At 37.2% G+C, this 72,089-nt stretch overlaps 1 protein-coding gene across 2 annotated transcripts; it reads left to right on the top strand.

The window, feature by feature from the left end:
- Positions 1-38,785: 38,785 nt before the first annotated feature.
- On the top strand, positions 38,786-68,776 carry FGF5 (fibroblast growth factor 5). 2 transcript variants are annotated; one of them, XM_043971765.1, is made up of 3 exons: positions 38,786-39,285; positions 49,492-49,595; positions 67,509-68,776. In XM_043971765.1, exons 1-3 carry the CDS (start codon positions 38,925-38,927, stop codon positions 67,857-67,859), a joined length of 816 nt encoding a protein of 271 aa, XP_043827700.1. In that variant the 5' UTR covers positions 38,786-38,924; the 3' UTR covers positions 67,860-68,776. The 2 variants fall into 2 exon arrangements, with proteins under 2 accessions (XP_043827700.1, XP_043827701.1); XM_043971766.1 differs by lacking the exon at positions 49,492-49,595 and having other exon boundaries at positions 67,509-67,653.
- The last annotated feature ends 3,313 nt before the right edge of the window (positions 68,777-72,089 follow it).

Here is a 72,089-nt window from a genome sequence, read left to right as displayed (position 1 = left end):
TCATCTATCCTCTGTAGTTAGGCGTTATTTTGCTTAAAACTAATCTGTCTCTTCATTTTTTTTTTATTTCACTCTCTCCCTTCCCCTCCTTCAATATTAAGTGAAACATATTAATTGACCCAATCATGTGTTTGTTTTCTTTCCTCCTTTGACCAGTTCAAATTAGAGTGAGGCTCAGGGTGGGCCACTCCCCCCACCCCTACCTCCTTGTTTGTATACTTTTCTACCTAGTAAGTGCTTAATAAATGCTTGTTGTGTGTATTTTCTAGATCTCTGTGGAGGAGCAGTGATGGGAACTAAGTACTTCCTGCTACTCTTCCATCTTGACCTCTCCTTGAGTTAGTTAATTTTAAATAGACTTCTCTGTGGTTTACTTTTGACGTAATAAATGCAGAAAAAACCAATAATATGAAGAGGACTATTACAGAACATATAATAGTTTACCAAATGACAGAATCAGTTTGAGACATTGCCTTGAATATGTGGAAGATTATATTGGTTGAGATTCAGAAACCAATGCAGTAGGTGGAGACAAAAACCCAGCTTTGAATATATTTGATTCCTCCATCCCTTCAATATGCTGAATGGTAACCAGAAACCTATTAAGATGAACAAAGATATCTGGCATCCAGTTTGTCTAATTTAAGGACAATTATAACTTAAAAGTAACATTATTCTACTACTCAGTTGACCAGTAGATAGTTTGATCCCTTAGCAATACCTATAAGGAAATATATATTTTTGAATCTATATACTGATTGTTCTAATGCAAATATATTTCATTAGGGAGCGTACTTTCTTCTCTTTGCCTAATACCATAGATTTTATCATACCACTACATCCTATATCCTCATCTAAAATTCTTGTGTGGATTGCAGCTGGATGTTCCTAAGGCCAAAAAATCTTACTGATTCCCAGTTCCATAGCAAATATTTGGCATTTTTTTTCCAAGAGTATTTATGAAGAGACTTGATATTCTTGGGACTTGATCCCCCTATATCACAGTAGGTCACTGCCTCCCACATACATCCTCCTGAAGACTTTATCAAATCATAGAATCCCTCAATGGAGCTATAGGCATGAATGATGAATTTTCAGGGGTACCAACCTAAGAATGTCTAAACATAATCATGGCCATAAGTCACAAGGGAAATGGCTTCATCTGATAATTTGGTAGGTGGTATCATTGTTACCACTTATTTTGATGAAATTGTCTATTTCTCTATGTTTATTAAGTAACTCATGAAAATTTTAGGATTAAGTTATTTACTCTTTAATTTTTCATTTATTCTTTATAAGACTTTTAATTAATATCATTTTAATTTTTCTCTGGTTAGTAAGTAGTGTGTTTGATATTTATGTTGTTCTGAATATGTTTTTGAAATTTTTATTCCCCAGCACATTGTTTTTGGAAAGGTGTCATACCAGAGAGCTGTCATGTTTAACTTTTCTAAAATTTTATTTTCTTTTAAGGTTTGTCTTTTTTTTTTTTTAACTTTTTGTGAGCTTTGTCAAGGTATGAGAAAGGTATTACTAACATATCAAATAATCATGTAATCCATTGTCTAAAGTAACTTTAAGCATAATGGAGTTGTTTATTGTCATTATTTATGAAGTCTGTTTCTACTCTTACTTTTTCTGAAAAGATGATTGCTATTCCTGCTATTCTGAACTCAGCTGAAAGTAAAACAAAGTTTAGTTCAGGCTCTTTTTTGAAAATGCAAAATGTTTTTTTTTTTATTAATTGGAGAAATCAAAACCAAAACAATTTTGGGGTACTACCTCATACCTAGATTGGCTAATAGAACAGAAGAGGAAAATGACAAATGTTGGAAGGGATGTGGGAAAAATGCACTCTTGGTGGAGTTGTGAACTAATTCAACCATTTTGTACAAAAATTTGGAACTATGCCCAAAGAACTATAAAACCATGCATACTCTTTGATTTAGCGATACCACATTAGGTCTGCAACTAAAACGAGATAAAACACAAAAAAGAAAAGGAACTATAGGTCCAAAACTATTTAGAGCATCTCTTTTCTGATGGCAAAGAATTTGAAATTGAGGGGATATCCATTAATTGGGGAATGGCTGGACAAATTGTAGTAAGTGATTATGATAGAATATTACCATTCTATAAGAAATGATGAGCAGGATGCTCTCAGAAATACCTGTAAAGACTTACATGAGCTGATGTAAAGTGAAATGTACTGTGTACAAAGTAACAGCAATATTGTAAAATGATCAGCTGTGAATGACTTAACTATTCTCAGCAATATAATTATCCAAGACAACTTTGAAGGACTTTTGATGAAAAGTGTTATCCATCCCCATAGAAAGAATAGATGGTGTCTAAATGCAGACTGAAGCATAAATTTTTTAACTTTGTTTTTTAAAGGTTTTTTGGGTCTGTTTTCTTTCACAACCTAATATGTAAATGTTTTGCATGACTACATATGTATAACTTGTATGAAATTGCTTGCCTTCTCAAAGGGGGGGCAGGGAGAAAGGGAGATAATTAGGAACTCAAAGTTTTAAGATGGATATTAAAAATATTTTACATGTAATTGGGGAAAAATAAAATACTAAATAAAGAAAAAATGTCTTTTTAAAAATAAATTTTATTAATACCATTTGCATTTATATCACCTAGATTTTCTCTTCTAACCTCCCTCCCTGAGCCCTCACTTAGAACAAATTCCATAAAACTGATCAACACATTGACAGAATCAGATGTAAAATGCAATATTCTATATTAGTGGACTCTCAGACTCTGTAAAAGAGCCAAGGGAAGTGGCTTCTCATATCTTTTTTTGGGTGAGGGGGGCAACATTGTTTTTTGGGGTTTTTTGCAACATTCATTTTGTTGTTGTTTTCTGGTTGTTCTTTCCATTTACATGATCATAGTAATTTTGTATATTTGTTCCTGGGTCTACTTATTTTCTTTTATATCAGTTATTGTAGTCATTCCATAGTTCTCTGTATTCATGTTCATCAATTCTTTTTTTTTTTTTTTGGTGAGGCAATTGGGGTTAAGTGACTTGCCCAGGGTCACACAGCTAGTGTTAAGTGTCTGAGGCCGGATTTGAACTCAGGTACTTCTGACTCCAGGGCTGGTGCTCTATCCACTGCGCCACCTAGCTGCCCCCGTTCATCAATTCTTAAAGGCAGTCAGTCAAGAAGCATTTATTAAACACTGTCCTAAATGCTGGATATACAAAGAAAGGCAAAAAACTGTGTCTGCCCTCAAGGAACTCACATTCTTTTGGAGGAGACAACATATAAACAACTATGCATGTGCATGCATAATACATAAAGTGCAAATAGGAGGTAATTTCCAAAGGAAGTCAGCAGAGGAAATGGGGCAAGGGGAAGAGGAACAGGAAAACAGGAAAGGCTTTTTGAATAATACACTTTAGATGGTTCTTAAAGGAAGTCAATACAATAAAATCGGGCTACACCCATGTACCAAAATTTTTTATCCATTCCTCAAATCAATAGACATCTACTTTGTTTCCAGGTCTTTGTTATGGTGTAGGGGAAATAGGTGGGGGGTTTGGGGGTTTGGGGTCAGGGTCCTTAGGAATTCCTCTTTAAAGAATTACACCCTCTTGCACACAAAACCAATAGAATATGATAATAGTTTATTTAGGGGCTGGGGAAGAGAAACCAAGAGAGAAATCTTTAGACTTCTTCTCATGGGAAGAAGGCATGGCACAGAGCATGGCTCTGAGATATAAATCTCCTCGAGCAGGAGACAGGCAGATACTTTTATAGAGGTGCGATGGTGGTCCCATGAGGTGATCCTCTGACTGTGGAATGCTCCCCTATTAAGGGAAGACCATCCCCCACTGGTGGTGGCTGGGGGAATTGAGTGGGGGTGGCTGTGGATCTCTCAAGCCATCTCTCTCCTCCAGTGACAAAGGCAGCAGCCACACCTAATCTTATCTCCCCAGGGGTAAGGGAGACTAGAATGAAGGGTGGTGGTCCCAGAACTAGTTCAGTCCTGATTAGGTTCCACTTATCTCTTTAGGTGTGTCTGTCCTTTGGTTTAGTTTCTTAAGGAGAAGGTTCTTTGAACCCCAGAGAACTTCTAGAGTGCCAGGCCCTATAACAATTAACATAAAAATACTGCTTTAAATATTTTAGCATATACAGAGCTTTTTTTTTTTCTTTCTTAGCAATGACCTCCTCAGGCTACATGATTAGCAGTGGTCAAAGAGTACTTAAGCCACTTTCCTTGTATACTTCCACATTGCTTTGCAGAATGGCTATATGAATTTCCAAGTCTACCAATAATGCATTAGTTTGCATGCCTTTCCACAACCTATCCAACATTGATTGTTCACATAATATATCATCTTTGAAAATTTGCCCTTTCAAGAACCTCTGTATGGATTTTCCCATTTCAAATATATTCCTAGAAAGAACATATTTTAGGATTCTGCTTTCTAATTCATTTGCAACCCTCTTCTATTTTGGAAGTGAGTTCAATTCATTCAATTTCATGGTTATTTTTGATAATTGTATTTTTTCCTCAATCATATTTTTCCCCCTTTTCCACCTCTTTTTCCATTCCCTGATTGTTCAGCATTTTTTTCTAAGAAGTTTAGGAAGAACATTTGTCAGTATGTATGGATGTAGTTTATTCAGACCTAGTAATTTGAACTGATTCAGGGAAGTTTAGTGCTTACATGCCATAGTTTTACTTATCTTCTATTTAATTACTTTATTTATTTATTCTCTTGGGGTTTTGGGGGGTCAATGAAGGTTAAGTGACTTGCTTTTATACTAAAATTAGACAATTTTATGTGGTATGCAGTTATATATATATATATATTTTTTTTTTTCTTTGCGGGGCAATGAGGGTTAAGTGATTTGCCCAGGGTCACACAGCTAATAAGTGTCCAGTGTCTGAGGCCAGATTTGAACTCAGGTCCTCCTGAATTCAGGGCCGGTGCTTTATCCACCATGCCATCTAGCTGCCCCAGTATGCAGGTATTTTTAATGGAATTTCTCTCTTCTTGCTGGCTTTTGTTGGTAGTACATACATACTGATAATTTGTGCAGGTTTATTGTATACCCTGCAACTTTGCCAAATTTGTTAATTATTTCAATTTTTAGTTGATTGAAGTTCTTTAAGTACATCATCATATCATCTGCAAAGTGATGGTTTTATTTCCTTATTGTCTATTTTTATCCCTTCAATTTCTTTTTCTTCTCTTATTGTATTTTTAATACAATAGTGAATAATAGTAGTGATAATAGATATTCTTGCTTAATCATTGTTCTCAATGAGAAGGATTCCAGTTTATCCTTATTAGAGATAATGTTTGGTCTTGGCTTTAGATAAATACTATTTTTTTAAAGGAAGGCTCCATTAATTTTTATGCTTGCTTGTGTTTTTTTTGTTTTTTGGTTATTTTTTGGTGAGGCAATTGGGGTTAAGTGACTTGCCCAGGGTCACACAGCTAGTAAGTGTCAAGGGTCTGAGGCTGTATTTGAACTCAGGTCCTTCTAAATCTAGGGCCAGTACTCTATCCACTGTGTCACCTAGCTGCCCCTTGCTTGTGTTTTTAATGGGCATTAAACTTTATCAAAAGCTTTTCTCTATCTATTGAAATAATCATGTGATTTGTTATTGATATGATCAATTACACTGAAAGTTTTCCTAATATTGAACCAGACCTGCATTACTGGTGTAAATCCAACCTTTTGATAGTATATGAACTTTGTGATATTTTGCTACTATAATCTCCTTGCTAATATTTTATTTAAAATTTTTACATCAACATTCATTAGAAAAAAAAATACCTTGTGGTTTTCTTTCTCTCTTTTTATAGTCCCTAGTTTAGGTATCAAAATTATATTTATGTGATAAAAGGAATTTAGTAGGAATTCTTTACTTAATTTTAAAATAATTCATATAGTCTTGGGATAAATTGTTCCTTAAATTTTGAATAGAATTCACTTGTAAATCTATCTGGTCCTGGGGATTTTTTCTTCCGGAGCTCATTTTTGGCTTGTCCAATTTTTTTCTTTAGAGTCATTTAAATATTATGTTTTCTGTTAATCTGAGCAAATTTATATTTTTGTAAAGAGTTTGAGAATGACATGTTCTAAGTTCTGTTTCTAAGAGGCTAATATCCTTTATCCATTTCAGAATTTGGTCAGAGATCAATGTCATACTTACCAGTTTATGCTTTCTAGTATCCACCTCTTTTCCTTTTCTTGAAAATGGGGAGAACTTTTGAAAATATCTAGTTATCTGGGATCTTTTTAATATTCTATGTTTTCTCTAAGTTTACAAAAAGAGTGCTGGGATGTAATTCACTTGAGAATAAAGATGGGTAATTCTAAAGTGGTAACCATCTCCCTACCTCCTTGAACTTCTTAAACATGTTGGTTCTAACTTTCTCAGTTTGAAAATAATTCTTTTTGGTAGGAAAAACAAACAAATGTGAGCTGGTACTTTTATTTTCCTTCTGTTATCTGTTATCTGAAGACTGTCTTAGGCTAGTGGTCTTATTCCTCTCTTGTTCCTCTTGGTCTAAATATGGCTCAAAATGGTCTTTACTTTTGCATTTATTGTTAATATTTTATTTTGTGACCATAAGCCTTTCTGTTATTCTTCCAGGTTCATTCCACTTTTTTGTGTGTGTATGCATGCATGTATGTATGTATATATATGTTATCATCTCCTTTTTGCTTCAATTTCAAGGCATCCATAATGTTCTCAAACTGAGCACTCTCTGTTATAATCCTAAGTGGTGCTCTCAATGACTGCCTCTCCTTGGTCCATGTCCTTAAACCAAAGGGTAGATGGTTTCCTATTATTTAGATACTAGTATAGCACTTAGGCAATCCACCTGTTACACTTTCTCATGCTACTTAACTTTTGAGATCTGTCTGTCCATCCATCTGTCTGTCTAGGTGGCACACCGGGCCTGGAGTAAGGAATACTTGAGTTCAAATTTAGTCTCATGTGCTTATTAGCTGTATAACTGGGCAAGCCACTTAACTTTTGTCTGTCTCAGTTTCCTTTACTGCTAAATGGGAAAAATAACAGTACCTACCCAACAGGGTTATTGTGAGGATCAAATGAGATGATATTTGTAAAATTCTTAGCACAGTGCCTGGTACATAGTAGACATTTAATAAATTCTTTCTTTTTTCTCTTTCCCTCCCCTTTCCCCTTTCTCCTTCTTTCCCATCCTTTTCTCTTTCCTCCTTCTTTTCCTCCCTCCTTTTCTTTCTTTCATTCTATCCTTCTTTCTCTCCTCTTTTCCTTTCTTCCTCCCTTCCCTCCTTTCTTCTCTTCCTTTTTTCCTCCTTTCCTTCCTTTTTTTTTGTTTCCTTCCTTCCCTCCCTTCTTTCCATCCTCTTTCCTTCCTTTGAAAGCTGAGCTCATCAACACAACATTAGTTTTCTGGAGTGTTTTTCTATTTTCTTTCTCTTTGGCATCATTTTTGGTTGTTTTGTCAGAATTTTGTTACTAATTCCTCTCATTTCTCTTCAGTATCTTCTCTTGTAGTGTCTTTCACCTTGGGATCACCTTTAGGTATGCTACTTACCTTCAGTGAAATAAATTAGGCTACTTTCTTATCCTGAAGCCTTAATTCCTAAAGAAGAAAAATGGAAACAATTCAAATTTCCTTGAAATAGGATGTTAAGTAACAAAATGAAGGTGACAATGATATTTACTAGTATTTCCAATCAGAGAGAGGTTCACTGCTGCATGGAAGAAGTATTTCTCACCTTCCAGGCTCTCATTCTGTTCATACATCACTTCTTGTTGAGTGCACTGCATCAGAAATTTGGCTGCAATCTGGAGGAATCCTACAATCCCAGAACGTTCCCAATGGCTAAAATATGGCACTGCGAAAACAGAGGCATCCATGCCCTAAAAACAGTGAAATGAATGAAGAATCAGTTCAGATGTATATAGGACAGTCAAAAAAGTAAAAAAAAGTAAACAAAAGCCCTTTAAAAGATAGCATAAAGATTCATACACTGTTGTGTGTTGTTATTCTTTTCCCTTCTGTGGTAAGAGACACTGTGATTCTATTTCCACATGCCAATCTTTTCATGAGCCTTAAAATCCCACATCTCTTGAGATAATATGCTTTTAATGTCCTTTCTTTGTCTCTTGTTATCTATTTTCTGATAAATAAAATCATCTGTTACAAACATATATCATTTCATTCAAAGGGAAATGAGCCCAAATCAACAAAAGCAACACTGGAAATCTGACTGGTTTCTAGTGAAAGAATTTAACATATTGATTTTTATAGACACTAAATCAAAGCAAACACATGTTAAAAACAAATGGTTTTATTATATTTTTAAGTGTGGTTAATAGAATCCTACATCCAGAATAGGAGAAAAAGTGGACTCGGTTTTGTTATTCTTCATTTTATGTTTGGTTTTTTTTTTAAGATATATGAGTGGAATCCTAGCTTTTTAGAACTAGGAAGAACTTTGGAACTTTTTTCATAAAAGTATTTTATTATTTTTCAGTTACATGTAGAGATAGTTTTCAACATTTGTTTTTATAAGATTTCTGATTTCAATTTTTTCTCCTTCCATTCTCTCCCCCCTCCCCAAAACAGCAAGCAATTTGATATAGGTTATATATCTACAATCACATTAAACACATTTCTGCATTAGTCATGGTGTGATAGAAGAATCAGAGCAAAAGGAAAAACTTCAAAAAACAAAAACAAATAGAAATAGTATGGTTCAATCTGCATCTAGATTCCATAGTTCTTTTTTTTTTTTTCTGGATTTAGAGAGCATTTTCCATCATGAGTCCTTTGGAACTATCTTGGACCATTGTATTGCTGAGAAGAGTCAAGTCTATCACAGTTGATCAACACACAATGTTGTTGATACTGTGTAGAATGTTTTCCTGGTTCTGCTCACCTCATTCAGCATCAGTTCACGTAAATCCTTCCACGTTTCTGTGAAATCTGCCTGCTTATCATTTCTTACAGCAAAATAATATTCCATTAAATTCATATACTACAACTTGTTTAGCCATTCCCCAATTGATAGGCATCCACTCAATTTCCAATTCCTTGCCATCACAAAAAGAGAAGCTATAAATAGTTTTGCACACGTGGGTCCTTTTGACGTTTTTATGATCTCTTTGGGAAACAGACCTAATAGTTGTATTACTGGTTCAAAGGATTTGCACAGCCCCATAGCCATTTGAGCATAATTCCAAATTGCTCTCCAGAATGGTTGAATCAGTTCACAACTATACCAACAATGCATTAGTGTTCCAAGAAAAATATTTTCTTTATGAAGGCTTCAGAGATGCAAGGGAAGATGTATGAATTGCTATAGATCTGAGCCAGGAAAACAATGTATAGAGCAAAGTAAAAGCAGAGAACAAGAAAATCAGCTAAAAATCCCTGAATGTAATATATTGTCTCAAAGAGAAGTTGAAAAAATTAACCTCTCTCCCTTCCTAGGAGAGGTAAGAGACAATGATTGTGAAAGCCTCCCAACCCCATAGGCTTGGATAATAAGTTGGTTAGTTTTGATGAACTGATGTTTTTGTTTGTTTTTTTTTTCAAAATCCCTTTTCTTTTTATTCTTTGTTGTAAGAGATGGGTCATTATTTTTGCCTATTAGACAAGGCGGTAACGAGCTAATACAAAAAAAGAGAGATTTGAAAAAGAAGATAAAATAAAAATAACAATATATGTTAAACCAAAATGTTTTTTAAGTACTCTAACACAAGAAGAGCTCCATATTATGGATTTAATAATGTGAAGAAACCAGCTCCCATCTCAGGAGAAAAATGTTTGGTGTTCTATCCACCTGACAAATGGAGTGTGATTTTTGAGGTCTTATTCTGCATTACACAGTATAGGACAGGTGTCTTTATTATCTAGAAGAAATATTGCTGCTATCACTTGAATAATAAACAATATAAGTGTCTGTGTGATATCACTCTAGTAATGATTGGATATGGGCAGTCACTTTTTCATAGTTTTCAACACTTCAGCACCATTTTTTTTTTAAATGGAGACCTGTCATTTTTCCACATGCCAACCAATCCATCCTTGTTATTTATGATGAAAATCCTTTGTGAGATACAACCCTCAAACCAAATAACCTTTCCTCTCTTCTTCCTTGTTTCATAGTGGAAATAAGGAAAGAAATATTTATTAAGCTTCTACAATGTGCAAGGCAATCTACAAAGCACTTTGCAAATATTATCTTATTAGATCCTCACAACTCTGGCATATAGGTGTAATTATTATCCCCACTTTGCAATTGAAGAAACTGAGGCAGGGAGAGATTTAAGTGATCTGCCCAACCTAATTAGTCAGTGTCTGAGGCCATATTTGCACTCAGTCTTCCTGACTTCAGGCCCAGCACCCTATCCATTATGCCATCTGCACTTTGCCACTTAGAAAGTACCACAGAAAACTAATAGAAAAAATTGGCAAATGATTTATTTCCACTGAAGATAGATTAGATGAGGATCTTCTTTCTTCACTTTTTCCCTCCTTGTGTACCATGGGTAGGGAGGAATAGGCACTAGGCATATGGCCAATAAAAAGAATAGCACCAGGATAGAGAAAATAACTCAGATTTTTATTGCATTAAATTTAAGAGGCATGAACAATTATACTATTGATATTATATAGTGTACAGCTATCCCTTCCACATTGTGACTTCCCCCATTGGAATTCTGATATATCACAGTTTGGCATAAGAAATGAAATGGGAATTTTTAGGGACTTTTGTGAAAGCTGCAGACAACACATGAAGGTCAGCAGAATGCACAGAAAAAGTTTAGAAACTCAGAAATGCATAACACATATGGATAGTATTATATAACAGCAACATATTTGATCTTTTAATACCACAATAATTCAGACTTCTCTGATATGAACAGAGGGCCAATTTTGGGGAGGGGTGGGGCAATGAGGGTTAAGTGACTTGCCCAGGGTCAAGCAGCTAGTAAGTGTCAAGTGTCTGAGGCTGGATTTGAACTCAGGTCCTCCTGAATCCAGGGCCAGTGCTGTATCCACTGTGCTACCTAGCTGCCCCATGGGGGCCAAAATTTTTTATGCAGATTGTCCAGATGGGAGTACTCTACCCCAACCCCAGAAATGTGGAATAGATAACTGTATTATGTATCACATCTTGCAGATGAAGAATCCAAGGCTGAAAGGATAAAGTGACTTGTCCAAGATCACATGCTGGGTGACAAAGACATGACTAGGACCCAGGTCTTCTGGCTTCAAGATCAGTACACTCTTCACTGACCATATGAAGCTAAAGAGTGAGCTCTAAGCACAGAAAGATAAGCACATTCTTTCATGGTGATGAGTTCCCATTGCAGATGAGCTTCTTCTTCCCCTTGAGTTGCCTTAGCAACTTAGCATTGCCGTATTTTTATTTTCTCAGGTCTAAAAGGTATTCCATTTACAATGCTAGTGATGCCTGCCTTGTGCACCTCAATCAAGCTCAGGAGGGATGGGGAGGAGAGTGACGAGTGATTTGATCAAGCATCCCCACATATTCAGACTAGAGTATCTTTCGATATCCTGTTGACATTGTGTTTAATTCATACTTAGACCTTGATGCTTCTTTATTCTCTAGGAAGTTATCAAAGGGGAACATTTCAATAAGAAGAGAGGCATGTCAAGTGTGCCCCTCAAGAAAGCTGCAATGAGAGAACTTATGTGCCACTCCCACTGATATGCCATTTGCTAGCATTTACTAGCATCTGTAGGGCTGGATTAATTTAATTTCAAATACAACATTTATTAAGCACCTGCTGATTGCAAGGCACTGGGAATACAAAGATTTAAAATAACAGAGTTCTTGCCCTTAAGGAATTTGCAGTCTTTAAGTTTGGAGGAGAAATGAATGGGAATATCAGATTCATCACAAATTAAAATATAAACAATACAACTATACACACATCCATAGAGAGAACATACAATAATATTTATTGACATTCAGTTGTTTTATGTCATGTCTGAATTGTCGTGAATTCGTATGGGGCTTCCTTGGCAAATATATTGGAGTGTTTTGCCATTTCCTTCTCCAGCATATTTTTAAAATGAGGAAACTGAGGCAAAATGAATTGAGGGATTTTCTCAGAGTCACATAGTAAGTGTTTGAGACTAGACTTGAGCTCAGGAAGATGAATCTTCAAGACTCCAGGCACTGAATTCTATCCCGTGTACCACCTCCCTGCCCCCTGTACAATAGTATACATGTATATTATGACATGTCATGTTGTGCCATATCATATACCATATCATATTATATGATATGTCATATCATGTCATAATATTTCAAAGATGTGAAAGGGGAAAATAGAAAAGTGATCATTCATGTTTTTAACTCATAAAAATGTCAGAAGGAATCATTTTAATTTTAAATTAAATATTTTTTAATATCTCTAAAGGAATATTTCCCCATATTTTACCTATTTACTGTAACATTGAGTTTCTGTGCTGATATGAATATTTTGTAGCTATTGACTTTGCATCTTAAGTAATTTAAAAAATCCTTTGTGTGTGTAATACGCCTGCTCAAGGACAGCTTGGAGCAGTTCCCTGAAAGCTTGTCCTGAATGCTGTGATGTATGAGATGTGACTCCTTATTGTCTGGGAGACCTTTGAGCCCAAGAAACTGCATAACTATGGAGAGACTTTGGAGAATCAGTCTGGCAGAGATGTGCTATAGAAAAGGTATAAATTTTTGCATGGCAATTGGGAGCACTCAGAGCCTCAGACACATTGGGGACACATGCCATCCTCTACCATTTCCTTTTATTCCCAATTCCCATGCCCCAGAAATGGTTAAGAGCAGACTTCTACACAGAGACAGTATTCTCCCTGAGGACTGTTATCTTGCTTCTAAATTGAAGAGCTTAATTACTTTTGGGTATCCAATCAACTGCTTTAATCTCTATAATTTTCCTGACTTCTATTTCCTGTTTTCTTTGAATAAATCTGTTGTTCTTTATTTGTGACTATCTTCTGTGTAGTGAGGGTTAGGTGGGAAGAAGTTAAGCTGGACAAGAGTAAGTTACATTTTATCCTCTCCTTTAGGAATTCTTTTTTTTGGGGGGGTGGGGTGGGGCAATGAGGGTTAAGTGACTTGCCCAGGGTCACACAGCTAGTGTCAAGTGTGTGAGGCTGGATTTGAACTCAGGTCCTCCTAAATCCAGGGCCAGTGCTTTATCCACTGCACCACCTAGCTGCCCCTATCCTTTCCTTTAGAGAGGGAAAGTGGCTTTTATTCTGAATTCCTAAAAGAACATTGGACTATAAACTACACGTATTTAAGGTGTCATATGTGTATAGAATTCTAGCCTATACCCTCCTTGGGGATAGAAAAGTGAAGATATGGGCATTCAGTGCATTTCAGACATTTTCTTACTCCCACAAAGGCAGGACTTCCTTGGATAAAGAGTGGAACAGCTCCCAGATCACATATCTATTTATTCACTGACCAATCTGTGTATGTTCAATGATCATCTATCATCTATCATATACATAATATATTTCTCCATGTTCTAATTTTGCTTTTATTTTTAAGCTTGTTATCTTTTAATTATTCTGAATTTAAAGTTTTTTATTTTTATGTGTCAATGATTTTGACATATCTGTATAATCAGACAGGATTATTACAAGTGAAGAAACTGAGGCATATTTTCAAGCACTACAAGCTATTTGTGATCTTTTTTTTTTCCTTGAGGCAATGAGGGTTAAGTGACTTGCCCAGAGTCACCCAGCTAGGAAGTATCAAGTGTCTGAGGCTGGATTTGATCTCAGGTCCTCCTGAATCCAGGGCCAGTGCTTTATGCATTGCGCCACCTAGCTGCCCCTATTTCACGTCAAATAGTTTTTGCTTTTATGTCAAATAGTTTTTAATATTATAACGGCCAAATGACTTTTGTAAAGGTATTCTGAGTTGGTAACTTGAAGCCCAAATCCAGCTAATTTGTTTGAAAGAATGGACAAGTTAATTCTATAGATTTATACACACAGAGAGCTGCAGCACCTGTTACAGGATTTAAAGTCAGAGAAGCCTGCATACTAGTTACTGACTCTGGCTGCCTTTAAATATCTCAGAACAAGAAAAATAATTGCTGTTTCAAGAAGGCAGTTGAAAAGACAAATGTAGTATTTCAAATATTTTTCTATATGAATTTCCATTTCATGATTTTATTAGTGTTTTTTTTTTCTCTTTGGTAATTTCCTTCAAAGAAAGCATGGAATTTCCTTCATTCAATAAGCATTTTAAAATGACCTTTTGGTGGCTTAAATAATTCGGGGAAAAGTAATCCAACCTAGTGAGAAACTTCTGACCTTTCTGAATGTAAAAAATTGTGATATTCAAATAATAAAGAACACCACTTGAAATGTTTTTAAAAGTTTGTAATTTCTAGCATTATAATTTTAATTTGAAATATTTTCCTATAAATTTAGCAATCATCAACAAACATTTCATTACAAATAAAACCAATAACTGTGAACTTCTCTTACTGCTTTTTGAAAGTCTATATTAAACTGTACCAAAGAAAAGCTGGGTAGCTTTGAAAATAATGTGTAGTATTTTAATATACATTATATTTATCATATTTATATATAATATATAGCATATTTTCTTGAAATTGAAATTTGTTGTATTATATTTAGTCCTTTCTTATGGTCTGCTATGTACATGGAAATTTTCTTTTTTCTTGTTTTGTATTTAAATTTAAAATGAATGGGAAAATTTACCAAAAAAAAGAAAACAAAAAAGAAAGCCTATATTAAACAACCTGAAAGTTATAAAATGGCTGTTCTTTTTCTCCTATGAAGTTTTAGTATCTTACAGACATTCTTTTCTTTTCTCTTATTTTACATCTCTATTCCTACCTACTAAGTCACTGTCTTCTTCCCTCCCACTATAAAAGCCCTCACTTGTTAAAAAAAGATACAATGAAGAATGACAAAGCATTTGAGACACTGTTTTCCTTTACAACGTAGTGAAAATTTTCCTCCTGATCCAATTCACTTCACTCTACATAAATTTATACACATTTCCCCATGTTTCTCTGAGTTTGTCACATGTGTCATTTCTTAAGGAATAATAGTATTTCATGACATTCATATATTAGAGATTTTTTCAACCCTTCTCCAATTGACAGAGACCCACTTTGTTCTTAGTTCTTCATCTCACAAAAATAATAGCCCATATTTATGTATGTAATGGCAGTCTAAAACATGTGCAGACCCCATCCCATCACTTGCTCAGATGCCATCTTTCTATAAGAGGAAGCTGAGAATGTGCATCCCCATTAGTGGTGAAGACGTGTAAGAAAACCACCTTGAAGAGACAACATACCATACATTACCATTCTGTACCTAATTTCCACTGGCTGATCATATTATTGGAAGGAGCTTTTTTTTCTTTCACGTGCCATATAGCTGGAACAATCTGTCTTCAAAAGGAATCAAGTTAGTTTCAGCCCCTCTTTTCCTAATTCTTGTCTAAGGAAGCTCAGTGACTTTTTTGGTCTTTTCGTTGACTAGGCTATAAATGAAAAGTTCTCAGGGCCTTCATCCCTTTAAAACTATAACACTCACCCCCTTCCAAAAAAAGTCTTTGACTTTTTGATTTATAAATTTCCATTCTAAGTACAAGGAGTAGAGTCTCCAACTTGGTCTAGAGAGCAAGTCAGAAGAATCTAGGATTCAGAATCCAGAAGAGGTGTGACAGAAAAAATGTTAATATAATATAAAATATATGATTATTAATATATAATATAATAAAATATAATATATTTAAATGTTAATATAATGCCAGAAATACTATTGATATGAAATATTATTACCTTTCACCTGCAACTCTTCTTAATAATCCTAATAGTGTCAGAATTCTAATAATGTCTTTGCATCCCTATTCTTAGGATATTTACTCTCTATTAAGTTGAACTGAACTCCACCCTAATTCCCCATCCTGGGATTTTACTTTGTAAAGGAACTTAGCTTGAACTGGGTCTTAGCTCCTAATGTCATTTCCTGTTCATTGAGATTTCTGAAGGGTAAATTAACCAGAATGAGTAGATATTCTAGTCCAGATAGCCAAGGGCCTCTGGTGTCTCATGATCAGGCCTTGCTACCTAATGTGATCTCCCTCTCCCCTTTTTCCTAAAAGTATAAGAAGCTTTTACTGTAAGTCTGCTGAGGGGACATCCCTCCCCATGGCTTGTTTGCTACCCTGTTATTTCAATTAAATATACTTTATTCCTCAACTCATGAGTTTGATTTATTTCAGGACTTGACAGGTGTCACAACTGGCCCAGCATTGATGCCTTTGGGACCCCAGTCTAGTGGTAGCTGTGAAAAGGATTCATCCAGAAGATATGCCACTTTTGGAAGTGAACTTGGAAAAAACCAATACAAAATAAGAACCAAGCGAAATGCTTAGCCTATTCCTCCAGAGCCTTAGGTGCTTTGTAAGCAAGACTATGTCCTGGAGGTGTTGGGGGGAAAACTTGTTCTTTTTTTCTTGCTGTATCTTTAAAGTAAATATCCCTTCAGAAAAGTTACCTGATACCGAATAGTTAAATGGAACTAGAGCGCTAGTGAGTAGCCTATAAAAATTGAAGCAATACAGCTGGTGAACACTCAAGCCGATGGGCCTAGACAAACCATGACCTTCTCCTAGAGTACCTTAGAACCCTCTCTGGCAGAAGAAGCAAGAATATATATGTTATATGTATATAAGGGCTCTTTCCATCTTTGACTTCTTTGAGATGAATATCTAGTTGTTGATTGAATTACTTAATTAATTTATTTTTACTACCTGTGTATTTCTGCAGGGCAAGGTGTACTGATAAATATGTTTATCTAACAAGGGGATATAGAAAGTGCTTGGCTAGTGAGCAGAACTAGCTACTTCTCCCTTTGAACTAGTTACCCCCTGTTCCGTGTATGCAACACGACTCCTTCCTGGCTCCTCATTTTGAGGCAGGATTTTCTCTCTCATCAATGCCTTTACAGAGACTATGAAGGGCCTGCCCCCTCCTTTCTCACACCTCAGTTCCCAAATAGTCATTACAGTGACTGCGGTTTTCCCCTTGAACTTCCTAGCCTTCTCTCACCAGTCTCTCCTGCTCCAATTACTGACATATATTAGTTGCCTCTCAAAAAGCCTTTCCTTCTCCTACCCCTCTCTTAAAAATGGGTTGAGAAACATTGTGGAATTCTCAGGTAGGGAAATATTGGGGGAATTCCTCCTGTCCACTAGGGGGCAGAGATCTCCACCAACTTTTGATTACATTTGTCTATTTTACATTAGTTGTACCTATTTGCAAAATGGTGTGTGCATTCCAATCTAAGAAAAAAATAAATTCTTCCTGCATGATCCAGAAAGAATCTGAAGGCTTAAGCAGTGATGTTTCACTTAGTTCTTCTGGCAACATTGAAAGAAAAAACTGGTCCTCAAAATGGGCTTAATTTTTTAAAACTTAAGTATGCAACAAACAGCAAGACACAACTTTATAAAACTAACTACATGATACTGTCTCTCATTTCAGGGTACTCACAAAGGAAATAAAAATTGTCATTGGAGCAGAGACAAAGAAAGAAGAGGCAGAGATAACAGAAGAATGCTTCCTTCTTTTCCCAGTTGATCTCTTCTCAGTTGCAACCTCCTCTATAGAAGGGAAGGGATCAGGAGAATGAGCCAAGTTAATGGAGAAGAAAACCAGACAGCTATTTGCCTCCAATGCACATAGCATCCTAGAGCAGTTTAAAATTAATTTTAAAATAATAGGTTAAAAATTTTCTTCCTAAGAAGTGCTGGAACTCACTTTGTTTCTTCTCATTTTCTAGCAAGCCCTTATAAATAAATAAATAAACTAAGGTGGTAAAATTGGGCTATGAAATCTCTTACTTCAGCATTCAGACTGTAATTAATGCTTTTTGACAGACTCACGGCATGACCTGATCTGAGCTATGGGATAGGTTCCCAAAGCTTTTAGCTTCAAGTAATTCCAATTTCTGCCTTGAAATATTCCTAGCTACTCTCTAGTGCCTTAGGTGGAGAAACTCTTTCAGGGGAACAGTGAATGCAGGCTGTGAAAATATCAATGATAGAGGTGGGGAAAAGAGGATTGAAAAATCCATCTGGAGAGGGTACTCATATTGGCAGGTCTTTATGCTAGAAAACAGGTCCTACTGTGAAGAGTTGGTAAGTGGCCTGGTTGCTTTATTTTATTTTATTTTATTTTCCAATAACTAGCTCTGTAGGTTGCTCTTCAAGGGAAGAAATCCAACTTAACTAGTCTAAATTTCCATATCAAACCTTGACAACAGAAAAAAAAAATTGAAGGAAAATTGTTCAAAACTCAGATAATTCACCCTCCTGGATATACCCTTTAATAACAAAATGTTGACACTATAAAGGGGGTGCCCATGAGAATTCAGCAAAAGAAGAAAGTCTGGAGTACTAAAGAACCTAGAGGCTGAAATGGCTAGAATCTCAAAATTGCCTATGAAGAGGCTGGTGATAAGGCAAGATGAAGTGTCTGAAACAGAGGCATCAAAAAGTGTAAGAGGTAGATTTGAGCCATTGTCTTCCTGATTCTATGTCAACACTCTATTAAGGTGAATTGCCTTTTTTTCTTCTTTTCCTTTTTTCTTTTTAAAACAGCTTGTAAGTACTTTCTGTCATGACACACAGAGCAAAGAGCCAGATATTCTGGGTACAAATCCTGGTTCTTCTACTCAACTGCCTCTACTGCCTTGAATGAGTCATCTCTTCCAGTATGAAATTCAGCTGTAAAATGAAAGAATTTGAAGCTAAAATCCTTGTCCATATCAAAATCTATGATCTTTTTGAAAGTTGACAAAAAAACATGAAATTTCTCTTGAAATCTCCAAATCTATTCTCTGCTCCTCTCCTCACTCTACCACACCATGTTCACTCATTCATTCATTCTCTCTCCCATCTCTTTCTCTCTTTTTCCTCCCTCTTCTTTCTTCTTTTCTTCATTCCTCCTTTTTTCCCTATTCATTTTCTCTCTTCCCTCTCTCCAACCTTCACTTTTCTTTCTCCACCCTCACACAGTGTATGCACAAAATGAGTCATTCCCAGATTGTGCCTAAGATTTATTTCGCTATATTCTGCTCTAAAAAGGAATCTCCCCCACTAAAAAATTGGCTAAACATTGCCTCTAAACAGATGTTGAGGCAGATTATAGTTCAGGGGAGAGGAGGGATTTGTTGACATCATCTGTCAGAAGTCAATAAGCTGTCATTCAGCCTCCAATGGTCCTGAACAGGTGCCTGTTCCTTTATCCCCACAATACCCAAGACTCCCAAGAGGATATTGACAGGCCACATGTCAGTCCTTAGTGGTTCCACTGACAGGTGTTTCTCTCTATAACCAGACAACAGGTGTTTTCCTGATGTATCCTGCCAAGAGCCAGGGAACTGAAGGAGAAAACAAAACCAATCTTTGAAAACTGATTACTGTAATTAATAGCAGTGGTAAGGCACATGATATATACACATAGTCATACATGCATGCGCGCGCGCGCGCACACACACACACACATCTTGCTCCAACTCCCAGACCTTCAAACTGAAGAATAAATCGTATTATACTTACCGAAGTGTTAAATTTGTCTTGTTTTTTGGGAAGAAAATTAAAGTATCTAAACTCCTTTTTATAATGTCATATTTTGTACATTATATTCATTCATTCATATCTTTCTAGCCATTTAATATTATTACTGGAGACTCTGCTAATGAATAGCATCATGCTAGGTACTGGGAGGATACAAAATATAGAATCCAGTGTTTATTAGAGAGATAGGCAAGATATATTTGGACAACAAGATAGTAACATGATAGTTAAACCTATGTCATTATATCTTCTATCATGATGCATCTCATAACCAAGGAAGATGGCTTCACAGGTTATGATGGGAAAAAACAAAAAATAAAACTTTGTACCTAACGCCAAGTGTGATACACAACCCTTTTCAAAAGTACAAATTTTTGTACTTAACTATTTTCAGCAATACAAAGATCTGAGACAATGCCAAAGCACTAATGATGAAGTATACTATCCATCTCCAAACTGGTATTGATTGAACACATACTGAAGCATGCAATTTTTCACTTTCTTTTTTTAAATTATTTTTGGTTGGAGTTTTCTTGTATAAAATGAGTAATATGGTAATGCTTTACATAATTACATTTGTATAACCTATATCTGATTGCTTACTGCCTCAGGGAGGGAGAATAGAATTTGGAAATCAAGACTTTAAATTAAAATGTTTGTTATCATAAGTATATAAATGAATGAATGAATGAAAATTAAATATGCATTTCCATATTCAAGCAAGTGAAATTCCTTTATGTGAGCCCTCTCTTTTGTGACTACATCTCTCCCTATATTTCTTTACTCCTGAATCTATTCTCTGCTCTCACCATGCCCTCCCTTTATTCCAGCCCTCAGGCCTTTCTTAGATAATCAACCAAGCTATACTTTTCTCCCTTCTTGATTTTGACCTCTATATACCAGTCCCCTGAGTCAAATACACTAATAAGACAATGTATCTACCCCTCCCTAATCAGTTATCTATTACACTCACCATGGTGATTATTCCAAATCTCTTCTTACCTCAAACTTCTCACAGAATCCTTTATCCCACTATCTTACCTGTGTACCTCACACTTCAATGAAGAATTGAGGCAGTTGGGGACAACACTCCTTTTATTCCAAACACAGAAGCATACAGTATTTCCACTTTTCTTCCACTGTCTGATGAAAAGATGATCCTTCTTCTCCCAAGACTAAACCTTTGATCCAACCTCCCCCCTTTATATTGTTATAAATGAATTCATACATATGGATTCTTTCCCTTTTGTTTATTTGGCTTCATTGAGTCACAGGGATGCACAACTGAGGGCCTTTTGCAGGTATAATTGCCAATATTTGAAATGGTTTGTATTTGCAAAATGATCAAACCAATTGAGATTTATCAATAATACACTAGCATGACTGACCTTCCACATTCCCTTCAATAATTGTCATTTTTCTTTGCCAAACTGATGGATGTAAGGTGGAATCTGAGTTATTTTGATTTGTACTTTTCTTGTATTAATAATCTGGAGCATTTTTCATATGATTGTTGACAACTCACATTTTTCTGTTAAAACTGGCTAGTCACATCCTCGGATTATTTATAAATTGGGGAATGGCTCTTATTCTTATGTATTTGAATTAGTTTCCTATATATCTTGGATATCAGTCCATCCTCAGAAAATATTGCTGCCAAGTTTCATTTCCTAAATAACTGTTTCTCTTCTAATTCCACCTCTGTTGGTTTTATTTTTACAAAATCTTTATATTGATTTCTATTCCACTAATCATCTTTTTCTAATTTTTAAGCAATATTAGTTTTAAAGATTTTGGCATTGTAGTATATTTGTAGTTCTGATATGAGTAGCTCCTCTTCCTTCTCATTTTGTTTTGGACCATTTCCTTAGGAATTATTGATATTTTGCTCCTCTAGATAATTGTGTTTTTAGTTGTACAAGGTCACTCTTTGTATCTTGAATGAGATGCAATGAATTTGTAAATTAATTTGGGTAGTATTGTCATTTCTATTTTATTGGCATTTTCCAATCATTGAAAATTAGTCATTCGAATTATTTAAGTCTATCTTTATTTCTGTAAAGGGTATATATTCCTTTGTAAGTCTTTGTATGTAGATTCTCAAATACCTTCAACATTTTTTAGTTACTTTGAATACAATTTTTTTTTCTATATCTTCCTGTAGGGTGGGCTGAATTTTTTAGGTAGGAGTCATTTTATATTATGGTTTGCTGAAATAATTATTTTATTTAACTTTAGTTGAGTCACTAAAATTCTTGAAGCAAAACATCATATTTACAAAAATGATACATTTATCTCCTTATGTTTATTCTTTCAAATCATTTTTCCTTTCTTATTGGCATAGCTAGCATTTTGAGTACTATACCAACTAATAGTAGTGACAGTGGACAACCTTTACCCTTAATCATTACATATAATGCTCGCTTTTGGTTTTAGAAAGATACTACTTAATATATTATTGGCAGATTATGTTTCTTAATTTTTTACATGTATTGTATTTTGTCAAATCCTTTTTTGCATCTATTGATATAATTATGTGATTTTTATTATTTCCGTTGTTAATGTGGATCTATAATGTTTATAATTGTCCTAATATACCAACATTGCCTTGGTGGTATAAATCCAACCTGATCATGACATATAACCAATTTAATATGTTGCTGTAATTTCTTTGCTAATATTTTTTCAATATTTTGTTTAATATTCATTGTAGATAGTTGTGTATAGTTTTCTATCTTCGATTTATATATCCTTAGTATAGTTATCAGAACCATATTTGTTTCAGGACCATATTTGTTTCATTCCTATTTTTAAAAACAATGGATAGGTGGAGCAGTGGATAAAGCACAGGCCCTGGATTCAGGAGTACCTGAGTTCAAATCCGGCCTCAGACACTTGACACTTACTAGCTGTGTGACCCTGGGCAAGTCACTTAACCCCCATTGTCCTGCTAAAAAAAAATGGATAGAATATTGGAATTGATTATTCTGGGAATGATTGGTAGTATTAATTTATAAATCCATCTGGTCCTAGGATTTTTTTCCCCTTTGGAAATTTCTTTATGGTTCATTCAAATTCTTCCTGAGATTAGGTTATTTAAATTATTTACTAATTGTTTTTCTAATGTGCAGAACTTTTAGGGAAAAATATTCATCTGGGGAAATATTCATCTATCATCAAAGTTACTAATTTTGTTGACAAAGTTTATAAAATGGTTTCTAATAATTTCCTTTGTTTCTACTTTGTTATAAATTATCCTTTTTCCTTTTAATTTTCATTAAATTATTTCATTTTAATATTAGTCATTTTGTTTTCCTCTCTTTTCATAAATTAGATATCCATTTATCTATTAGATTAGTTTTCAAAAAATCATTTCCTACCTCTATATATTAATGCAATGTGACTTTTTTGCTTTTGCTTTTATCTCCCCTTTTACAATTTTAATTTTTGCATTGTTAGTATTTTTTAAATTTGTCACTCTTCCAGTCTTTTTAGTGGCATTCTGATTTTGTTCTTTTTCCTCTTCTATTGATAAAAGTATTGAGAAATTATATAAGCAACAAGAGAGAGGAATAAACACTTTTTAAATTTATCAGGACTTCTCAAATCTCTCCAAAATAAGCCCCATGCACAAGAGACAAAGCAATTTCAGCTATCTCTTTGCAGTAGGACATTAAAAACTTTGACAAAGTCAAAAACCAAATGAAAGAACAGCACAGACAACTAATTCTGAACCCCTAACTTTCACTCAGCAACCATACTCTTCCAAGAGCCATGCTCTGGCATAACTGTATCAGCTTACCCACATGTTTGCAAAAAAGCTCAGTTCTCCCAACCTTCCTCAATTCCCAAACCTTGGAAAACCAAAATCTTGAAGTTTGCTCTCACTGAAACTGCAACAATTTGAGCTGTAACAGTTTTTGCCAAGAGAAGAAAAGAATAGATGGAATTGAGGCAGAATGCTCACATGTGTAAAATGTGTTTTGCTCCACTAAGGCTAAGGAAAAATGAACTGGCATCCAATTGGTGCTAGTTCTGTATATCCAGAAGTCAGTCAGAGCAAACACTTTAGTGTAAAATAGTACATAGTGTACACATAGTGTAAAATAGATGGTAAAATAGGACTTTTTCAGGATGGAAATATGAAATCAAGAGTCAGAAAATGAGCAAGGAAACATGACTAAAATATCTGAAACTCTTGGGTGGAAGAAAATTGAGTTAAAAACCACAAAATAAGCAGATAAGCCAATAGGAACATAATAATAGGAGGGAATATGGGCTCCAAATTAGTTAAAACACCCAAAAATCTATGAAAAAATGTTGCAAGACAAAGGAAAAATGATTCTACCCCCTGATGAGGCAGAGCGCACTGTGGATTCCCCAGAGGGCATGAAACAGAATATTCCCAAATTGTTTAAAAGAGAAATAAGATTTTTAAAAACAGAATTCATGGCCTGCACAACAGAAAAAAATTGGCAGAATGGAAAAACTTGAAACTATAGTGGCAAGACTCACTGAAGAAACATAAAGACAACTTATTAGGCATGTAAAAGCTAAGGAAAATGTAGATGAGAAACAAAAAGTTAAATATTGAAGAAAAATGTGCTCTCCATAGAAGCAAAATATATTCATCTTAAAGACAGAGAGATTATTTAAGGATTATAAGTTTCCCAGAAAAAAAAACACTAGTAAAAAAACCTAAACATTATAATAAAAGAAAAAAATGCAAAACTTCCAAGAATTCCTAAATATAGAAAACAAAGTGTCAGTTGAAAGAATTCATATATGGATTCATATTTGATGGGGGGAATAGAGGAGCTCTGTGCTTCAAACTCTGACACATGGCGATTAAATTTTACAAACGCAATGAAAAACAACAAATTCTGCAAGCACATATCTTTTGCTGTTCATAATTAGTAGAGAATGTATTTCAAATGTCTACATTTCTATGAGGTTTTTATGCCTTAGGACATGATAAAATTTTGTAAAGGTGCCATGAACCACTGATGAGAATGTATATTCTTTTCTGTTCCCTTTCAGTAATTACCAGAGATCTAGCATATCTGCCTTTTACTAAATAATATTTGAATTTCTACATTTTCTTGTTTAGTATTTTGTTTGCTAGCATAGATTTTTCTTTATCTAAATTGATACATATTGAAGTCTTCACCTATAATAATTTGGCACATCTGATAATTTGATTAACTTTTCCTTTAAATGCTTACATGTAGCTTATGAATCAGAACTAAAACTCTGGATCCCCAAATGAGTCCCCTAAAATAGATGAGTTCTGGGGACTCCTCAGATGTTACTTATTTTGCCCTTACCATGAGTCTTCCCTAGGAATATCAGAATATAGTATTTATCTAGCATTCTAAAAATACTATTATTTAAATATAATAAAGCATACATAGAAGTTTGTTATAGAAGTACATCAAAATCAACAAGGAAAGAGGCAGGCAAAAGGAGTTGGAAGGGAGGGGATTGGGGGGAGAATGATGTAAATGGAATAGACATAAGGAAAACAAACAATAATGTTGCAGCATAGATCTTAAAATGAGGATTATGTGGAAAAAATGTAAGAACTAGTACTCAGGTTGTGGTCAAGGTGACAACAGGAGTTGTGAGTTCATGCCATTCACATTAAAAGTAATTATTGTTAATTGTTTATTATGTTACTTTTAATGTGAATGGCATGAATTCACAAAATAGAAAGAAAATATACTAAAAAGCAGAATCCAATAATATGCTTTAACAACATAACTGAAACAAAATTTCATAGAGAATTTAAATGAGGTTTTGGAGCAGAATTTATTATGTCTCAGGAAAATTTTTTTAAAATCAAGAATAACAATGATCTCAGACAAGGAAACAGAGGAGATGGGCTTAAAAGAGATCAGCAAGTATACTACAAGATGCTTAAAGACAACATAGATATCAAAATAATATCAATGAATAAGTGGAATGGAATTCGTTCCTTCCTCTGCCTCTCAGAATTCCAGTTTTCTTCAGGCCTCAGATCAAATGCCTCCTACTGCAGAAGGCCTTTCCTAGACTCCTCAACTGCTAGTGCCTTGAAGGCCTATTAATTTACACATCTTCTCCCCTATTAGAGACATCAATTTGGTCATCTTCCTTAATCATTCATTGAAGTGCTGAGAGAGTACAAATGGATAAAACAAGATGGAGTTTGTGTTTCTGCTTTATCCTCCTGATAGAATGTAAGCTCCATGAGAACAGAGAATACCTTATTTAAACTTGTATTTTCCATACTACCTAGCAAAGTGTATTTAATTCTGTACTTAATATTTGTTGGCTGATTGATGTTATATACAGGATAACTGTGCAAAATCTAGCCTTCCTCCTCACCTTGTGAATAATTGTTCATATTTTTAAAACCTCTGAATGAGAACTCCCTCACCAGTACAATTCATAGCCACTCTATGAATTCCAGTCTTAGAGTATTGTCTGAGATACTCTGAGAGAGTTTTAATGATTTGGACATGGCCATACATAGTCATACGAACTGAACCCAGGTCTTTGTGATTCTGAGTCCAGCCCCTCTTTCCACTATACAATGATGTTGTTCCTATGAATACCATGGCAGCCAAAATAGTAAAGGTATGTCAGTGCTGTGCATTTCACTGTGTAACACTCCCTTGGGATGATGGAGGTGCCCTTCCCTTCCATCACTACCCCTTCAGAAGAGGCTCAGTTATCCTTATTTCTTCTTGTCTGCCATGAGCCAGAACTTGGCTGCTGAGCCAGAAATTCATAGATAGAACAAAGGCACAATATCTGCCCCTCAGGTCTTTCTTTATGTATAAACTTAAATAATGAGGCTGACAGGGCAGCTAGGTGGCACAGTGGAGAGAGCACCGGCCCTGGATTCAGGAGGACCTGAGTTCAAATCCGGCCTCAAACACTTAACACTTACTAGATGTGTGATCCTGGGCAAGTCACATAACCCCAAATGCCTCACAAAAAAAAAAAAAGAAAAAAGAAAAGAATGAGGCTGACTCTCTGATCTCTGGAGGACTAGTAGAGGGGTGGTCTTCTCTTTGCTGGGTCAGACCATCAGCATGTGACCTCCTTGGCAAGCCTGTGTCTGGTATAAGGCTGTCTCTCATTAGTCTTCTTTCCTTCTTGAGAACTCTTGAAAGGCTCCTGGAGGTTCTCTTCTTCCCAAGACCCCAAGTATTGGGTTATAAAAATAGTTATAGTGGCAAAAGTGGCAGCAAAAAAGTGGGGAGCCTCCTACTGAGATAAGAGAAAGAGGGAGAAAGAGAGTTGATGGATAGGGGGAGATTTATTTGTTGCTGTTTAGGTTGTGCTCAGGGGAGGTGAAAGGAAAATAGCTAATCAGTAGCCATGCTGCAAATGATCCAACAATGCCCTCATACTAGACTCTTTACAGTTTGTAATAATTCTATGATTCTTAATTGTTTAGCAGTTTCCTTTTTGTGTGGGAATAAAACTGCCTGTTTCATATTGGGTTTATATTGTTGTTTTTTAAGGTGCCCATGAAATAGAGGACTTCCAAGCATTCCTGATAAAAAGACCAGAGCTGAATAGAAAATTTGACATTCAAACAGAAGGCTCAAGAGAAGCATAAAAGGTAAACGTGAAAGAGTAATCATAAGGAATGCAATGGAGTTAAACTGTTTCTATTCCTATACGGGAACATGTAACTCCTAAGAACTTTATCATTATTAGGGCAGTCAAAAGGACTCTGCATAGACAGAGGTCATGGGTGAGAGTCAATTATATTAAGATAATCTCTCAAAAAAGAGTGCAGGGGTGAGAAAGAGGGATTCACTGGGAAAAGGGGGAAGGGAGAGGTAGAATAGAACAAATTTTCTCACATAAAGGAGGCATTGAAAGAAAGGATTTTATAGCAGAGGGGAAAATGGGTGGTGGGGGCAGGCAATACCTGAGTCTCACTATCATAAGAATCAGTTTAAAGAGGGAATACACACACACACACACACACACACACATATACACACACATATATACATATATACATACACACACATATATGTATGTATATACACAGGCATACATACTCAGTTGGATATAAAAATCTATCTTACCCAATAGAAGAGGAAGAGAGAAACAGATATGGGTCTGGGGAATTTGATGAGTTTGAGGAAAGTTTTGGGTGATCCAGGGGTTGGAAGCAAGACAGACTTTTTTGTTTTGTTTTGTTTTGTTTTTGCAGGACAATGGGGGTTAAGTGACTTGCCCAGACAGTAAGTGTCAAGTGTCTGAGGCCGGATTTGAACTCACGTACTCCTGAATCCAGGGCCGGTGCTTTTATCCTAGCCACCCCCAAGACAGACTTTTAAAGAGGTATAGAATAAAAAGATAAAGGAAAAAACAAGAAAATGGGATGGACAGAAATACACAGTGATCATAATTGTAAGTGGGAATGGGATGAGATCACCAGTAGAATGGAAGCAGATAGAAGAATGGATTGGAAGTCAGAACCCAACAACATGTTGTGTGAAGAGACACATTTGGGACAGGAAGACAGATACAGCACAGAGAGTTGAAATGGAAGAGCTGGAACAGAGTACATTATGTTTCAACTGAAGTGAAAAAAGGCAGGGGTTGGCAGTCATGATCTCAGAAAAAGCAAAGGAAAAATAGATATAATTAAAAGAGATGTGGGAAAACTACATTTTACTAAAAGTTACCATAATGCAACAATATTAAAAAATCATAGCAAGTTTCTTTGATAAAGATCTCATTTCTCAAATATATAGGGAATTGAGTCAAATTTATAAAAATGACTCATTCTGCACAAAGCATAGGACCAGGCAGTTTTCAGAAGAAGAAATCAAGCTATCTATAGTGATATGAAAAATGCTCCAAATCACTATTGATTAGAGAAAGGCAAATTAAAACAATTCTGAGGTACCAGCTCACATCTATCAGAAATGACAAATGCTGAAAGGGATGAGGGGAAATAGATACATTAATGAACTGTTGGTAGAGAAGTGAAATGGTCCAACCATCCTGGAGAACAATCTGGAATTGTGCCCAAATGGCTATAAAACTGTACATTCCCTTTGATCCAGTGATACTGTTTCTAGGTCTGTATCCCAAAGAGATAAGAGGAAAAGGACCTATATGTAAAACTTATTTATTGTAGCTCTTTTTGAGGTGACAAAAATATGAAATTGAGGGGATGCTGATTAATTAGGAACTAGCTGAATAAGTTGTGGGATATGATTGTGATGGAGTACTATTGTGCTATACAAAATGACAAAGGGGGTGGTTTCAGAAAAACAAGGCAAAACCTATATGAACAGATGCAATGTGAAGTGAGAAGAACTAGATCATTATTCACAGTAACAACAATGTTATAATGGAGATCCACTGTGAAAGACTAGGCTACTCTGATCAATACAATGATCCAAGATAATTCCAAAGAACTTATGATTAAAAAATGCTATCCACCTCCAGAGAGAGAACTGATGAACTGAGTACACACTGAAGCGTAGTTTTCTCACTTTTTTGCCTTTTTTGTGATATGGTTAATATGGCAATGTGTTTTGCACAAATTCACATATATAATTGATATCATATTGTATGCCTTCTCAGTAGGTGGGGCAGGAGTGGGAGGGAAGGAGAGAATCTGGAAGTCAAAATTTAAAAAAAAAAAGAATGTTAAAAAATTAATTAAAATAAAAAAGGTATCCCTTTAGCCACTTCCTCCTTACTTCCTCCCCTGCCTCCTTGCTGGGGAAAATCTTTGAAACTAGGGCCAAAAGTAGAATTGTTCCTTTGAAATCTAAGGCAGGAATAATAATATAGCATGATGGAGCCTAGTTCCCCTCCTAAGTGGATGGGCAACTTCAGAAAAAATGGACTCATGGAAAACTAGGGGAGTAGGAAAAGGGCAGGGATTGGTGATGATGTAAGTCCAGGTGGCCCTGGCTTATTAGTGCCTAGCTAGCTGTCTGCTAGCTGTGTGTATGTGCTATCAACAGATATCATCTGGAGTGAAAAGAGCAGGTTGCCATTTCTATGGCTTCAAATGAAAAACAGGAACAAGAGGGAAAAGATATGAGAAACAACTTCAGAAACCAAACCACCTAAAAGTCACTGAAAGAAAATTCTTGTCTGTGTGAGTCTTATGAGCAAAGTATCCATTATTTCTAGGGGAATGTTTTTGGGATTCTTTCTTTTTTTAAACATTTTTACCCAGTAGGTAAACACCATCTCTTTCCAACTCCAATACAATATTTTTTTGAACAACTTGTTGCAGATCATTTATTTTCACTGTAACTTTCTATTCAAACTCTTTGGGGATGAGAAAGTGTCTATGGGGGAGGAGGAAGATCAAGGGAAATCATCCATTTGTGGGACCAAAGTAGTCCCGACCTTAGTGCTAATTTTCTAGGTTCTTCATCTTCCTGGAGCCTGCTACTGTTTTGACTTTGGTACTAAAGAAAATGAAGTACCTTATTTTAACACAGGAAAAAGAAAAACATAGTCTGTATCAACATGCCAGTAAATGAGACAGAGTTCCGCTTTGATCAAATTACTTTCTGACCAAATGATCGTTAGGCTGGTCGGTAATTGAGTAATGCTTCTGTATTTCAGCATCTTTTAAATCTGCTTTAGTTGGTCATTCTGTGCAAGCGGTGTGTCTCAACTGTTTTTTCCCTCCTTCCCTTTCCAGTCCCTAGCTGTCTCTGGAAGAATCCATTGGTTTTCTATTTTCAGTCAGGTTCCCCTTTTTAGTCTGCCTGAACTCTTTGTGGGAGTATATTCAACAACAACAATAACAACCGACAAACTTTCCTTTTAGTAGAACTGGAAATATTAAGAAATAATATTTCTCTTGGGGAAAAATAAACAAACTTTCAAGACATTCTCTTTAGGAAAGTGGGTCAAAAAACTAAGGCCTTTCTTAGAGAAATGGATTAAGGAAGATAACCAAACATAACCCTCATCTAGATTAGATCAATGCCATTACCACCCCAGAAGTGACTGGACCCATGTTCCCTGAAGTGATGATGCTACGATCCAAACTTCTCCATTCTCTTCTTGAGGTAAGTGCTCCAAGAAGGAATAGGTTAATGACTATTGTTTTTAGAATGTTCACCCCCGAATTTTACTTAAACCATCTTTTCCCTTATCCAGTATTACAGTAAGTGTTCCCTTCAATCATCTTAGGGTAGAGAGCCATGTTAGAGAGCATGGAGGAACTATGCCAGTTCGGACATCTGTCGCTGGAAGCCAGAAATGGCTTGGATATTAGATTAATGTTAAATTAAATAAAATTGTTTCTGGAAGATTTATGCCTAAGTACTCTACACAAAGTATAGCATTGACATTTTTTTTTCCTTCAATCCCTTTCACTCCACATATAAAGTCTTTGGTGTTTTCTCCTTCTCTCTCACAAGTAGAACTATCCTAAGATGTTCAGGACTTCTCTCTCAAAGTAGATTGTGAAGCCCTGTCCAGAGAGCTGGGGGGTACAAGTGAAGATGCGTGTAAAACAATGTAAGAGTGTTATATGATGTCAGATTAGAAACAATGAATTTTTTGAAGATTGCAATAACTGAAACTAGGAAATGATCCTTAGGACATATCAACTCTTTCCATTTCTACCATGAGAAGATATATCTCATGTGACTCCTCAACATTCACAAAACTATCAATTCATTCAGGCTGTGTGGGGACCAATTTTTAATTGGGGAGTGTTAGCTAAGCGGCTGGCCGCAATATTGGGGCAAGGAAGAAGACCGACAGCCTCCCTCAAAACAGAGCAGGATTTATTTTAACAAGAACAAACTTAAAAAAACACACACACAAACAGGATCAGTAGGATCAAAGGAAAGGAAATAAAATGGGGAAAGGGAAATTATACAACCTCAAAAGATACCACCGCCCAGGAATCAGCTGAGAATATGCAGCAGACCTCCTGTCGTTCCAGCGTCCAGCTAGAGCGCCCAGTTCTCCTCCCCCAATCCCAGAAAAACCCCACACCAGCCCCTTCCAATGGGATGGCCGCTCTTACAGTCACATGACTGCCCTCACTAGGCTTCCAATCATTATAATTTCGCCAGGCCCATGTAGGCGTTGGTGAGTGGTGATGACGTGAGGTGCCAGCGCCACGGCAACAGCTACAATCAGTGGATGGAGCACCGTGTGGTTTGCGGAACTCCAGGCCAGTGTGCGCCAAGGCATAAAAACCTCAAATAACAATTAATTCTTTACAGCTGTAATCACTTCTCACCTGATTATAGCAATAACCTTCAAAGTATCCTCCTGCTTCAAGCCTCTCCCCATTCTAGTCTATCCCCCACGATGACAAAATTTTTTTCCTCAAGCACAAATCTGAATATAAATGTCTGTCCCCATCCACTACCACCTTCCTCAACTCAACCATATCTACTGGTTTCATATTACCACCTTGTTTAGTTTTTTAAGCTCTACAGAACCAAGTCCTCAACCTATCTTTCCAGACTCCTTGGACACAACTCTCCCTTAAATAGACTGAAATTTTCCCTCTCTTCTTCACAAATTCATAGCACTTGTAAGGGCCAAAGTCTGAATATGATGAAGCAAAGATGGGGTCATAGAAACCCCAAATCACAATTAATTCCTTACACACTCCATCTCCTAAATGGAGATGTAAAAGATGTAAAGGTGCTTTTACAATAGCCATCCCCTATGCCTAGAATGAACTCCCTCCTTAACTTTCTATTCAATTCAATAAACATTTATTAAGTGCTAGCCACATGACAGTCACTGTGCCAAGTTCTGGGGACAAAATAAGAAAAGGATCTTATAATCTGAGAGGAAAAGACAACATACTAAAAGGAGCTTAAAAGGGCAGGAGGAACACCAGGGGCTGTCTGGTTCCCTGGAGTTAGAGCTGTTGATGGAAAATGGAGTTGTCACAAAAGATATAAACCCTCTATAAAGGAAGGGTTTCAGAGAAGTTTATTGCTTGGACCTTCAGCCCTCTAATCAGATTGAAGAGGAAACTGAGGTTGAGGAGGTGTTGAGTATCAAAACCTGAGTCATTTTTGGTGTTGACGAGATTGAGGTGATCAGCAAGGGGATGGCACATTGTTTCTAAGCAGAACTACAGATGGAAGATGGACTTAACTCTTCATGTAATATACTGCTTAAGCACCTTCTTCTGAATGAAGCCTTTCCAGATCCCCCTCACTGCTGGAGTCCTTCCTCCCAAAATACCTTCTATTTAACTACTTCCTATTTATTAACTTTGTATTCGTGTTGTATATACTTTTATATATGTCCTGTTTCTCGCCCATGAGAATGTAAACTCATTGATAGTGAAGGATTCTTTATACTTGTATCCCTAGAACCTAGCACAGTGCCTGGCACACTTAAGAAGTACTCGTTGATTGTTTAAATGGCTGATCACAAGGTTTAAAAGGAGGTTAAACAGGAGCTGTAGATTTCTAAAGCTTTGAGAGCAGCTGAACCATGTCTCTGAAGTTGGGTATCAAGCAGGTGCATGGAGTTTGTTTTGAGAATGGGGGTCAAGAAGTAAAGACAGGAAGCAAGTGCCTTTAAGGAGATTTAGTTACAAAAGTGACCAAAAAGACACGCCTATAATCCCAGCTATTTAGGAGTCTGAGGCTAGCAGGCAGATTTTCTTTTTAAACTATGGAATTGTGAACTCTCTTGGAATAAGCAAAGTGGCCTAGGTTTTCTTATTTGGTAAAATAATGCCAGAAACCGAGTAGGTCGAAGCTCCCAGGCTGATCAATAGTGGGGGGGAGATACAGAGACAGGAGGGAGAGAAGGAAAGAGGGAGGGAGAGAGAGAGGGAGAGAGGAGGGAGGGAGAGAGGGAGGGAGAGAAAAAGAAAACTGGGAAAAGGAATGTGTAAGAATTTTTTTTAAATCTTTTAAAAAATGTTCTTATACTCTCTAGCAATGATGTCTTTGCTCTTCTCCCCTTCTATCTCTTTTACCACCCCCACCTCCACCCCACAAACCCCTCTCTACAAAAAAGAGACTAGTGGCCTCCTGTCCCCTATTAAGAGAACAGACGCTTACTCAGAGGGATCAAGACCTCAGGAGAAGCCTGGGTGAGCTGAGTTCCCTGGGCTAAATCTTTACTATCTGCAGGGGGGTTTCCAATCATATTTCGCAGTGCCATCCCAGCCTGGAGCCTCTCTCTTCTCTCTAGTCAGTTAGTGTTCCCCTTCACCACACACCCTCCTCGTGTCTTTGTTTCCTTCCAATCCATACCCACCCACAAAATGACCCCTCCTTTTAGCCTCCCCCTTTTGCCAGAGGCTATTTGCTAGTTTCGGCTGCCAACTTGGCTGATCTGAGGACAGGCCTGGTGGAAATAAAGGGACCTGGCAGCAGTGTCGACAGAAGGCCTCAACAGGATCACTTCCCGACTCCTACCCACCCTTCCCCGCCCCCAATTTAGGCTTTAGTGGAATACTGTATGCTGGGAGGGATGGGGGAGGAGGTCACTGTGGGGTGAGAGGGACCTCTGCCCTTCTCTCTGAAATTAACTGAGGTCAGAAGGTGGGGGTGAGGGTGAGAGAGAGAGGAGTCTTTTAAAGCCCATCTGGAAACTGCCTACCCAGAAGTGGCAGCCCCCTTTTCCATCTCACATCGGGAAAAGCTCTATCTATAGGTTTTGTTTGTGCATTTCAGGCAATCTCACAATGGGGATTCCACGTGCATATTCTACTTAATCCTGGCCTTTCTAGGAGGGTTTGATGCATTCTAAATTTGGGGCTTTTTGGTTGTTCGTACTGGGAGGCAGTGACACCTTACCTCCACTTTACCTCTAGCGTCACAGGCGATGCCAAGAACCTGCTCCCTGACTCCTTGGCTGCTTAAAGTGTGCTAGAAGACAGGAGGGTCTTCCTAGGTTGTTCACCTGGGACCCCAGCTTCTGGCCTATCTCTCATTTGGGGGGAGAAATCACAGAGGGCAGTTGCATGTAATGAAGAAGGCAAAACCAGCTTGGGCCTTCTTCTTCTGGGCCCAGCTCTCTCTCCATCTCTCTGTCTCTGTCTCTCTGTCTCTGTCTCTCTGTCTCTGTGTCTCTCTCGTTTGCTCTCTAGGCTCCAAACTAAAGCTGAAGGTAACTGACAAGTCCCTAGCTGGTGGTGCAGTAGATAAAGCACTGGCCTTAGATTCAGGAGGACCTGAGTTCAAATCCAGCCTTAGACACTTGACACTTACTAGCTGTGTGACCTTGGGCAAGTCACTTAACCCTCATTGCCCTACCAAAAAAACAACAACAACAAAAAGCAAAAAAAAAAAAAGAAAGAAAGAAAGAAAGAAGGAAAGAAAAAAGGCACCCCCTGCGGAGTCCTAGTAGCAGCAGCAGCAACAGGTCAAAGCCTCTGTTTCCATTCTGGGAGGAAAGAATGCAAGCAGACTACATAGGTGATTCCCAGAAAGGAGTCTACCAAGCCAACAGGGCGAATAGATACCAAGGGAGGCAGGAGCCAGGCGAGAGAGGCTGAGGAGCCTCCGCTCTCTAGCCAGCCCCGGGCACTCTCACAGGGCCTGCAAGCCCCTTCTGTCGATTTTCGATTTTCGGAGTTGCCTTCACTTTGCCAATCGAAAGCAAATTGTCTCTGCCTATAGTTTCTTTCTGCAGGTTGAGCTGCTCGAATACATTTTCTCCCTGACCTTGATGTCAGTGGCTGGGTAATTTGTAGGTAATTAACTATAAGCATTTAGCCGAGTTGTTGGTAACGCAAATTCTGTGCAGCAGCCTTTTGACCCATAATGAGGCTCCCAGATGCATCTGAGCGACCCAAGAGTTGATAAAGGGGCTGAAAGCAGCACTTCGGCTGGGGTGCTTCTTAAGCGAAGCTCTAGATGCTAGCTAGAGAGAAAGTGCGATGAGCTTTCCCTTCTGGGCTGTTAACGTGAATTAAGCCCGGGGCTGCCCGATTGAGAAACGATCATATTTTGGAGACCAGAAGTAAGCTTGGGGAACAGGTTTCTAGACTACGTAGTAGTTTTGCGCTGCCTCATCTCAGACAATTTACAATGCAGGTTTAGCCTTTGGGTCAGACTAGGGAAAGTGCTTTGAGACCCGGTCAGCCTCCGAGCAGATCAAGCATAGCTAGCTTGGGGACCTCAGTGGACCTTTAACCCGAACAATTACTTTATTGTCCCGTTCTTTCGTTCTCTGCTCATCCTCAAAGGAATTCTTCATACTCTAATAAAAATTTGCCTTGTAAATGAGTGTATGTCCAAACACATTCAAACAGGCTGTGTAGCTGGCCTTGAGGTCAGGAAGAACTGGTTCAAGTCCCTTCTCTGACACATACTATCTAGATGACTCTGGGCAAGTCACTTAATCTCTCTCATTGCTTTAGGCAACTCTCTGTGACTTTAGTTTCAGGGTAGAAGCTGATCTGCATTGAAGGGGGAGGGAGTCCCCCAATGTGACACAGGCGTGCATCGGCACATAATCAGAAGTCATCAGATCTAATTTGTCTAATCCTCAGGAACAGCGACAAACACGTAGCATCCCCTTAGTCCCTTATTTGGTCCAAGAGTAAGTCGGAAAGTTGCTGTAGACATAGAGGTCTATGTGAACATCATCTTCTATGCTTTTGCAGCCAGTCTCTTTTTCTTCTTTTGAGTCAGTGTGTGGAGTCCTTAGCAAAGTCTTCAGGTGTTACAAGTCCAAGGCATGATGTTTTCTTTCCCTTTCTGATATTTCAGCTCTGCAAGGTCACCTGTTCTAGGGGAAAACAGAAATGGAATCTGAAAGAATATTAAAAATACGATACAATTTAATCTGATTAAATTATAAAACAATTTAATATTTGGAATAAATATTTTTACAAGGTCATACAGAGCCACGCCATTTTTATTTCTACTTCCCACAGATATACTAGTGTAATAGGGAAACCCACAAGTATCTGGCCTTACCATTGGGAAACGTTACCAGTTTTCTATCAGCTCCCTCAATCATGAAGCAATAATAAGTAATCAAACAGTCTTTGGAATTTCTGTGTATTAAAAACAAACAATCTAACATTTTAGCAGTTGCTTTTGCATGGTATGTCTGCTAAAGGGTAGCCAAATCTCAGATACTGCTTGAGCATTAAATAGCCAAAGGGTTTTTATTCAGCTCTTCAGTATGGGATTTTACCTTTTCTTTCTTTTTTAAGTTATTGTATGTCTTTTTTGTAGCTCCTGCTGTTGGTCTACACATGCATTTTTAGGATGTGTCCTTTCTTTCTTGCTGACATTGGCTCCAACGCTTTGGTCAAGTGATTCTCTAGATGACTTGATGTTAAATACTTGGAAGAATTTAATTTCTGAAACATCTTCATATGTTTTATGTACTCTTCACTATTAAGATAGGAAGTTTCATATGGTTACTTAATAATCTAGAAAGCCAAAATGGTATCACCTTTACCCCTGGCCTGAGTGAATGGGCATTATTGGCCTATAATACAGCATTTTCATTAAGATTTCCAGTGAATAATGTATCAGAATGTAGTTTATAGCTAGAATATTTGCAGACTATTCCAAGGATACAAGGAAGGTCTATTTTTCAGGTAAGTGAAAATTGGAGCATTGTATAAAGAGAAATTTTCCATTCTCAGTTTTCTTAAGGTTAAAATCAGAAGCTATCTATCATTAATAATTCATTGTACTTCTGCAAATAGCAGATCTGCATACCCCAAGGAGAAGGGAAATCTTGTGGGAGGGAGAGCATTTCAGGCAGACGTCTGTACTAGTCCAGATTCTATTCCTCTCATGGATATATTCAAGTGATTGAATACTTGTCTTCATATTTCAATACAGTCCAAAAAGTGGTCAATTGGAGTGGTAAAACAAATACATACATTCATAGCATTGAGAGGTAGTGAGTTTCTCATCACTGAACATTTCAAATGTGTGGCTGGATTGCTTATTCAATCAATGAATAAACAAACATTTATTAAGTGCTTACTATAGTTCCAGGCACTATACTAGTCCTTTTCCAGGACCCTTGTAGGTGGAGTTTATATTCAGGTAGGAAAATTAGATCAACCCTGAGGTACAAGTCCATTCTTAGATCCTACAAGGAGTATCAATCCATGCTGATCTGGATGGATCTCTTAAATGCAGAAATTAACCAGTCTGGGCCTTTGCTAATCTTAAAGTATTTGATCTTCCCCCTTCCCCTTCGGGCTTCCCACCAAAGCCTCTAGAAATTAGAACTGGGAAGCCAGAGACGGAACCACTCGCTCACGTGGAGTTTCTGGAGCAGAGAAGTCCCTTTTTGGCTTTGAGTTCTAACGTGCTTCAGGACTGGTAGGGATTCCTTGAGGAAACATTCCTGTTTTAGGGGGTCGTTAGGAAGATGGGAAGGAGGATGAGGTTAGTTACTTGCTTGTGAATGGAGATGGTGACCTGGGTTGAGGTGGGAGGAATTTCTGATGTGTGTATCGTGAGGGCGGGGGAGGGGGTAGATGGAGGGGGGGGGGAAGCGAATGGCACATTTCCCTGTTTAAATCACCTATTTCCGCCACTGCCTGCTGGAAGATCTGTCTTCCTTGTGTCAGGGATTCCCAGGCTTTGCTGTGGGATGGGGATTAACCCTGCGCTGTTGGCGGTGGCCCTTCCCCGAATGCATCCAGAGTTGAGGGTGCAGCCTTTCCCCTCCCCGTTTCTCCTCCTCCTGCTCGTCTTCTCCCCTCTCCTCCTCCCCCCCCCCCACCCCCATCTCCTCCCTTAGCGAGGCTCCCTCACCGCACTGGCCGGCTAGTACACAAAGCAGCGGATGGAGGAGAAAGGTCTTCTAGCTTCGCAGGCATGCATCGAGCAGTGAGATCACTCCTGTTATAAATATCTCTGGGCCACGGTTGAGAAGATTTGTTCGGGTTGTCCTCAATCTCTCTCTCTCTCTCTCTCTCTCTCTCTCTCTCTCTCTCTCTCTCTCTCTCTCTCTCTCTCTCTCTCTCTCCCTTTCCCCCGTCTCTCCTCTCTTTTTTCCCCTCCCTCCCTCCCTCCCTCTCTCTCTCTCTCTCTCTCTCTCTCTCTCTCTCTCTCTCTCTCTCTCTCTCTCTCTCTCTCTCTCTCTCTCTCTCTCTCTCTCCCTCTCTCTTTCTCCACTCCCCCTCCCCTCTGAGGCTATGTCCACCGAGTGCAGAGAGGGGGGCAGGATAGCCACGCAGCCGCCGCCACCGCAGTCGCGCCGGGGCCAAGGATCCCGGGAGGACCCTCGCAAGATGCTCTTAGGACTCCTGGGTCTGGAAGAATGAGCTTGTCCTTCTTCCTCCTCCTCCTCCTCTTCCTCGGCCACCTGATCCGCAGCTCCCGGGCTGAAGAGAAGCAACTCCTTCCCAAAGCGCCGCTAGGACCCACAGCCAGTAACCGGAACCGAGGGGGCAGCGGCAGTAGGGGCAGAAACAGCACTTCTTCCTTGGTTTCTTCTTCCTCCTCTGCCTCCTCCTCTTCTTCCCTGGGAATTAAAGGCAGCGGCTCGGAGCGGAGCAGCTTTCAGTGGAGCCCATCCGGGCGCCGGACTGGCAGTCTCTACTGCAGAGTTGGTATCGGTTTCCATCTGCAGATCCATCCGGATGGCAAAGTCAACGGCTCCCACGAAGCCAATATGCTAAGTAAGTTCTTTGCTATCCTAGAAAACCGGCCCCGCAGCGCCAGGTGTCGGGCGAACTGGGAGAAAACTGGAGAGTTCAGGGGAATAAAGACATCCTTTCCCGACCCTTGGACCCTGGCACCCGAACCAGTGCTAGTTAAAAATCACACGAGTTGGGTGGGGACCCATCTTTCCTAGATACACACACTGCACACTCACACACACACACAAGCTATGTGGGTATGTATATTCATACCTAGATACCTACAGAACAGGTCTTCGGGTAGCTTAGCTCAGATACCACTTTTGCCTCTTGTTCCATCCTCTACATGTAAACATCGGTAATGTCATAGGATGGCAATCAGAACCACCAAAAAAAAAAAAAAAAGACTCGCTTCCCTCCTCTCTTCTCTTCCAATGTACTCTTTCCCCTTCCTACCTATCTCCTCTCCTCGATGGATCTCTCTCTAGCTCAGATTTATTGCATGGCTGGAATTCTCATTAAGAATTAAAGCACATCCTTGCCCCCTGTGCCCCAACTGCTACATCGCAAAATACAACCCTGCAAGGAAGAGCAAACTACCTCCACAAAAATCCTCTAAGGACATCTGACACCCGCTCTCATCTCCAATCTCCACCACATGCTGTATTTGCGAAATATCCCGAAAATGGTGATTCTGCCAACGGGCACGTTTAACAGGGCGATTTGATTGACATCCGAATGAAAATCAACTGGGCTATTTGCAGCTCCTTGTAATGATGGTTGTCCTTACAGTCGTTAGGATTCCTGGAGGTAGATTAGAGGACAGTTATTTATTTATGAAGGAAACGGAGAGCAGGCAGGGCTGGTATATAAGTGCTAGCAGGTAAGGGCTTCAACACGCATAGCTCTTTTTCTAAAAGGGAAGCCTGTGTTAGATAGGACTTTGCCAAGTTTGCAACTCCCTCCCATCAGCCTTTTAAATGAAATTTATAATGCACCTCTAAATGTACCACCCTTCTACCATCTTTTATCCTTCAAATACTTTTAACATCTCTCTTGGTAAATAATGACAGCATTTATGCAAATGGACTCTGTTCTGCTTTCCTTCTCTGCCACTTGCCAACTGGGTTTATGGGTTGTATGGCTCTCATGTTGTAGTAGTCAGGTATACTGGCAAATTGATAACTGAATTAGCCGTAGGTTTGCTTTTGTTTTTGTTTTTGACCTCAGAGGGTCATAAAATAAAATTTTCACCAGGAGAATTATAAATAAGATTACTAAGACTGTGAATGGATAGGGAGGGAGTGAGAGAAGGAGAGAGAGAGGGAGAGAGAGAGAGAGCACAAACTAAACTATCATCTCTCCCTGACTTCTTAGCTCTCTATACTTCAGACTGTCTCTCTCCTACTCCTAGCCAACACAGACTCTAAAGTTACATGTTACTTTGAGTGCTTCCAGATCAGTTTGATTACTTTGCAGTCTGGCTAGTTTCAGGAACTTAGTCTCCAAGCCTCAGTTTCCCCATATGATAAAGTTGGGGGATTTTACCTATATATGACCTTTAAGGTCCTATCTAGCTCTAAATCTCTGATCCTAGAATCTTTCAGCCCCATGTGCATAAGTGCAGGTAGTGTTTGAGAAGGCAAGGTAAGGTATCAGTGGGGCCAGCTCTATCTCAAGCAGCTTCCAAAAGCCGGGAGGCTGAGGATATAAGAAAAGCAGAGACAAGAACTGGATGCCACAGGACTGGGGGAAGGGCACACTGGTGGATGTATGTGCATTGGGCAGGAGGTACTCTAGAACATCTCTTTCGGGTTAAGAAAACTGTGTCTTGAGAGTGTCTCACTGTCTTCACAGTATCTCAAGTCCTTAGCACAGTGAACCATCAGTTAGTTGCCGTCTATCAGTTCCTGGATTCCATAGTCCCCTCATGCCTATTCAGTACTAGTGTGGAGCTGTGTGGTGAGAGTTCCACATTCTAGGCTCCCAAGCCTACCTCTTATAGCATGGCTGGGTGGCCGAGATAGCGTGGCTGGGTGGCCGAGTTAGCGTAACTGGCTAAAATAAGTCTAGGGCTCTCCCCAACTTCCAGAGATGAGATAGTGGGCTTTGGATTTTGATTTCCTGAAAATGGACATGCATCTCCTACCAACATAAGAACTTTCTCCTCCTCCAAGATCCGGGAAATGTATGACTATGTATTTTGGGGTCCCCAGTCAGGGCCCTCTCATTCAGTCATATTTCTTCTGCTGTTATACCTGCGGGGGTGAAGGGATCCCCCACCCTGGGATTTGTAGAAAAGGCATTTTCTATTCCATGCCATCATATTCCACTCCCTTCTGATCCTTAGTACTAGGAACTCTTTGGGTCCTTCCTTCAGGACTCAAAGCTGTCAGCCTTAGGCCTTTCCCACCTCATACAACCTCCTTCATTGCTCCAAAGGAATCACTTTGCACACCACCCTGGACAGTGTTTCAAACCACCCACCCCACTTCCCTCACCAAGTCTTTTTTTAGATCAGCCCTGGCTGGTAGCCACATTGGGGCATTGTCCCAGTTTGGGTATTTGTGGACCCTAAATAAAGTCCCCCTTGCTTTTCCCCTTTGTTTACATTTTATGTAAGTTTTTATGCATATATATATTTCTAGTTATAGAAAACAATTCTTGTATGTTCCAATCTTCTATTCTGAAAGCAAAATAAAGTCATAAAAGAACAAGAGATGATCTGCTATATCTGAGCAGGTCTAAGCAGAACAGGGGGCAAGTATATATCTTATGTCTTTCAGTAGTAGGAAGGGGATTGACTTCTGTCCAGGAAACCCTAATTTCTGGATTTCCCTCTTTACAAAGAATTCCAAAGGGGGAAAAAAGGGAATAGGCTGGAGTTACATTGTTGCTAGAGTATAAGAGATTACTCAAAGAGAGAAGGAAGGAGTTATCTAACAGTGAATATTGGGGCAAATTCACCTAAGAAAATAATTTATTAACCAGACTTTCTTTGATTTAATGCAAGAAATTACCAGTGAGGAAACTCATTCTATCCATGGATAACAATGACACCTACTCTTCAATTTCTAGTCTCAGAGTGTGGCTTCAGGGCACTCACATATCCTCAACCTTGGTCGATTCCCACTGACACTAGTCACTAGACGCTGAGAGTATATACTAATACATGGTTTCAAACAGCTAGGAAGTATATGACATAAAGGGAATGATGATAGCATTCATTTCTATCACACATTAAGGTTTACAAGGTGTTTTGCATATATCTCTTTTGATCCTCACAACGACCCTGTAAAATAGGCAAAGGATTACTTCTATTTCAAAGTTAAGTAAACTGAGGCTTGCAGACTTTGCCAAAATCACATGCCTCCACCTTCAGATCCAAATCTTCTCACTTTTCTCTTAGTATCTTTCCACTGTACTACCTCATCTCTCTCTGGCTGCGTCTCTATAGAAAAAGGTAATCTTGACATGCCAGCCAAATAAGACTTTTAATTTCCTTAGTTCTTTCATATTTTATCACAGTGTTGGATATTTCTTCATAATCCATGGATCTTTTGTCTTTCCTTTTTGTGCCAATGTGGTAGAGCTGGGATTTAAATGGTCTACGGAACTCTTGGGGAGCAAACTCTTTCTAGTGGAGATGGATAACTATTCGGCAGGGTTTTTTGGGAGGGGGGCAATGAGGGTTAAGTGAATTACCCAGGATCACACAACTAATAAGTGTCAAGTGTCTGAGGCCGGATTTGAACTCAGGGCCTCCTGACTCCAGGGCCAGTGCTTTATCCACTGCGCCTCCTAGCTGCCTTGCATTTTGGTTTTAAAGAGTTGCCTGAGGCCTGGAGGGATTAAGTGATTCACAGTCAGGATATTTCAGAGCCAGGATTTGAACAGAGATCTTCCTGAAATCTGAAGCCACATTCACTATGACCCGATGCCTCTCATATCTTTCCTTAGCCATGAAATGAATATCTGTGTATCATTCTGGGCGAACTAGAATGTTTTCTAGAGTTAACACTTAAATGCAATTTCTTCTCAAATGTGAAGTTTAGGCTTCTTTCTTTCTTTCTTTCTTTCCTTTCTTTTCTTTTTTTTTTTTTTTGCCGGGCAATGGGGGTTAAGTGACTTGCCCAGGGTCACACAGCTAGTAAGTGTCAAGTGTCTGAGGCCCAGTTTGAACTCAGGTACTCCTGAATCCAGGGCCAGTGCTTTATCCACTGCGCTACCTAGCTGCCTCCCGAAGTTTAGGCTTTTTAAAAGTAATGACTTTCAGTTGCTAGGTTTTTAATACTGTTCTATAGTATGGAGAGATGGCATGGTGTACTAACTGGAACAGGAAGACCTAGGTTTAAATCTCACCTCTAACACGTACTGCCTGTGTGACCCTGGGTAAATCATTTAACCTCCTGGTGTTGATCTAGGCAACTCACTAAGCTATAAATTGAAGAGAAGGTGCTGACATGCATTAAGTAGAAGGCATTTCCTCATGCAGTGGTTCCCTGTGCCAATTGAATCACAAATCCAGGCCCTATCCCCAACATGTATATTTTAGTCATATTGATACCTTTTGTTTTTATAACACAGTCGTTTCTTTATAGATCATTTTTTTTGTCCCTGCAACTGAATCGTCCTTTGTGACAGAGAAATCCTTCCACCACCACCCCCAAAAGCCTATACTTAAGGATTAAGTTCAAGCAGTGTTTGGTTTCCAGATTCCTTGACTCTGCTGAGAGTACTATCTCTTATACATTAGAGTGGAGGCAGGAGCCTCATTTCCAATTATTGGCTTCACCACTTGCCTGCTGTGTGATATGGGTCAAATTAGTTATGCCTCTCCAAATCTTCATTTCCTTATTTGTCAAAATTTAATGATAAAAGTTTAATATTCCCACCATGCAGGATTGCCATAAATACCAAATATGATACATGCTATGAAGTACTATGTAACTATGAAGTTACTCTTATCATATTATTGTTTAGTTTTTATACACTCAGCATTATGCTGGGCACTGTGAAAGATACCAAGGAAGTTTAAATCCTGATTCCTGCCTTTAGGTAGCCTTGATAGAACAGCCCCGCAACTATCAGTGACTTATTTCTTTCCTTCTACAGGGATTTACAAACCTAAAGGTTAGTTGTGTCCTGTCACTTAGGAGCTCAAGATTCAGAAGGAAGGGCTGATAGAAGCAGTCCAACCACCTTATTTTTCAGATGAGGAATTGAAGGTCCATAGACATGAAATTACTTCTTCTAGATACCAAAAGTAGCAAGCGTGTGAGCCAAGATTTGAACTTATTTCCCTGGACTCCATAATCAGAGTTATTTTGTGACTATGCTGTAGGCTTCATGCATCTGAAGTAACAATCTGCAGCACAGGGAGAGTGATTAAACAAAGGACTATATGTAAGAGACCACTGATAGTAGAAGGTATAGGAGAAGTAGAGCACATTTAAGACAACTGACCATCATTGGAAGGGTTTTGAAACAACACTGAGCAATGCTAATGTGCATTCTTTGCAGCAAAGACAGAGAACTATTCAAAACATGTTCACTTCATACATTTGCCCCTTGAGAAAAGATAAGGCTTTGATATGCAAAGTCATTCTAATATTTGTGTAAGTTCAAAAAGAGTTACTTCAAATACTAACATTTTAACAGATGGAATGTGGATATATGTTACAAAACTATTTCACATTAGGAAACTTGTTCAAAATTTTGGAACTCTGCCGTTCAAAAAGATAGATTTTAGGTTCGTAGACTTGGAGATAAAAGGGAGCTTACAACCCTTGTGATAACTGCTTCCTTTTATAGATGAAGAAACTGAGGCCCAGAGAGATTAAGTGATTTGCCGCAAATTAAAGAGGTAGAAAGGAAGTGACAGAGTTGGGAGTCCAACCCAGGATCTCTGATTCCAGATTTGGTGTACTAAGTTCCCACTGAGTTTGGAAGAATCTGAATGAGGTGTCAGGTTAGTATAGAATTATCAGTGTAACAGATTCTTAGGCTCTCTGATATGCTTATAAGGATATAAATGGCCTTAAATAAAGTGTCCTAGATCAGTAATCAGAAGATGTTGGTTCAAACCCTGGGTCTGTTTTTCCTTTCTCTGGGTCTTAGTCTCTTCATTTATAAAATTAATGCTATTTCGTTTGGTTGTTTTTTTTTTGTTGTTGTTGTTATTTTGTTTTTGTGGGGCAATGAGGGTTAAGTGACTTGCCCAGGGTCACACAGCTACTAAGTGTCAAGTGTCTGAGGTTCAGATTTGAACTCAGGTCCTCCTGAATCCAGGGCTGGTGCTTTATCCACTCCATTACCTAGGTGCCCTCTAAAATTAATGTTATACTAGACATTCTCTTATTCCTCTAAATCCAAACCCCTTAAGTTCTTTGTTATTTGGAAACACAAAGGGATCAGAGAGGTCTCTTCCATTGACTTAGTAACTCTATAAGGGTTTTTGTCTCATCCTGTCCCACCTCACCTCATCCCCTTTTTCTTATGTATTTCAAACATAGCTGAAATGCAAATGCTTTTGAAATTTTGTAGCAATTCTCCTGAGAATCCCTTGGGAATCCTCAAGTTTTGGATGAATTGTAATGTGGACAAATGCCATGTCTCAATGAAGCAAAGACATTTGCCTGAAAGTTTTTTTAAAAATCATCATTTGATTTTGTCCAAAGAGCTATTTTTCTCCACTGATTAAAAAATACATACATACATATATACACACAACTGTGTTGGCCAATTGTTCTCATGTTATGTGTTAACAGCCATAATTATGTTCTTTCCAGCCAAAGTGGATTAGGATCCATGTCTATTTTATGCAAAGGGAAATAAAAATTAGGCAATAATCTAATTAATTTGATCCTTTAAAAATAGCAAATTTTCTTTGCTGGCCATTTGGGAGATACAAATAACAGCAGTCTTATAACACTTGCTTTACACAAAGCATCTTTTCTAGGCATCACAACAACCCTGGGAGCTTTGGTCTACATACACATTTCATAGATGAGGAAATTGAAACTCAATAACTATACCATCTCTTGACTACAAATATTAAACAAGTTCAACCTAGGCTGCCCATCTGGATACTGTAAAAACCCCAAAAGTTCTTTCTTAGCTTAAATTGGCTTAACTAACTAGGAAGGATTCTATGGTGGATTTGGGCGATGTAAGGTAATTCAGGGAGACAAACAGTTTGGTATTTCCAGAACTGTCTGGTGTCTAATTTTGGCGCATTTTTTCCAGTTCTTCTCTTTGCTATAGCTTCTAATACATGGCTTTACAGAGCAAAGAAATAAATATGTACTGAGTAATTAATTGTTTATATTATTAGATCTCTTGTTATACCTGTATAAAAGGTACATTCTATATGGTTTTATAGATAAACTCAGATAATATTTCTCTGGCATTAATATCTCAGAGGAAAATTTATTGAGAAAACACTATTTTTTCAGGTAATTTTTTCACCGCTTTTCAACATTCTCATTTGCTGTATTATGATGCATTATTGAATACATTTGCCTTGGAACAATGAATTGGCCTTATGCTTAAGTGGAGTATTATAGGTTCCTATGTCCTGTCACTTGGGAGGCACCAAGAATATACTCTTTCCTCAAAATATCTTCCACGGCCAGGTGTTACAGTCCTTGCAATTTTTCTGTTACTCATGTATTTCTTTGAATTCAGCATTTCTTCTTCCTTGCAGTCCCCTTTTAAATACAAACATTTGGGAAGGGGTAGCATATTAAATCACTAAAACCTCAGGGTAAATTATCTTAGATAATTTTCTTCTCTGCGATTAGAGGGAACACTGAGAATGGAAGAGTAGTTTCTGAGAAGAAAAACAAGGGTCCCAAAAGGAGGGATGGGAGTCTGAGTCAAGAATATGAACTTAACTTGCTATAATTTTCAACGATATTTTTCGATTCAACAAATATGTTAGCCACACATTCTGTTTAGGGCTTTAAGCAAATATCATTTTAAATATAAAATATCTGTTTCCTGGAAGATGATTTTATCAGGAATAAGTTCCTCAAAATATAGTTTGTTTCATAAAAATTTCAATTATCATAGCCTCCAAACAGATGTAATATATTAACGTTAAGAGAGTCAAAATATTTTTCTTCAAAACCTAGACCAACAAATAAAGAGAGCAAATAGCGCTACATTTGATATGAGAAATGAGCAATACACAATTGCTAGATTATTCATTTCTACTCAGATCAGTCAGTATCATCTTTTCACTAAAAGGCTTAAAACTATTACTTTAGGGAAAAATGTACTTCCAATATGTATTTTTTTGCTCTCTGTTAGTGTATTTCTACTCAAGTACTAAGAAGTGTTTACAGATACAATGCATTTCATTTTTAAATGTTCCAAGGTCATCTGAATGACAAATTTTGGTTCATTTTCTTGAAACTCAAATAGAAAACTTTAAAATGTGAACCGCTCAGTTATATTAGGGGGAAATATCATAGAGGGTATCTGTCCCTGTGCCACACTCACTCCATATTTTAGGGGTTATGCTATTTTTCTCTCTCCTCATTTTTTTTCTGTCACCCACAGTCAATGCAAAATGGTACATTTCTAAACACACTAATTAATACTACTCTTATAGAACCTTTCCCTGGAGTTCTCTTATAAGCAAAATTTGTAACAACCTTAGAATAAGTCTTTAATTACTTTCCTATTGTTAGATCTGCTTCTTTGTTAGTTCGTGCCATAAGATTTATTAAAGAATAGTAGTGTTTAAAGCATATTGAAAATTAGAATTGACAGGGCAATAACTTATTGAGTAACCAATATATTTGTTCACATCTTAATAGCAAAGTTTCTTTTGCTAAAAGTTTCTTCAGGATTTTAATTTAAAGTGAACATCTTTAAATTAATCTTTGCTCTCCTTAAAGAACATTCACAGCTAAGAATTTTAAAAAATTCCTTCAGATGATCCTACTTGCTTGGGGAAATTGCCACCTGGTCAGGTAATTTCATGGAATTTAGCGGAGACATTTGTCTCAATAGTGCTTCATTTAGGTATACCTCACTTTAGAAAGCTGATGAGGTTCTGAAAAGTTGAGCGTACTTTGAAGAATTTTTAAAAGTATTTCCCACATTCCAGGAAGAATTGGCTTTTTCAGGAACTCTTTGAGGAAACCCTAACATAAAATAGAGAATCCTTCCATGATGCAAGTTTAATCACACTTTAACATAAAATTATAAATGTGGAGTGCTATATATTGGTTTTCTAAAAGTGGTGTTAGGTTCACAATGTGATAGGAGGGAAGTAGGCTTCTGTTGCCACTTTTCTCCACTGTACAGATAATGGGGAAAATGGAAACCTGGGGGAATTTCTCCCCACAATATCACCCACTATTTCTCTGAGATTTATATGACTGTAAGATGCTTAAAGCTAAGACTTCTCTTTTTCCAACAATAATATTGATTCTCAAAATGCAAATCCATGGATTAAATCAAAGTAGTTTCACTTAAAGTTTTCTGCCCTCTATGATTTGCTCCTTAATCCCTGTGGATGTGTTATTTCCAAATAAAGGAACGGAGACAAAAATGCGTTAATAATATTGGACTGCAATATATACATTATGAATTAATTCAAATTTATTTTTATATTTCCATAAAAACACAAGCTATAAAACTTTAATCTATTAAACTTGATTTTATTGAACCAACAATTCCTGAATATCTTTATTGTGAATATTACCGTTAGCATTTATATTATAACATTCTGTGTAAAACCTTAATGTAAAAGACATGCTTGTCTGATTATAAAAATCTGTCAAATTTGAATTTAAAGAGGTAATATTTTCATTTCTTTATACTTGACCTAAAGAATGAATTCCATGTATTTAATAGAAATTGAAGTTTATTACTTTCACCAAAAACTCTGTGTTGGGTTTTAGAGATTATTAATGAAAAAAATCCCTTTAATTTCCATAGGAAAGGTATTATAATCAAATACTGTTTAGTAAATGTGGATCAATGCTTGCAAGAAAGCACATGAGTATTGATAACCAAAAAGAGAGTAATGAATTATATTGGGAGCCCACAATGAATAATTTAAGGTGCTAATCTTTTTTTTTTTTCAAAATTAATGTTGATCAAAGCAAGAAAGTAGATTAGGTTTTACAAAGAAGATATAAAATAAAGAGAAACTACATATACATTGAATTCTTCACAGCTTTATCAAGCAATCTGTGTTTTATTTTGGGATTTCTGTCATCCTAGGTATTTTGGAAATATTTGCTGTGTCTCAGGGGATTGTAGGAATACGAGGAGTTTTCAGCAACAAATTTTTAGCGATGTCAAAAAAGGGAAAACTCCATGCAAGTGTAAGTAGAATTGCATTATGTTCATTAATTAAAGATGTTAAGGAAACTTACGTGCAAAGTTATTTTTCAGAGTCATAGGTAGAGGGGACATTTTGCCTAGGGACATATATGTATCAGAATATATATGTATATGCATATGCAGATGTATGTGTATACATATCCATATTTAATGTAGATTCATTTACATTTTAGCAAAAATGTTTTTGAAATTACATGTCTGATTTCCATTTCATTCACTCAAACGTTTTTATTCATTCAAATATCCTCACTAATTACAAATAAGTACACATAGAAATAACATCATTTTACTTATAAAATATGCTTTTTCAATGCTTAGAAATTGAATGTAAATGGTGCAAATAAGGTTCATGAATAAATACCTACAGTGATGATTGGAACACATTTTCATTTTGAGTTTATTATGCATAACACTAAAAAAAAAGTTCATACCATACAATAGTTTCTTCAAAAGATCATATAAAAGTATTATGTAATACATATTGCACACAAGTAGTTTACATTGCATAGTAAATTCATATGTAGATAAATAATTTCATTTATTTTTTTAATGGAAAGTATATGACCCTTTTTGGTATTGTCTCTCCTATCATTCATTTTTATGTAGTCTCTCTTGTTTAGTCTCGTAAAATAATTTCTTTTTATGTCTAAGAAGACTTTGTACATTGTAAACGATTATTTTGATTCCGAAATCATCCTTTTTTATGATAGCATAGTGCTTATTACCACCTTAGAAATCACTATTTTTCAAGAGCAGGGGGGAAGGGGAGAGACTAAAAAAAGTAAATGTGAAAGATGGGTTTTTTTCCCACTGTAGTGAACAAACATTTAAAAGCATTATTCAAGAAACAAATGTTTTTATAGGAGATTAAAATAAGTAATAATTGGTAGGAGAAACTTTAATTCCATAAAGGGAAAAATCATTTATAGTGATTTTAGAGATAATTTCATTCTGATAATTCTCATTTATCAGTTAAATGCATTATAATATGATCATTTTACCACTTAGTATATCTTTTAAAAATCTGATTGTTTCTTGGAATGAGCAGTAAGATATGAAATATTTCTAGGCTCTACAGTGCAGCCTAAAGTTATGGAATATTTTTTAAGATAAAAGAGAGATCATGGTGAAATTCTATAATCTCTCATTTCAATGAATTTAAAACAGTGATTGATGTAGTTAATATGTGTGTGTATTTATGGGAACATAATTTCCAAAGCCAGTATTTTATCACAACTATAATTATATGCTATTTGGAAAAAAATCCCTTTTATTATATTTATTTTGCCGTAGCATCATTTGAGGGAATGTAAGATACCCTCTTTCTATCTCAAACCCCATTCGCATTATAAGAATAGAAATCCACATAAAGGCTAGACATCAATAATAAAACTATCTATGATGAATAGAATAATTTTTCACTGATTAACTTTCATTTGTAAAAAGATAAAATGGTGAATAGATTTATATGTATTTGAGCTTAATCATATAATACAGGCTTTTGCTTTTTGATAATGTTCAATTTAGGTAGAAAAGAACATCTTACTATTTTCTTTAAATTCAGATGGCTAGCCTACGGTTGACATAAATTAGATTAAACTTGAGCTACACTAAGGACAATTGTCACCAAAAGTACTGAGTTACAAATGGATGCCAATTAACTACATTAGACCATGTGGCTGGGATACTCAATTCCTCAGTCAAATTCAAGCAATAAATTTCTAGAAACTTGACCCAAACGTCTAAAGACAGATAATGCAAAAACAGTGTAAGCACTCCTGTCCTGTCCTGTCCTGGCAGGATAAAGTTATTTCATGGCCTAATGAGTTTTAAACAGTACAAGGCAAATCTTGTTCCTGTCACTCACTGAAGTGCTTTGATATAAAAGTTGTTCTGAGGCTGAAATAGAGATAAATGTTAAGTCCTACAATTATGTGGACTCTTACAAAACCAGATTTTTCAAGCCCTCTTATCTAAGCTAAGTGGATTTTGTGGAACCTATTTCTTTATATGACAACTTAATTAAATTATAAAGTGGTTCATTTTTGAGGATTCTGGATTTAGAAATAATATCCATCCTAGTAATTACCATACACAGAATTTTTTTTTTTTTGGTCCTTGTTTTAAATCTCCCATTTAAGATTTTGAAAACTTAATGCTGTTTCCCCAATATTGATTAGTTTGAGTTACTTTCAGATACGCTGAGATGTCTCATAGAACAGGGGTGTTCTGTTAAACAAAGATACTTATTAGGTATCTACATAGGTTCAGAGTACTATGGACGATGAATTATTAAGACTGTCCAATGCTAAAAGAACAAGTGAGGTAATTCTTCCTATAATCAGTGCTCCCCTCAATTCCCAACCTTTACGGGGGAAAATATATTGGCTTTCTGTTGTTGTTTCAAAATTCTCATGATTAGGTTTAACATGATTGAATATATATTACCTATATCAGATTGCTTGCCATCTTTGGGAGGAGGGGAGGGGAAGGAGGAAGGAAGAAGAATTTGGAACTCAAAATCTTATGAAAAATGAATGTTGAACACTGTCTTCACATGTAATTGGGGAAAAATAAAATGCTGTTTACAAAATTACCTTGATCGAAGTTTACTGGATACTTACAGAATTACTAACTTGGATCTGTAGGCACATCCTGAGTGTTCAAAATTATCTTGTAGCTAGGTAAACGTATGCTAAAGAAAGTACTGTTCTTCTAAGCTCCATATGGAAACATTTGGATGATCTTACGCTGTTGCAAAGTTCTAATTATGGCATTTTATTAGCATTTTATGTTATATTTGGGGGATATCATCTTGAGCTAGATTCTTTAGTAGTATATTTTCAACTTCAGTCTACCTATATGAGGTGGCTGATGCCCACCCACCCCCTGACTAAGTTACCTTGGATAAGTACTTTGTGCATTCTTTCATGTGTATGTGTCCCTGGATAGAATATAAAGACCTAGAGGTAAGGAAGGGATGGCTTCCTTTTTGTTTTTGTATCCCCTTTCACAGAAGCTGGAAGATAATAGGCACTTAATAGGCTTGTCGATTGACCAACTAGGCATGGTAAATGAATTTTAGTGGGTAGGTTTTGGTCAGCGATGTTATAAATGCTTGATTAAACTTCAAGATGACTCTTCAAATCTCAAAAGTGGAATTTTGGAGATACATTTCCTGTAAATTCATCCATAGGTGAATGCTTACTGATCAGCGGGCTTACAGATATAAAAACATCAGTCCAGAGTCTTGACTAGGGAAGGAGAAGGGAACAAGCATATATTAAGTGCCTATGATGTGCCTGGAACTACTCCAAGTGGTTAACAAATATTATCCTATTTAATCCTCACAATCACCCTTCGGTATTCATTACAATGAGAAAACAATTCTCATTCCTTATAATTAGTCTGGATTTAAGGCATAAAGAAGGATACCTAATTTTTGTTCCCTCAATGTTGTTTTTGCTTGTCTGTTATTTTTTTTTCTAAAAGTATTATTGAGATTTACGAAGGACTGGTTTCATAGCACTACTTAGCTCAGTCACAGAAATTGTGTTTCATTCATTCAAAATTTGACTATTATTTCTTAAATACCTACTGTGGGTTTGGCAATTCTGTTGAAAAAAAGATAAAATTTCTATGTAAAATGACATACCAATCTAGCTGTATACAGCTGTATATAGGCTTGCAGATTGTGCTTTGAAAAAAGACCAATATTCAATTCTACTTATGAATAAGTGGACAAATTTTGGTATTAAACAGACAAGGCATGATTTACCACAAATAGGACAAGATGGTCAGATGTAGTGTCTTTGATTAGATACTCCTCCTAATTGATTTTATGTAGCAGCAAAAATAAAATATAATAAAATAAAATTAGAAACAACTATGAATTTAGTGGGGGAGTCCAAGGTTGCCACTCAAATGATCTTATGTATCAGTTCTAAAATTATTCTTTCTTTACCAGACATTATTCTTTCTTTCTCAGACAGCTCTTCAGCTGAATAAAAAAAAATTCCCAGAAGTAATCCCTTTACCTCTCTATCTATTCCTTGTCCCCCTCCTTACGACTTGTAGGGAGTCTTTCTTGAGTTCCCAAGAAGGTCCAAATTTTACCCTTCTGGAAGGAGACCTCTCTTATCTGCCTTCAAGGTAGCTTCCAGTTCCCCCTTGGCATTCTCTCTCAGCAAAGATTTTGGTTTCTTGTTGAGCTAGGAAAGTATCCTCCTTGGCAGCTCAGCCTCCTGCTTAGCCTTTACTTCTGCCCTATCACTTAGGGCACCTTCTGGCTTCTTATTAACTATTGTTTCCTTTCCCTAAATTATGTTTAATTGTAAGACTTCCCAAGCTAAATCTTACTCCTTAAAGAGTATGTGCCTCATCACAATCTTGTTATTACTCAGACAACTCTTTGGAATCTTACTGTTTTCCTTCAGTGAGCTTCTAAAAGATCTAAAGTGATGCAAATTCTTTTGTTCTATTAAAGAACATACACATACATATAATTGGCTTTTTTGGGGAGGGAGGGGATGAAAGGTAAGTGACTTGCCCAGGGTCACACAGTAAGTGTCAAGTGTCTGAGGTCAGATTTGAACTCAGGTCCTCCTGAATCCAGGGCCTGTGCTTTATCCACTGCACCACCTAGCTGCCCTTGTCTTATTTTTATTTCGATACAATGTAAGCCCCATGAGGACAGGAATTGTTTCTTTTATTTATTTTTTTAATCCCCAGTATCTAGTATAGTTATTGACACATAGTAGAACCTTAATAAATACTTATCAAATAATTATTTGATATTTAACTCTCTATTTGAAGAGCCATAGAAAATTTTACAGTAGAAAAAAAATCTCCTAAGTGGAGAACATTATGATAACAGTGAGAAGGTTGGATTTTCTCAGCCCTGAATTAACACTTCTAAGGCCTCTCCATCTCTGATTGTACATTTACCCATTGGTTTGCCCAGAAATAACTACTAGGATTCAAGATTTTGTCTAGGTTTTTATTTTGGTCTAGGTACAACAAGGAGGTGGCTTTCCTTAGGGCCAAAAATAATTCTCAAAAAGCGAAATAAAGAACGAAACGATGATTTCCATTAATATTCGCAATCGTTAATTAAATATCCACTTTGCCAAACTAAAGCCTAAAGTATCACCTAGAATGAGTGCCTCCTCACCCCTCACCACATACCTCCTTATTATCTAGGATATTATAATTTGACTTTGTTGGTCTAAGTTGGACTAGCAGGCCACTGATATCTCTTCCAACTCTGAAAATTCCGTGACACAGGGAACAAGTGAAAAATTGATGCCAAAATACAGATGGGGGAGCATGCTATCTTTGCTGTTCAAATTCACTTTTTTCACTTCTTTTTTATACCAGGCAAACCTGGATATATATGTATATACACACATGTTATATGGATTTAATACATATTACTTGGTAGTAATATATCCAAACTGTTGTTTTTAGTTCTACTAGCAGTTGGTAAAGCTTTTGATAATGAGGCATTTACCCACTGATGAACTTTAAGACAAGGACAAAACTACTTTCAGATCCAAAGATTAATCTTGATGTTTGATCATATCCAAATTTATATACATATACATAGGTATTCACATACAAACATGTATATGTATATATGTGCATGACTGTGTATATATGAATATGTATCTCTATACATACATATATGTGGGCGAGAGAGAGAGAGAGAGAGAGAGAATAGAAGAATGCATTGAGAAGGCTGATTGAAAGCAGGTGATTGCTCTATATTAAACTTTTAGTCTAATGGCAATACCTCTAATTCAGACATGCTATTTATGTGACTAGAAGACCTTTGGTAATGTATAGATCTCCTTTTTCTAATTCTCTTTATTTGGAAAAACTACAGTGTAGTAATTACTAATAGAATCTTGGGTGATAGTACTAGCCTTAAAATTTTGGCTATATAAATTCTTTTTTTTGGTTATTTATTTATTTAGACTTTTCCCCACCTTGCATGTAAAATCAATTTTTATAACTTGGATATATTCATTCTAACTCTGCTACTTAATGACTGTGTGACCCCAGACATGGGGCAGCTAGGTGGTACAGTGCATAAAGCCCTAGCCCTGAGTAGGGAGGAACTGGTACAAATATCTTGCACTGGACCCAGAGTGCTCTGGAGGAGAGAGTGAGGTTGGTGACCTTGCACAGCACCGCTCCACCCCTCCTTAAATCCAATTCACTGCAAGTAATGACATCATCCTGATGTCATGATCCTCTTTGAGAATGAAGGAGGAAAACAACAATGACTCCAAGCAAATCTCTGAGCCACCATTTTTCAAACTACAAACTGAAAGGTTTGGACTAATAGACTCTAAGTTCCTTTAGGCAGCTCGGTGGTATAATGGATAGAGTGCAGGTCCAAGAATCAAGAAAATTAGTTTAGATCCAGCCTAAGATGCTTTTACTAACTATGTGACCCAGAATAAGTCATTTACCCTCTGTCTACCTCAGTTTCCTCAACCATAAAGTGGGGATGATACTAGTACCTGCCTGCCAGGGTTGTTGTAAAGATAAAATGAGATAATAAATGTAAAGCACGTAGGACAGTGCCTGGCATATAGTAGGTATTTAATAAACACTTGTTCTATTCCCTTCCCCTTCTTTTTCAGTTCTAAATCCCTTACATGAAACTGGGAAGGGGCCTTAGAAAACCTTTCATCCAATACCTCATTTTTGAATGTGAATTCTAGAGGGGTTGAGGGATAGGATCCATGTCCTACACCTATTAAGTAGCAGAGCTTGAGTTTGAACCAAGGTATACTGACTTAGGCCATTCATTCTACTCTTTCATTCTCCTTTTCCCCCTTTAACACAATGTTTCCATTGCTATAACAGGGTATTATAATAGAACTAATATTTAACTTGGAATTGAGGGATACTTAGGCTTGAATCTAGCATGCAATACTTAGTAGTTGTGAGGCCACAGGCAATCACTTAAACTCTCTGGGCCTCAGCTTTTTCATCTGTATAAATGGTGGGAATAAGAATAAGAATACCAGATGTACTTATGTCAATAGATTACCACGAGGATCAAATGACATATAACACTTTGTCAATCTCAAAACTTTCTAGAAATGTCAGCTATTATTATTTTGATCATGAGGTCCAGTAGCTTCAAAATACCTTCTGCCTCCCTGACTCTAAATTCCCAGTCCTAGGGGGCAGCTAGGTGGTGCAGTGGATAGAGCACTGGCCCTGGAATCAGGAGGACCTGAGTTCAAATCCGGCCTCAGACACTTAACACTTACTAGCTGTGTGACCCTGGGCAAGTCACTTAACCCCAATTGCCTCACTAAAAAATGAAAAACAAAAACAAAACAAAATTCCCAGTCCTAGAACTACTAAGGTTAGTAAATAAAGATGGTCAAGATGGTTGCCTGAATGGAGGTATACTGCCCAATTCTAATAATTCTACTTTAGAAAAAAATAACTAAAATTTGTACCAGACTGAATCATGATCAAGAAATCCAGTGAGAAACAAGGACAAATGACTTCTTCCTTACCAGAATTGAATAACAAGTCACCCAGAAGCCCATGGGAAATAACTGGGGAGACTGCAAGAAAAGCCAGGATCAGCATAGGCAAATAAGCCCAGCCTCTAATCCTGACCAGACATGGGCTAGAGACATGTGTAGACCACAGTGCTTTTTGTCGAGAAGCAAGAACAGAAGCCCTACTGATAGAAATCTAGAGTTGTGAGAAAGCTCCAGGGTGGAGACCTTGAAAGCCCTAGGTAGTATAGTGAGTAGTACAACATACTGGTGCTCACATTGGGATAGCCTGGGCCTTTGGGTGCTTAGATGTCCTTAGCACTCTTGTTTTGAGAAGCCACAGAGTTCCCTGCATCTCCATCACTCTGAACCTAAAAGAGGCACAAAGATGTGAGAAGATGCACACTAGGAGAGGTGGAGATCAGTGTAGAAGCCCAGGGGATCCAGGGCCAGACCAAGTAGAGTAGGCCACCTCATCCTAAAGTACATCAAGGGGTAAGACCTGTCCCTGGCACAAAGCCCCGATGCAGTAATAAAAAGTTGGAGAGATGAATAAGTCAAAGAAAATATTTACCAATACTAAATATATGCATACATGTGCATATATGTATACATACACATAGGTATATGTGTATATGCATAGTACAAATCTAGAATTTTCCCAAAGAAGGAGCAATTAACTCCATAGCAACTGCAAGCAGAGACACAGAGGAAAAAATAGATTTTTCCATAAGGACTACATGAATAGCTACAAGAAATAAAGCAAGACATTTTTAAAAATGAAATAAGAAGTGGAAGGAGAATAAATAGTTTAAGAGAGAAAGAGGGAAACCTTATCTGAAAACTAGAATTACATCAAATACAAGGAAATGAATATGAGATGCCAAGACATATGAGAACAAAATTAAAACGACTGAAAAGGTAGAAGAAAATGTAAGATATCAGACAACAGAAACAATTGACCCAGAAAGTGGGTCAAATAGAGGTCCTTCAAGAGTCCTTGGATTCCCTGAAAATTTTGTTGATTTTTCTTTTATCTTAGACACTATATTTCAAGATATAAATGAAAACTTCCCAGATCTATTTTGGAATCAGAGGGAAAAGACAAGATAGAAAGAATCCACCAATTACTTCCAGAAGTAAGAGGAAAGAAAACACAAGGGATATACAGTTCTCTCTTCCACAGAGTGGGAGTTAGGGGTGCGGCACCTCCACAATGACACATAAAAAAAATTGGGGCCCTTCTTTTGTGCCAAAGAAGTGGAATAAATTATTATAGTCTTAAAAGATAAAATATGTTGAAATTATACAAAGCTATACATATATTTTAAGCATTTCTACATCTCTAAACTTTCCCTGTGTCATGTGCTGCCCTTTGTATGTCATCTGTGGCCTTCACATGTTATCTATGGCTTCTGCAAAACTCCCCCCAAATTCCCATTTAGTTTCTTTTGACAACTCACCATATATCAAAGGTGAGATAGGGAAAGTTGCACTGTGGAAGGGATAACTGTATTTTCTTTCTTTTAATGAACACATCAGTGGAATCAAATAACATAAGCAAAGTTTCATACGGTCATAGTCTCCCAGTTCTGCAAAGAAGTGAGGCATACTTTTCTCATCTCTTCTTCAGGGCCAGGTTTCCTCATTCAAACAACATGATATTCAGTTCCTTCCTCTCTCCCTCCCTCCCTCCCTCCCTTCCTCCCTTCCTTCCTTCCTTCCTTCCTTCCTTCCTTCCTTCCTTCCTTCCTTCCTTCCTTCCTTCCTTCCTTCCTTCCTTCCTTCCTTCCTTCCTTCCTTCCTTCCTTCCTTCCTTCCTTCCTTCCTTCCTTCCTTCCTTCCTCCCTCCCTTACTTCCTTCATTCTTTTAAAAATTTCTCTTCTTGGGGCAGCTAGGTGGCGCAGTGGATAGAGCACCAGCCCTGGAGTCAGGAGTACCTGAGTTCAAATCCGGCCTCAGACACTTAACACTTACTAGCTGTGTGACCCTGGGCAAGTCACTTAACCCCAATTGCCTCACTAAAAAAAAAAAAATTCTCTTCTTTATTTCATTTAAACAACTTGAGGGGCAGCTAGGTGGCACAATGAATAGAGCACTGGCCTTGGAGTAAGGAGGACTTGAGTTCAAATTCTGCCTCAGACACAACACTTACTAGCTATGTGACCCTGGGCAAGTTACAACCCCAATTGCCTCACAAAAAAAAAAAAGAAAGAAAGAAAGAAAGAAAGAAAGAAAGAAAGAAAGAAAGAAAGAAAGAAAGAAAGAGAAAGAAAGAAAAGAAAAGAAAAAAAAACCTTTAAAATTAGTGTTAAGGTGTATGGATGAGAAGAGAGCACTACTGGATGAAGAAGGATAGGCTCTGAACAATTGGAAACTCAGGACTGGAACCAAAATACTAGGAGGAGGACAGGCCCCACATGGAGAGGACGCTGAAGTTGAGTAAGGCAACAATAGTGGAGGTAAATAAATACAGAAGAGCAGAGCTTCCTACTCCTAGAAAGGAAATGAACAGTAATAGCTCACTTTGGCATAGACTTCAATGAGCCATATTCCTCTCTCTTTTCATCTCTTTGATCATTTCCAGAGTCTGCTGTGGTTTTTGGGGGTTTTGTTTTGTTTTGTTTTGTTTGTTTTTTTAGTGAGGCAATTGGGGTTAAGTGACTTGCCCAGGGTCACACAGCTAGTTAAGTGTTAAGTGTCTGAGGCCGGATTTGAACTCAGGTCCTCCTGACTCCAGGGCCGGTGCTCTATCCACTGCGCCACCTAACTGCCCCTCTGCTGTGGTTTTAAGGAGAAAGAAGTAAATCATAAGCAGATAGTCAAAATCAAGGATTTATTTTAAAATGAATAATACAGAATTCAATTCTCAGTATGCTTACAGCTAATTTGTATATATTCATCTTAATTCCCTGCACTTTCTACACAGAATCATAAAATTGTTTAGCTAGAAAGGACTATCCAAGAATGTATATTATTCTGCACCTCTAGTCTGTCACCTTTGTCAAGAGTAGGAAACATTTTTCATCATCAATCTAGAGTTGTGAGCAGTCATTTGCACTGATCAGAGTCCTTGTCTTTCAAAATTGTCTTAATTTAAATTATTGTTTTCTTTAGATAAACCATTCCCCTGATTCTGTTCACTTGACTTTGTCAACTTATGTAAGCTTTCCAAAATTTCTCTGAATCTAACCCTTTTGTCATTTCTAGCAGCACAATAATATTCCCTTATATTGATATATCATATTTTGTCTGGCCATTCACCAATTGACAAGTACCTCCTTTATTTCCACTCCTTTGCCACAACAAAAAATGCTTCTATAAATGGTTTTGTGTATATATATATAGATAGATGTATATGTATATATACACACACACATATATATACATATATATGTATATATGTGTGTGTGTGTGTGTGTATATATATATATATATATATATAAAAAATCCATCCTTTAAAATTCTCTAAAAACAAATACAAAATCCAACCCTCCTTTATCCAAGGTGTGCTAAAAAAATGGTCTTTTCCCCATCCTCAAGCTTTTTGATGATGGAAGCTTTTGTCTCTTTTGACTTCCCTATTGATTCTTATGCTTCCTTTAAGCCTTTGTTGATTGCTCTTCAGGGGGATCCTATGACTTCCTGAAAAGGTTCACTTTTTGGATAGTTCAAATTGTTAGGAAGTTTTACCTTGCAATGAACTGAAGTCTGCTTTTCTTCTACCTGTTGTTCATAGTTCTACCCTCTGGAACCAAACAGATCAGGCCTTACTTACTCTCTCTTTGACAAGACAGTCCTTCAGTGACTTTAATCCAGCCATAATGTTCCCCTCTTTGATATTCTCTTCTCTAGAATGAACTTCCTTAGATGAACATCATTGAATGAACATCCAAAGAACCCTCATTTATCATGAGTTATAGCCCCTTCACCATATTGGTAACCCTAAAATATGGTACTCAGACCAAGCATATGACTTCAAATGAAGACTGACCAGGGCTTCCCCATTCCGTGGATTCTACACCTTTCAATGCAGCATAACTGCTTTATTATTTTTCTTTTTTGTCATATCACACTGCTGACTCATTTTCAGCTTAAAGTTCATTAAAGCCTCAAGGTTGGGTTTTTTTTTTCTTTCAGAAATTTTGTTATCTAGATCTTCTACTTGAGATTTTTTTAAATTCCAGATTTAAAACATTATATTTAACCTTGTTAAATTTCATCTTGTTAGATTTAGCCCAATATTCTAGCCTGTTCAGAACTTTTGGGTCCTGACTGTCATCCTGTGAATTAGTTATCCTTCTGAACATCCTTCTGTCATTTTAAAATGGGATAAACATGCCATCTATGTGTTTTATGCCAGTCATTGATAAAAAAGTGTTAGATTACACAATGCTAAGTACAGATCCCCGAGGCATTTCATTAGAGACCATATTCCATGTTTCCATAGAACTAAAGGCCGTGCCTCTGTGATTTTAGGTTTGAATCTACTGAACTAGACTGTGTGTCATATTCATTGTTTAGATTACCAGCAAATTAGCCTGTTTATATCTTGTTTTTACATAGCTGTTTGCGTGTTGACTCTCCATTATAATGTGAGCTCCTTCAGAGCAGGGACTCTCTTGTGGCCTGCTTTTTATCCCTGTAATGATTGGAATGACGCCACCTGGTGGAGACTTACTATAGGAAAGCTCCACCATGAGGAGAATGCCTCTGAGGGTAAGGCCATGCGCCTTTTCCTTGGCATCAGGAAGTGACATTTGCTCATGGGTACTGTCTATCAAGGCTACCAGCCAATTAACTTGAGGAGCCTCCTATTTCTGGGAGGAGGACACGAAGTAGGAAGCGGACACTGGGGGAGGAGTTCTCTCTTTTTTGGGTTCCTGACCTCACCATGGTGGGTCAGATGATAGGGTCTCTTAGAAATAGTTAGATTTTTACCTTTCTCTCTGATCCTAATGCTCTCTAAGAAATACTTAAACATTTAAATACTCTTGCTAAAGCTTATGATTTGTTGGTGACCACTCATTAGATTTTTGATAGTATAGCTAAAATTTTAGCACATCCCCACTGCTTAGTAGAGTTCCTTGTATATGAAAGGTCCTTAATGCATGCTCACTGATGGGTTAACTAATTAACAAAAACATTTAATATTATCTTAATGTTTTAAGAAATCTAGTTCTCTGATACTATATTGAATTAATACATAGAATATTTATGTGATCTCTCATCAAAAAGGAGGTTTCATTGAAATCTGCTGGGAGGGAATAAACATTTAGTAAGTAGTATACTAAGTACTTTATTTATTTTTTATTAAGTACTATACTAAGTACTTTATTGAGTACTATAATAAGTACTTTATTTACTTATTAAGTAGTCTACTAAGTACTTTATTTACTTATTAAGTACTCTACTAAGTACTTTACAAGTATTATCTCATTTGATCCTAATAACACCTCTGGAAGGGCAGTGATATTATTATCCCCACTTTACAGTTAGAGAACCTGAGGCAAACAATTGAAGAGACTTGTCTAGGGTCAACCAACCAGTGTCTGAAGTGACATTTGAACTCAGGACTTCCTGACTTGAGACACAATGCTCTATCCACTGCACCACCTAGTGGCCTTGTCGAAAATTGCAATGAGGAAATTTGTTTCTAAAACTCTACTTGAGGTCTATGCTAATTCAAACTTATTTAGTACAGAAGTCTCACTGTATGAGATTCAAGGATATCTTGCATGCTTTATAGCCCCATGTATTCATAAGGCTATGAATTATTATTTGGGGTGAAGTTTCTTTGTGGAAAATCTATTTTTCCTGACGAAGCATTTCATTGACATATTTACTTCAAATTAGTCTTTTCTGGCATAATTCAAGGAAGTTTCCAGACAAAACATTTAGTCAAAGACCAATTAAGATATCCAAAACAGTATATTGAGTGTGTATGTAATAAGATTGGTGAGGTGCTTCCACTGATATCATTGTTGGACTCTAGAAACTTTAAAAAATGCTCTCTCTTCTACAACTCCCCTCACCCCAACCCAGGATGCACTGTGAAAAATGGATGCATGAAACTCCCCTCTTGAACAACAAGGCTTTTGGAATAAGAGTTTTGGGGGCAGGAATTTTTTTTTGGGGGGGGGATTTCACTAAGTCTATGGATCCCAAGGAGAGGAACTAAGATCAGAAAAGCAAGGTTTGTGCATCTATCATAGTGAAATACAAAGACTCTTTCACTGAATGAACAAAAACACCAAAAATAACAACAATAGCATCCTATATACCTTTTGTTTAACTGCATCTTTAAGGGAAATAGATACAAATCGGTACATTTCAGGGTACTTGGCTCAAACTCTGTACTCTCCCAATTCCAATCATCTTCAATTCTAAGTTATAGAGACAATGGATTTTGTAAGATAGAAGTGAAAATGAGGTCAGTGCACCATATGTAAGCTGTTTTTCATTGCATTCAGCTACATTTCAAGAGAAAATTCAAGGCTATATATTTTTTTTCATTTCATCTATTTTCCTCTAAAACTCAACTCCCTCATCATTTCTAAGGTGCTTATCATTTCAGGTAATAGGAAACATTCCTGATGGCTATAGCTTTTATTTTATGGTAAAACTTTAAGACTATGTTATTTAAACAGGGGAGCATACCAATCCTTCAAAAACTGAGAAATTAATAGCAAATTCACACTCCCCTTTGTAATAAATCCTTTCTTTGATAAAAATATAAAAGAAATTACTATATGATTCCTTGAAACCATACCAGCATTAGCTTTTACCATAAAAGGAGGTTTCTAGAATATGGGATCAAGGACCCAAAAGTATTCAGTTTTCAGCCTGTTGGGTTTCACATATAGCAATGGTGAAAGACTATCGACAATGAAGTTTTAGAAAGTTTGAATGCACAGAACAATTCCCAAATTAAGGCTGCTATCACAACTCGAACTACGCCTCACTGTCAATAACCAGAGTAAGCAAATTACATGTCACTGGGATCTGGTTCTTTACATGGGTCCCAAATTATATGTGACCCAAATATTTAGAGTAGATCATAAAGCACACGTACTTGTCTCCCAGCCCTATTCTGTTTATTATATTGTTTGGGAAAACTTATTACTATGCCGCTTAAATCTAACAAGAGACTGTTTGCCCCTGGAACGTCATCTTAACCCCAGTAACTTCCTGGGAATGATAGAGATAGTTAAAAGGGATTTGGGGTTTCCTTAGGTCCAGAATTCCCATCTAGTTTTATGGGTCCACCCAAGGTTATGTTTTGGGTTCCCTTCATGTGATTGCATGTGTGACACATGTGTGATACCTTTGTCAAATATGTATAATTTTAACCTTCCAGAAGCTGGAAGAGGGAGGCACTCCTTCTTTCCAGATCTCTCTCTCTCTCTCTCTCTACTAATAAATTTCTTTGTAAAACTATTTCAGATTTTGGGGTTTGTTTTCATGAACAATTGTAAGGGTCAAGTGAAATGTGAAACAGCTTTGGAACTTCTGAAGAGTTTTATAAGTGTAGAAAATAGAGAGAGATGTGACCTTAATATACTCAGCTCTATCTAAGATGTCGCTCTCTTTGGTCTGGAGTTGCCTTGTTCATCTTACCTTTACCCACGCTGGCTAGTTGGAGTGACTTTCCAAATGCAGATAGAAGTGTGACTACAATTCATCCTTAGGCTTCTAGTTGTAACCTGGAGGTGAGGGAGCAGGAAAGATTATATATCTACACTCACATTGTAGATCCTGAGCCCCCAACATTGATACAAATCAGCCACGATGGGGCAGCTAGGTGGCACAGTGGATAGAGCACTGGCCCTGGAGTCAGGAGTACTTGAGTTCAAATCCGGCCTCAGACACTTAACACTTACTAGCTGTGTGACCCTGGGAAAGTCACTTAACCCCAACTGCCTTACTAAAAAGAAAAACAAAACAAAACAAAATAAAAACAAAACACACACACACACACACACACACAAATAATTACAGGAGTTAGACAGCATATTACAAAATTCTCTTCTCAGGGGCAGCTAGATGGCGCAGTAGATAAAGCACCAGCCCTGGATTCGGGAGTACCTGAGTTCAAATCTGGCCTTAGACACTTGACACTTGCTAGCTGTGTGACCCTGGGCAAGTCACTTAACCCCCATTGCCCTGCAAAAAACAACAACAACAACAAAACAAAACAACAAAACAAATCAGCCATGATGATACCTTTAAGTCTTAAACATGAAACATTTACTAAATAAGAAATCAAAAGCAATAAAAATCATGACATAACAGTACTCAACAGAAGACAAAAGCAGGCATAATCAAAACCTAACAGATCACTTATAAACCAGGGTCATACGCTTCCTTGGTTTCCAGGATTGAGGGGGTTGATAACACTTTTACAGCAACCTAGCAGAAAAAGAAGTCCACAAATAGGAAACCCATGTAACTAAAGCAATTCATGACTCTAAAGTCTTCAGATCTGGATTCTTTCTGGCAAAAATCTGTACCACATGTCAGTCACCTGTATCTATTTTGAGCCACTATCTATTTTTCTGTTATTCTTGAGCCACTGAAGTGAGGTTAAGATCTTTTATATAAAAGGAACCTTAAAACTGCTGTCTGCAGTCCCAGGTTCCTTTAGCTAAGGACATGGACAATATGATACTCTTTCAATGAAAAAAAAAAACTTCTCTTTAATTCTGGTTTGTACGAAAGTCTCCTTTCCCCTTCCAGGCTGTGATGGGTTTTCCTCTCATGAGAGCAAAAATGGGAAATATAGGTAAGTTTTTGAGAGTTTTCTCCTATTTTAAGCTGTCAATGGTGTTAGAAAGCAAGCCAGTGTTTCTACTACCCTCCAACCAGCTCTTCATCCCATACCAGAGCATGTTCCTTTTCTCCAATTAGATCTTTTAAACAGTCATGATCTTACTTTTTTCTCCAGCTTCTAAAACCTTGAATCAGGATCTCAGTGACCTATCTCTAACTTAGGTTGAAAAACCTAGGATCCATACTCATGCCAAATAAGACATATTACTCATGAGTCTTATAGTCCCAAACAGTCCTTTGATTTGAAGTTTCCTAACGATAAACCGATGTCTTGAAAATAGTTATAGTCAAATTAAAAGTGGGAAAACAATGCAGGCATCAGTCACTACTTTTGGGTCAGAAAAACATTTGCTCCAGTCTCCTCAGAATTTTTATCCAATTTTTCTCTTGGTTTCTCTCAGCACAATCTGTGTTTTTCCTCGTTTCTTTTCTCTATTTCACATAAAATATCTTTTTTTTTCTTTCTCTTTCAGCAAATAAAGTGTTCACATAAGAAAGGGAAAGTATCTTACATGAACATGTTATTGTTAATGTTGTTATCTCTCCCTACCAGTTTGTTCCCTACTACAAAACTTTTCATTTTTTTTCACGGGCATAGCTACAGTGTTAGTGACTTCTAATATGTTTTTTCTTTTCTGAATCAAATATCAGCTGCTTTATATACTTATTAGATGATATCTTTTGTTTGTGAAGATTTATGTTATTTATATGTAAATAATTTATATATGACTATATATTATTTAATTCTTTATATTTCTATTTTACATACAAATAATTTAGATATTATTTCTTTATAAATATTTCTAAAAATATATCATCCAATAAGTGTATAAAGTAGTCAATGTTTGGTTCAGAAAAGAAAAAAAAATAATAATTAGAAGTCACAAACCCTCTGAGGCTATGCCTGTGAGAAAACCCAAAACCAAGGAGCTATAATAGTTTGAATAAAGCCACATGCTGGTCCTCTCTCAGTAGTACAAATCTTACCGATAATGTTGGAAAATTTATGTTTGTTTCAAGGGCACTCTATAATCCAAGGTCCCAGAACATAAATTCTTATGCTAACAAGCGTCAGATTTTTAGTGAAACATTTCTGGTTACTTTGAAGGTTAAGGGTTCAGGAGCTTGCAAAAGTCTGCCTTAGAAGAAAGTATTTTTTTTTTCTGCAAAGCTGCAAGAGACTACAGACCTTGGGGATCACTTATTTTTAGACCTTCCATAGAGTTAACAATAATTAAAGATATTAAGGCATCTGATGATAACTTTTGGGAGTGTTAATGTTTCAGTTCCTGTGCCCGTGGTAACTCACAGAAATCAATGTTCTGGATGACAGAGCAGTGTTGAAGGTGATAGTGATAGATATGTCTGGGCTGTTTTATTTAAGGGAATGGAATAGGGATCAGTAGTAACTTTGGCATCTATTACTGGAATCCAAACTTTAAAAAATAATGTGCTGAAAATTTTGCCACTTGAGTTTATATAAGGCTTCCTTCTCAAAGTCAAAATTCTCTCATTTTGCTTTCTAGGCCAAGTTTACAGATGACTGCAAATTTAAGGAGAGGTTTCAAGAAAACAGCTATAACACCTATGCCTCAGCCATCCACAGGACAGAAAACACTGGAAGAGAATGGTATGTGGCACTGAACAAAAGAGGTAAAGCCAAAAGAGGTTGCAGCCCAAGGGTCAAACCCCAACATATTTCCACCCATTTCCTTCCAAGATTCAAACAATCAGAGCAGCCAGAACTTTATTTTACAGTTACTGTTCCAGAAAAAAACAAGCGACCTCCCAGCCTGGTTAAACCAAAGGTTCCCCTTCCTACACCTCGAAAGAAGCCAAATACAGTCAAATATAGACTCAAGTTTCGCTTTGGATAGCAGTTGGTCTTGTGAGGAGACTAATTTTTTTTTTACCTTCAGTAGTTGCTATGGGTATCTTCAGAGTTCTAGGCCTAGAATTACAGGCCAAGCTGCACTTTTCTCCGTGAAGGATGTACAGGGAGGTAACAGTTTGCATCTCTAGACCCAAGCAATGTTGCTGTTTGATGGTGAAGAAGAGTGCCAATGGAAGTAATGTTCTTAGTAGGAACCTAAAGGGAAGAAGATGGCTTCAACTCAGTGAGACGGAAAATCTTTTGTTTGCTTAGCTCTTGATGGCATGTGGACCTCTATTTTCAGGATTGGACTGTGTATTTTGATGATTTTTACAAAACAACTTGAAAGAACATACATGGAACATTTTTATTTTTATTTTCCAAAGAATATTTTGGTGCAGAGAAATATTTTATTAACTTTGTTTTTTTTTTTAAGAAAAAAAAGCATATTTTCTTACTTTCATTATTACAATTTAAGGAATCATTTTAATGTAATATACATCACTTATCCATGCACTTAAAGCCCTTTTGTAATTTATGCAGATTTCTTCTGCATTTTCATTCCTCCCATACTCTTCATTATTTTCAACCGTACCTCATCAGGTGCCCTAAGTTTAGCTCTGTGTCTTAAAATGTTCATTTCTTTCCCCCAGAGCCCCAGGGTCATCTTGATTTCTTTTTCTTTATTATTGTGCCATAATGTAGATTCATTCCTCATTGGTGGTTGGGCCAGAATTGGGGTTGAAGTAAAAGGAAGAATATTGAGAAGGAGGTTTGGGGATAAAAGGGAAAGGCATTGGGAGAGGCAAGTACAGGAAGCATTTTTTATTCTAAATATGTATAGCATTTGATCAGGACAACCCTCATTCTGTTTCCCTTCCCTTCCCTTCCCTTCCCTTCCCTTCCCTTCCCTTCCCTTCCCTTCCCTTCCCTTCCCTTCCCTTCCCTTCCCTTCCCTTCCCTTCCCTTCCCTTCCCTTCCCTTCCCTTCCCTTCCCTTCCCTTCCCTTCCCTTCCCTTCCCTTCCCTTCCCTTCCCTTCCCTTCCCTTCCCTTCCCTTCCCTTCCCTTCCCTTCCCTTCCCTTCCCTTCCCTTCCCTTCCCTTCCCTTCCCTTCCCTTCCCTTCCCTTCCCTTCCCTTCCCTTCCCTTCCCTTCCCTTCCCTTCCCTTCCCTTCCCTTCCCTTCCCTTCCCTTCCCTTCCCTTCCCTTCCCTTCCCTTCCCTTCCCTTCCCTTCCCTTCCCTTCCCTTCCCTTCCCTTCCCTTCCCTTCCCTTCCCTTCCCTTCCCTTCCCTTCCCTTCCCTTCCCTTCCCTTCCCTTCCCTTTTCCTTCTTTTCTTCCTTTTCCTCACAATTACTCACCCACCCATTCCCTCCCCAACAAGTGGAAGAATACATTTTACTTTGTCCAAAGAGCATGCTCTATGGAGGGTTTAAAATACCTTTAATGTACTATCCCTGCTGGATAGGTCTATGGAAACCAATTCTTCTTCAAGAAAACATAAAAGAACCATATCCACTTCAAAGAGCTCTTAGATGACTTACCTGTGTCCTGTCTCGTTATCAAAAATTGTCACTGTAGTCCTAAAGTCAGACTTTTCCGGTCTTTCCTTCCAAAGGTCATCAACCATTGCTTTAACAATGGCAGCCTTTCTTTCCATAGGAAACAATTGATGTACAATGGAAGTCAACTCGTGTGCTAGAGTGATCCTCCTTTGAAAAAGGAGCAGATAAATGGTGGTGTCTAACCCTGCCACATATTATACAAGTGCTGGTCTACACAAGTTTTAAATTAATATGAGTTGCATAACTTATTTATTTCCTTGAGTTCTCACTTATATGCAGTCTATGTGAATATATTTGAATTCATCTTCTATCCAGAAATGTGGCAATAAAAGTGGTGTAGTGACTATGGGAAATGTGTGTCTTTCTTGGTGAGGATGACGTGTTTCACAAAAGCTATCTGTTTCACCATACTGTTGGTCTCCTACTTAAGAAAACATTTAAAGGTATGTTTGTTGGCCTATGTATGTGTGCGTACTTTTTAAAAAAAAATAATCAAAGACGTAGCTTTTTTTCTCTGTAAATAAGATACAAAAAACCCCCCAATACAAAACTTGAATGGATTACCATTTAAGTCAGCCTGGTTTGTTTTAGTGGGATGAAGAATTTTCTCATTAATTATGCTAACATATTTTAAGTTGATTAGCATAAATAGCAAAGCCATGCTGTAATTCAAATAGAGTGTTTTATTATAAAACTAATAATCTGATTAAACATTATTTCAATTTAATGCATGATTTCTTTATGAATTCAAGGCTTTTGTTTTTTTTAACCCTGCAACCTTAGAAGAGCTATAATTAATTTATACTCTAATAAATGCTTCAGGCTTGACTAAGTTTGATGGTAATATAGAGATTTTTTTACAAGTGCAGATGTTGCATACACCATGGATTGAGGTATCCAGCTATCAAAGGCTGGCTACTTTATGTACATATAAATATATATTAATAATTTTAAATCCACAATAAAAATATTTGTACTTCTTTTTTGCAATTGTTTCCTTTTTATGAATTGATTTCAGTAAAGTTCTTAACTAAACATGAAAAATGTAAGTTGTAAAGCCAAGTAAATGTGTTTCTATAAGGGCTGGCAAGGGTAACATCAGATCTGAAGACATGTTACCACTGTGCTAGATGTTACTTGTCATTTAGATCATGCTTCAAACTCCCCATAGCTTATCTCATATACTTATTTTGACTAGATTAGTAGAAGCAAAGTTAAAGTAGGATAAGCACAGGAGAGATCTCTTATGCATGCCAGGACTTATTCATTTCAAATTTTAAAGCCAAGCTAAAATAAGAAAAAAAATAAATTGCATTTCTTATCTACAGTTTACCAGCCATACACAATTATATTTAATTAATGCTCAGTGAAGCCTAGTTACCTAAATTAGCTAATTGAATGAAACATTTTCAGAAAACATATATCATATGCCACCTCAATAATCCTAAGTATCTAGAGACTTCTATTTATAGAATTTGTGGATGCTTTTAAATCCCAGAACTCGCTCTACAGGTGGGATAATAACAGACAATAATCAAGTTATTTAAATGTAACTGTGATTATTTTAAAAAGTTAACTAAATTTACTTTTAAAACTTTAGGAATGAGAAACATCTAGGTCAAATGGCAATCTTCTGTTTCATTATCCCAGATTTCCTTTTAGCATGATCCATATTCTTCATTTAGAGCAACCTATGAAGAGGTAGCACTAAGAATACATGGATGCATAGTAAATGTTCATTTTGCTTGTGATATACTCTAGATTTCTTTTCTTCTCCACCCCCCCACCCCAAACAAAATTAGCTTGATGTGAAAGAATAAAAATGACATTAGTTCTCTTACAGTAGCTATTATAATACCTTGATTTTTTCGAATGACATGTAAAGGGCATTGTAAGTACTAGTTCCAATGATTTGGGATTGTAATAACTTTACTCTCTTTTTTGTTTTGTTTTTGCAGGGCAATGAGGGTTAAGTGACTTGCCCAGGGTCACACAGCCAGTAAGTGTCAACTTTCTGAGGCCAGATTTGAAATCAGGTCCTCCTGAAGCCAGGGCCAGTGCTTTATCCACTGCACCACTTAGCTGCCCCATAACTTTACTCTTTAATTAGTGCCCTTATTCAGAGTAACTACCCATTTCAAATATGGTCAGTGTTCTGTATGGAAACATAATTTCAATGTAAAAACACTCAACTGTTATACTATATGATTTCATACTGTGGGAAAATAGGGACATATGAGGGAAAATGTGTCATACTCTGTGATGATGATTATTATTAAAACCTTTTCACAGAATGAGGAAGAAAGACACAGAGAGTTCCAGTTGGGTTTACACTTGCTTTTCAATCATGTAACAAAAACGTAGTCATGCAAAACCCAGAAACTTTTACTTTAAGATACATCTTGGGGGTGGCAGCTAGGTGGTGCAGTGGATAGAGCACCAGCCCTGGAGTCAGGAGGACCTGGGTTCAAATCTGGCCTCAGACACTTAACACTTACTAGTTGTGTGACCCTGGGCAAGTCACTTAACCCTCATTGCCCCACAAAAACAAACAAACAAATAAACAAATAAATAAATAAACTAAGATGCATATCATTGAAGATATTGTTCCCATATGTATGGAGCTGTTAAAAAGTTTTGTTTCAATTTTGAAGCAGAGGCAGTTTTAGA

This window comes from Dromiciops gliroides, chromosome 6, assembly GCF_019393635.1.
Source record: "Dromiciops gliroides isolate mDroGli1 chromosome 6, mDroGli1.pri, whole genome shotgun sequence".
NCBI lineage: Eukaryota > Metazoa > Chordata > Mammalia > Microbiotheria > Microbiotheriidae > Dromiciops > Dromiciops gliroides.
Note: the sequence above shows the minus strand (reverse complement) of the source record. Positions and strands in the feature narration are given on the sequence as shown.

Bases quoted from the DNA above. Each gene is read 5' to 3' on its own strand.
- FGF5 (XM_043971765.1), top strand. From the start codon at position 38,925: ATGAGCTTGTCCTTCTTCCTCCTCCTCCTCCTCTTCCTCGGCCACCTG. The intron at 39,286-49,491 runs GTAAGTTCTTTG...CTGTCATCCTAG, and splicing joins CCACGAAGCCAATATGCTAA to GTATTTTGGAAATATTTGCT. The intron at 49,596-67,508 runs GTAAGTAGAATT...TTTGCTTTCTAG, and splicing joins AGGGAAAACTCCATGCAAGT to GCCAAGTTTACAGATGACTG.